Source organism: Cornus florida, unplaced genomic scaffold (genome assembly GCF_030987335.1).
Source record: "Cornus florida cultivar Cherokee Brave unplaced genomic scaffold, ASM3098733v1 CherokeeBrave_3.0.0_Hap2_Chr01, whole genome shotgun sequence".
Lineage (NCBI taxonomy): Eukaryota > Viridiplantae > Streptophyta > Magnoliopsida > Cornales > Cornaceae > Cornus > Cornus florida.
Genome location: NW_026775571.1, coordinates 116680780 through 116752868, shown reverse-complemented (window position 1 = coordinate 116752868; position 72089 = coordinate 116680780). Strand labels below are relative to the sequence as shown.

At 33.5% G+C, this 72089-nt stretch overlaps 5 protein-coding genes and 1 non-coding gene across 8 annotated transcripts; all 6 read left to right on the top strand.

The window, feature by feature from the left end:
* The first annotated feature begins 4987 nt into the window (after positions 1 to 4987).
* Positions 4988 to 6445, top strand: LOC132269346 (LOB domain-containing protein 38-like). Its single transcript, XM_059770545.1, has 2 exons — positions 4988 to 5226; positions 5339 to 6445. Exons 1-2 carry the CDS (start codon positions 5187 to 5189, stop codon positions 5614 to 5616), a joined length of 318 nt encoding a protein of 105 aa, XP_059626528.1. The 5' UTR covers positions 4988 to 5186; the 3' UTR covers positions 5617 to 6445.
* An 8729-nt stretch (positions 6446 to 15174) lies between these two features.
* Positions 15175 to 18040, top strand: LOC132316383 (uncharacterized). The gene is made up of 3 exons (XM_059814866.1): positions 15175 to 15478; positions 15666 to 15891; positions 17451 to 18040. The coding sequence occupies exons 1-3, from the start codon at positions 15212 to 15214 to the stop codon at positions 17876 to 17878; spliced, it is 921 nt and encodes a 306-aa protein (XP_059670849.1). The 5' UTR covers positions 15175 to 15211; the 3' UTR covers positions 17879 to 18040.
* Positions 18041 to 23784: 5744 nt separating this feature from the next.
* On the top strand, positions 23785 to 23883 carry LOC132284454 (small nucleolar RNA Z103). Its single transcript, XR_009472280.1, has one exon. It is a non-coding gene; the product is annotated as a small nucleolar RNA Z103 (small nucleolar RNA).
* A 13978-nt stretch (positions 23884 to 37861) lies between these two features.
* LOC132281504 (transcription factor IIIB 60 kDa subunit-like) lies at positions 37862 to 58382 on the top strand. Its single transcript, XM_059783208.1, has 19 exons — positions 37862 to 37920; positions 38120 to 38201; positions 40197 to 40199; positions 40356 to 40432; positions 44745 to 44804; positions 44922 to 45034; positions 48049 to 48128; positions 48240 to 48326; positions 50274 to 50354; positions 51043 to 51207; positions 51285 to 51440; positions 52076 to 52115; positions 52208 to 52326; positions 54001 to 54081; positions 54194 to 54322; positions 56195 to 56284; positions 57431 to 57484; positions 57869 to 58077; positions 58370 to 58382. Exons 1-19 carry the CDS (start codon positions 37862 to 37864, stop codon positions 58380 to 58382), a joined length of 1698 nt encoding a protein of 565 aa, XP_059639191.1.
* Positions 58383 to 60130: 1748 nt separating this feature from the next.
* Positions 60131 to 64192, top strand: LOC132316361 (serine/threonine/tyrosine-protein kinase HT1-like). Of its 3 annotated transcripts, XM_059814856.1 has the most exons (5): positions 60134 to 60511; positions 60630 to 60679; positions 60793 to 62018; positions 62352 to 62807; positions 63702 to 64192. In XM_059814856.1, the coding sequence occupies exons 3-5, from the start codon at positions 61251 to 61253 to the stop codon at positions 63981 to 63983; spliced, it is 1506 nt and encodes a 501-aa protein (XP_059670839.1). In that variant the 5' UTR covers positions 60134 to 60511; positions 60630 to 60679; positions 60793 to 61250; the 3' UTR covers positions 63984 to 64192. The 3 variants fall into 3 exon arrangements, with proteins under 3 accessions (XP_059670842.1, XP_059670839.1, XP_059670837.1); XM_059814859.1 differs by lacking the exon at positions 60630 to 60679 and having other exon boundaries at positions 60131 to 60511; positions 62466 to 62807; XM_059814854.1 differs by lacking the exon at positions 60630 to 60679.
* Positions 64193 to 69761: 5569 nt separating this feature from the next.
* On the top strand, positions 69762 to 70992 carry LOC132316353 (non-classical arabinogalactan protein 31). The gene is made up of 2 exons (XM_059814848.1): positions 69762 to 70319; positions 70496 to 70992. The coding sequence occupies exons 1-2, from the start codon at positions 69803 to 69805 to the stop codon at positions 70810 to 70812; spliced, it is 834 nt and encodes a 277-aa protein (XP_059670831.1). The 5' UTR covers positions 69762 to 69802; the 3' UTR covers positions 70813 to 70992.
* Positions 70993 to 72089: the final 1097 nt, after the last annotated feature.

Sequence of the window (72089 nt, the reverse complement as noted above, 5' to 3'; positions counted from 1 at the left end):
AACTATCACTTAAGTCCATTTTCGCTTTTCCGTTACAGCCTCCGTTAAAAACATGGGAAAAGACATGTTTGTCCCTAATTTTTTAATCATATTTATTCCAAAATATTAAATAATGGAAATGACTTCTGTACCCCTACACACACTGTTTATCTCTCCTCTATCTCTATATGGCTACAAGTCGCAAACCCAAATTTCCCCTTCTTCCCCTTCACTCACCGGTGGACGAAGTACCGGCTGTCCAAGCCACCGGCAACCAAAATTCGCTTCTTCTTTGATGTTGATTTTGCTGGTACTATTTGATTACCAGAAGAAGAGACGCTCGCTTCACCTGAAGCTGTGGAATCATTCATGGCGGATGAGTTATTGAAGTTTGGTTATGTTGGGAAAACTAAAGGGTAATATTTTGAGATTGTTGTGGGAGAGGTCAAGAACAGAGAGGCTTCGAAAACCAAAGAGATGAGCCAAGTTAGTGAACCTGTTTGTAGAAAGATTGAGGACTTGAATCGATGAAAATGAAGCTATATCTAAAGTGGGTTCGAACCCAATGGTCCTTCCGAATTGATTCTTGGAAAGATTGACTTTGGTGAGAGATGGGCTGGACCAGAACCAACCTGGAACAGAGCCTTTGAGAGAATTGTTGGAGAGGTTGATGGTTTGAAGGTGAGACATGTTTCTGAGGAACCACCATGAGAGAATACCAGTAAGGTTTCTGGAGGAGAGGGCCGGAGTTGAATCTATGGTCTTCGGGATCGCTGCAATTTTCGGCGGAGAAGTGGTTGGTGCAGAGAAGAGGTGGTGGAAGGAATTGGGCATAATTTCCTGAGTGGTCTACCGCACAATTTCGGATTTTCGAAAAATGATTTCGTTTCGTGGTTGAAGAAAACAGGTGATTCCAAAATCTCTCCGGTGAAATTGTTGAATGACAAATCAAGAGTGGAGTTCGCCGGAATTTTGTCTGCGAAATAATGTTTGGACAGAAAATGAAATTAAGAATATGAATGTAGTTGGTGGTATTAAGTATCGAAATATATTGTTTTACAGGTATGCGAGTACCGTTTTAGTAATACATATTTTTAGTATGAAATAAAGTATATGGAATGTTTGGTTTTCCAGTTTCTACCATTACTTCTGACAAAAAATTAGAATAATTTTTATTTTCTTCTGAGAGTAACGAAGTGTGTTTTTTGACAAAGAACCAGTATTCGGTACTCTGAGCAATAAAGAAACTGGGAATTTCCTGCAACAACTTCCATTTTTTGTTTCCTTCTATATAAACACATTCAATTTCTTAAAACGTACGATAACCCTTAAAATTTCATTAATTTCCTTAAAAATATATATATGAATGGATGATTTTTCTTATTTTAATTTTTAAATTTTTTCTTATTTTTCTCTTTCTCTTTTTAAATTTCATTAATTTCCTTACAAAAATAAAATTTTCTTATTTAAAATTTCATTAATTTCCTTAAAAAAATATATGAATGGTTCCTTTTTCTTATTTTATTTTATATTTTAGTTTTTAAAATTTTTCTTATTTTTCTCTTTCTCTTTTTAAATTCAATTAATTTTCTTACTTAAAATTTCATTAATTTCCTTAAAAAAATATAGAACCGAACACTTGTATGGCGTATAATAGCCCTCAATACCAAACTGTATGATGTTGATCACCTACTTTATTTATTCTTGTATATGGAAAAGGAAGGGTAAACATATCATTTGAATAGTCAACCTAAAGTCAAATGAGGGTAAACATGTAATTTTAATCATTAAAAAAATAATTTATTGGGTCAAACCAAAGTCAAAGGGTAAGAATGTCTTTTTACATGTTAAAAGTGGTCTGACACACCTGTCAACCAACTTTTGGGGTGTGAGTGAAAAACGGAACAAACGTTTGTAATGTGAGTGATAGTTATTTTCGAAAGATATTTTAGACTGATATTTGGCCAAACTAGTGGGGGTGTCAGTGAAATTATCCCATATATATATTATAATAGGGAGGCGATATCCGCACTCTACTTTTCAATATTTGCATTACAATCTTAAATGAAATGGCAATTCTAATATTAACTTTACAAGTAAATAATAATAATTTTTTTAAATGACACAACTGTCATTCCATATTTTCTCTTCCTATTTCTCATCTTTAATATTTTAAGTATTTTTTTATAACACAAATAAAATAAAATAAATTTTGAACATTTTTTTTTAAGGGACCAAAAAAAAAAATTGTTATGTTGAATAAATTGCATCTTTTGACCAGATCAAAAAAATAAAAAGTAACCATTTAAAAAATTTATCACTTTTTGACATTAAAAAAAAAAAAACCCAAAAATATGTATTTATTGAAGAAATTATCTATGTTGTCAAGATTTCAAATAATAATAATAATAAAAAGTACAAAAGGAAGATGATTACAAAAAAATTATCGCCATGGAATAAATTATCTCTTTTGATAATGACCAAAAAAAGGTCATTTTTATTGAAGAAATTATTTCTTTTGACAGGGCCCATAAAAAATTCTCAAAAAATAAATTTATCTCTTTTGACAAAATTGAAAAAAAAGTTAATTTTGTTGAATAAATATCTCTTTCGATTGTTAAAAAAAAAAAAAAAAAAAAACAAAGTCAATATGGAATAAATTATCCATTTTGACTGTCAAAAATAAAATTATTAGTATGGAATAAATTATTATTATTTTTTTTAGAGGACCTCCAGAAAAAACAAAAAGAAAGGAAAAAAATAAAAAAATAAAAAAAAAACCACTAAAGAAAAAATTTAAAGTTGTATAAAGGGTAGTTATGATATTATAAATTAAGAAATTGTGCTTTAATGATTTCAAGGACATACTTGTCATTTCTTTTAAAAGAAAATGATAAATAGAGTGCAATTGAAGAAAAGTAAAATGCGAATACCGTCTCCCTAATAATATCTTATAAAAATAAAAAATATATATAATTAATGAATACATTAATTACAATTCTAATCACTAAGAAAAAGTGAATGGAGGGTCGTTAGTGGTATAAAACCTAAAAAAAAATAATTTAAAAAACGAGGATTGAACAAAATTTCTTAATATAATAATTTTAATTAATCAATACGTTTTAAATATAAGAAAATAAGATCCAAAAGTAGAATCACTCCACATAACCAATCAGTCAAAGAATTATACGTACCTCTTCCACCTAAATACCACCACTCATCCTAAATGAATGGATACAGGTAAGAATTTAATATTTTCGATATAGCAAATACTGGAGAAAGTTGCCAAAAAGAAGACGTGGGTTCCAATGCTCTCATTAGCTGACTGCATGCCGACGCTCCTTTCTTTCTCACTCTGTAATCTTGTCTACTAGGCATCATATTAATAGGGTCTAATTTTTGAATGGAAAATGATTCTCAAGACCATTGATTGTTTGAAGTAGAATCTAAAATAGAATTTTATTTTAGGTCATCAATAATCTTTAATTATTTTATTATGAGAAGTGGACTTAAATATCATTACTTTAAAAAAAAATATTCTCTTATAGAGTTGGAGTTTGGATCGAGTAAACTTTACTCATGGCTTGCGTTGTGTTGCCAATCATGTGTGCAAGAAGTTGAAGAAGTTAATTCCTAACCTTAACGGAGAGTAGCTATAAGATGTGTCACGCATATCATATTATTAGTATGTTCACTTAATAAAAATTGAATAATACTTTTAAGAGGATCTTTTCATGAAAAAAGTTATAATTTCTTTCTATTTAATAATTATAATTAAATAAAATTTTAAATTTTTTTAAAAAAATTAAATTAAAAAATTATTTAATATATTTTCCATTTAATAATTATCCAAAACTCAATTAGAGTTTTAGCATTTCAAAAGTACTAAACCACCATTTGGCCGCATTTGGTGTTGTTAACTTATAATAAGCATTTTAATTTTCTTACACAATGTGTTTGATAGCATATTATTTTAAAGCACTTTTTCTAAATATTATTTTTTTCATAAATAAATTCATTCTATATATGTGTTTTATCTCGACTTGCAAAAAATTGCAATTTTTAATTTTACTAAAAGCCATATTAAACCAAAGTATCTATAACTAAAGAGAGTTATTTATTTCATCTTTTTGTTACTAAACACGTCTAGAAGATAATTTTAGCCTGAGCAACGCCATACCGTCACTTAACACGGTCTAGGGACCACCAACCTACAAATTTTCAAATTTAATTACTTGCTTGGAGAACCAATGCACGCAAAATTTTCAATTTTAAAAATAAATAATTTTGAAAAAAAGTATGACAGTATATTATTATTAAATAATAAATACGATAAATCGATCAGTAAATAATAAAGGCGATAAAATTTATTATTAATTATTAAATAATAAAGGCGGTAAATCGACCATTAAATAATAAAGATGGTACTTATCATTAAATATTAAATAATAAAGGCGGTAAATCGGCCATTAAATAATAAAGGAGGTAAAACAAATCATTAAATAGTAAAGGCGTTAAAATTGATCATTAATTATTAAATAATAAAGGCAGTAAACCGACTATTAAATAATAAAGACTTTAAAATCAGCCATATGGTAAGCACATATATCACTTAAGTGGACAAATTAATTAATGAAAAATAATAAATGACATATATCACTTGGACAAATTAATTAATAAAAAATAATAAATAAATAAGATTTTCTTACCCTTTGGAGTGATTAATGAACAATAATAAATAAATAAAATTTTCTTATTCTTTGAAGTGAGAAATACAACTCTTGTCTGTAAAACAAGCAAACCCAATAACCTATCGGGTCAAGTGCAGAAAACATCCCTCAAGTATGCATATAGTGCATATCACACCCCTCAAGTTTCAATTTGGTGCAATTAAGTCCCTGTTGCACATTTAAAACCAAACATGACCAAAGTACCCTTAGTCAATAATTTTATAAAATATATAAAAATATAAAATTTTGTAAAAAGACCAAAAAGGACCATAAACATAACATTGTCGTTTTGCTACAATTCTGTCTGGGTTATAGGAGAAAATCGGCATAGAAGAGTGAGGCGTCGAGATTGTTGGTGAGCTTGGTGTTAGGATTTTTTATTTTTTTTTTTATCAGAAGAGAGATGTCCCAGGTGGCGGTGACCTCGGAGGCTGTGGCGTTGATGGGGGAGACGGTGGCTGAGGCGACTATGAACTCATGGCTTTCATCTCTGCCGTGCCGGAGAACAAGATAGCCGGTAATCAAAAACCTAATTTGATTTGATCAAAGCTTTGTTTTCTGTTTGCTTATTCAATTGATTTGTTTCTTATTCTGTTTGGTTTTTGTTTATTTTTTATTTTGTGTTTAAGCTCTGTTTCAATCACTGTTGTTCAAAGCATGTGGCCGTACAGTGAATTTGGTGAACAGCGTCGTTGGTCTCCTCTCTGCCGGAAAATGGCAGCTGTACCGAGCCGCTGTGGATACGGTGCTCGAAGGCGTCGAATTGCGGCCGATCTATGTTGGAATTCCGTATCCGGATGGCGATGAAGGCTCTTATGCGTTTCTCGTTAACTACATAAAGTTTCAAAATCGGCACTGTTGGGCTCCTCGCTGCCGAAAAATGGCAGCTGTGCCGAGCCGCCGTTGAGACGGTGCTCGCAGGCGGCGAATTGTGGTCGATCTACGCTGGAATTCTGTATCCAGATGGTGATGAAGGCTCCTATGCGTTTCTCGCTAACTACACGAAGTTCAAAATCGGCGCCGTTGGTCTCCTCTCTGTCAGAAAATGGCAACTGTGTCAAGCCACCATGGAGACAGTGCTCGCAGGCGATGAATTGCGGACGATCGACGCTGGAATTCCGTATCCGGACGGCGATGAAGGCTCCTATGTGTTTCTGGCTAACTCGATGAAGTTTCAAAATCGACTCTTTGAACACTCAACCGACTTCAATTTCTCTCCGGCGTCATGATGATCGTGAACTTAGAGAATTGAGATCGTCATCTTTAGGTAAATGATCTGTTGGTCAAGCGATTGATAAAATGTGAAATTGACGGCAAAACACCCGATCAACACCGTCGCCGACAACGTCATTATAAACAACGGATTGTGCCAGCGGTAAGCTATTCGATCGGATCATTCAAAACTCTGAGCATTCTGCAGCCATGGCTGACTCGTCCCAGTTGGAATCGGGGGTGAAGCGGATGCGAAGTGATGACTTGAGATGAGAGATAGCCATGGCCGCAAAATTGGTCCGGCGATCTCTGCACGTTCCGGCACCTCCTTCACCTTCATTATCATCGTCACCAACAGCCACCAGAAACAATACAAATTTTTTTTTTATAAATATTAATATATAATTGAAGGCTAAATTGTAAAATAACACAGTTTAATGGGTATTTTCGGAAAAGTAAAAGGGCAAAATTGGTATTACATCAATAATTTATGTAAGATTTATGACAAAGGGGTAATTTTGCACAATTTCAAAAGATTCGGGGTATTTATTGCAAACTTTTTCAAACAAGGGGTAAAAGTGTTATAAAAAGTATACTTAAGGGGTGTTTTTTGCACTTACCCCTAACCTATCAAAATTAAAAATAAATATATAGAGTTGAAATAAAAAGAGGGAAAAAAGAATTTACTTTTCAAATCTCATATGGTTAAATCTCATAGTTATAATAGAAATAAAATATCAAAGTATAGAAATTAAAAATTGAAAGAACAATGAGCGAGAGAAAGGAAGTGTGAATGTGAATGGCTGATATAGTATTTCTTCGAGGTATTTCTTCATTGTTCATTACATTCCTATGTATATATAGAATAGATTGCAATTGTTGCTTTTGATTTCGGGGCCAACAACTTGCTCCAATCAGGTGGCTCTACATCAATCCATTAATCCAATGTTTTTATATGCATCATCATACCAATGGCAAAAGTGCACATCAGCATACCAACCGCATCAATACACCTATTTTATGTTTACACTATCACGGGTTACTTGATGGCCGATGGGTGGTGGACCCCATATTGTACTACAAGTCTTCTAAATTTTCCTGATATTGAGTTTTGAAAAGTTAGAGATGATCTTTCATGAGGTACATGATAATGTTGCTTAAATATCCTATACCATAAAACCTTTTTAAAGTCTCGAGCATAATTAACTTTTCCCAAAAAAAAAAAAAAAAAAAAAAAAATGATTTGATCATAAAACCATAAGCCTACCATAACCCCCACCTTTTTAGCAATGAAACTTTAATCTATTTCTTTTGATAGCAAACCATAAGCCTACTATAATCTAGGATGCAACTTGGGTTGAAAAACCCAAACTCAACCCGAGCCCAGCTCAATTTTTTACGAACTTGGGTTATTATTTTTATAATTAGGGTTAGACTTGGGTTGAAAAATCTCAAACCGAATTAAATTAGGGTTGGGCTTGGGTTGGAATGCTAGCAACCCAAGCGAACTCGAACCCGAATTATAATATTATTTTCATATATATTTTTTACTTTAAAATATATTATATATAATATTTAAACTACGATTATCTTTTTTCTTTTCAACTTCATTTGCTAAAATCTTAACTTATTGTATATTAACACCTAGGAAACTTAATTTTCTAAGAATTTATTTGTAATTTATTAAAAATCTACAAAAAGTCTTTGAAGTTTTTCTTGTTTAAGAGTAATTTAATCAAAAACTAATTCAAGATCATATTAAATTTTCGATGTAAAAATTAGCTATATGAGTAATCCAAATTAGCCTGAAGTTTTAACACCAAATCTAAACCCGAGTTGTAAGCCCGAATTTAAAAGTAAAATAATGGGTTGGGCTCGGGTTGAGTAGCTAGGATTGAGAATAGGGTAATGGTTGGGCTTGGGTTTAGCATTTCATATGGTGAGTTGGGCTCAATTTATACCTTAAACTAGCCCAACCCGTCTGAGTTGCAGTCCTACTATAATCCCACATTTTTTAGCCTTGAAACGATGATTTTTCCTTCTTGTCCAGAAAATTTCATGCGTTTGTTCTTTTCTTATCTTAATATAAACCTAATATTTAAAGTGTTAGCCTACCAATTCTCAATAGAAACCTTTGAGAATGTTAGACTTGAAGAAGACAAAGACCTAGTTAATGTTAGGACAATAATGTCTCAAATTCTATTATAATTAGGTGTCTATTTTTAGAATCGTATTGTATCTTAGTAATGTTTAGATAACTTTGCTACTGATTTAGGTTTGGGGTTTGCCAGTAAATTAGGTTAATTTGTGGTCTATAAAATAGATGCGTGGGTTATTGTTAAAAGTATGAGTGGAGGGAAACGTGTAACCATAATGGCAATCTCGGCAATGGTATGTGAGTACAATGGGTAGAGAGAGTTTACGTATTTGTAACATTTCTACAGATTATAATGTAATCTTCTCATCTATGGATGTAGCCTTATTTGAGTGAATCATATAAATCTTGTGTATTGTGATTTTTTGAATTCCTTTTCTTCTTCTGTTTTAATTTATTAGTTTCAGTATGTCCAACAAGTGGTATCAGAGCCGATGGTTCCGGGTTTGCGATGTTGCCGTCGTTATATGAAGAAGATCCAGAAAACACAAGGAATCTCAACAGGTGTTGCAAGGGTTCAGTTACAGGTGGAGTCAATTAGTTACGATCATCTATCTCAGCCCGTAAAATAGATTGTGGTTTTGCTCTTAGCCAAGATTTCCCAAAAGAAGAGTGAGTTTGTTCTCTTAACCCGGAAAAGAGCAAGGCGTAATTGTATGAGATACATGGTAAGGGTGGAGTCGTGCAGGACAAACCCCTTGCTATGAAAAAATGTTGATTGACGTGAATGTTAGAATAATGATATTTCAAATTCTATTATGATTACGTGTCTATTTTTAGAATCATATTACGTTTATTACATCTTTAAGGATTATAATGAAATCTCCTCATCCATGGATGTAGCTCTATTAAGATGAACAATATAAATCTGGTGTATTTTGGTGAACTACGTAAATCTTGTGTGTTGTGATTTGAAATCCATTTTCTTCTTCTGGTTTAATTTAGATTCGGCTACGCCCATATCCAAGTGCACGTAAAAGTTCTTTATAGGACTAATGGTGGATGTAAGAGTTCTTTATACGACTAATGAATGGTGTTTGTGATTCAATTGTGCACTAATGAATGGAGTTTGTGATTCAATCAGTGGATTAATTTCTGATTAATAGTGTCATGTGTTTTTATTTTTATTTTTATTTTAAATGGAGACTATTACAACGTGATGTCACTGTTATGACTTTAAATTGGATGTCAGTATTTTATATTCATGTATTTGGTAGTGTTAGAATTTGTTACTTTAAATATGATGATGTATTTCATTACTATACACTATTAGAATTTAAAAGTAAGTTTTTAATAGATTAAATCAAAAAAAAAAAAAAATACAAAAAAAAATGTATTTAACAAATGTTTTACTAAACGATGTTTTTTTTTTTTTGGTAAGTCTAAAACGTGAAATTCTTCATTTTGGCCTTGTTTCTCTCTCTAATTGAATACAATCCCATTTTCCCAAATTCTTTCAACGGCAACGTAAATGTAAAATATATTGCAGAGAGAATGCTTTACTTGATGGGACGAATTCCCACCATATTTACTGGGTAAGTCTCTTGCAATGCAAAATTTATAACGTGGCAACAATCTAAAGGTGAAGAGTATTCTATAATTGCGTTCCAATAATATCTAAAATATATTTATATAACCCTAGATTACCTTAGAAAATTATATACGAGTATATATAATTCAACACAACTTTTAAGAATTTCAATAAATTTTACATTACTCAATGGAACAATGCAGTGACTTAGCTGGTACATGAGAAATGCAAAGAACAATTCTTGGCATTTACATATATAGTGACAATTAAAAGTACTAGTATATATTTTTAGGTAAAAACTACAATAAGAATGAAATGAACTTAATTTGTTCTTTAAGAATATGGTTAAAATGGTTCAAATTAAATGTTTCTAGTTTCAAAGGACACAAGTTATATTTGTTTTCAAATTCTTTATTTTGGGATGTGAAGTTATTAATGTATTGAATACTTTATACGGGATAATATCTGATATGCCCGGTGCATTGAGTACTAAGTACATCATAGCCATCTGTCAACAAAATAAGTATATAAATGTGTTTTTTTGTCATGAAATAAATAATAAATATATGGAATTAAGTGGCATGCTACCTAACTACCGAGCAGTTTCTAACTTCAAGTCTTCAAACATAATGGTATTGCGTCCAATGAGCGAAGAAGCCTTCCCTTCTTTAGCATTTCAATCCAAAATGTTCTAAGTCTTTACTAAATGCACCGGGTTATGTTCGGTTGCATGGAATTAAAATGATGGAATTGGAGAAAAATAACTCACAAAATTGAACTAAAATTTTATCCAATTTCACAATTTCTTTTGTCTTATCTCGTAACGCAGTTCATTTCGTCAATCGAATGTAACTCGAAGATGAGGAGAATGTTAATCGTCAAGAATTGCAAGGCTTGCGGATAGGGAATCAGATATTTCTAAGATTCAAATAGTAATTCTAAAATTTTAATTTTATACTGCCAAACACAGTCCGAGAATTAATCTTAAAATATTTTAGTGCGTGATTAACTTATAGTAACAATTAAAGTTTTCAAAAGGGGTAGGCTAAAAAAAAATTCACATTTCACGTTCTCTATCGGCATCATTCCATCATTAAGATTAGGTTAGGTTGTGCAGTAAAAAAAGGAATTTAGAACTTGAATTTCAATGGCTTTAGCACCATCGATCCTATTACTTATGGAGCTCTCCTCCCTGAAGCCTAATCCGATTATGGAAATGTAACTCGGAAGTCTCGGAACACTTTTGAGAAGTGTTGCTTGCAAGATTTTGGCATACGACCGTAAGAGTTGCAAAAATAAAATAAATAATCTTCATGTAAAAACTTCAACAAGAGCAACTTTGGTGGTGTTCTTGTAATAATATATATATATATATATATGTATATATATATATATATATATGTGCAAAAAGATGTTGCTATTACTATTCAGGCTCTTATATGAGCACAAGAAACACATTATTTTTAATGGTAGCGGTGGTCCTATCAGGTGTCTGGAATGTGGCAGGTCATTTACGGATGGTATATAATTTCTTCAAAGCTAGGAAGACTAATATATATCGTTGAAAACGTGTTATATTAATTAATTAATAAGTAATCTTCATGTAAATAATTAAAATGATGAATACGCAACACATAAGCGTCATCGTCACAAGATGAAGAAAAAAAGTTAATCAAACAAATAATAATACACATGTTTACAAACCTACCTTCAAATTCTTCTTCTACTTGACTTGTCTACCAATCATTAACATAAAGAACGCAATATGTTAATTATGGCGTCTGTGAAGGACGAGACACATAAACAAATGCATGATTAACACATGCCATTTATTAATTAAGCATTGGCTACCTCTAGTCTAGTGTTTTATCATTAATTAATATGCTTATGGGAATATTTCAATTTTTCATCTTACTCATCCATCTGATTGTGTTCTTATCCGTTTTTTCATACTCCGCGTCTAAATTTTGTGAATGTATAATATTTTCCGTCACAACCAAAAATATCAAGTCATCGTAACTCAAACCCCACAGAATTGAGTAAGCCATGAGTTTGGATATTTCATTATCAAGAATAGTAATGGTACGTTTAAGAGCACTGACTTAACGTTTTAAATTTGGAATTAAAAAATTTTTAGTATAAGATTAGTTAATTTTACATTAATTCTAAATTCAAACCGCGAATTTAATCTTCCAAATATAACACAAACATGGTTACTAAATAATCCATGTACTATCGATATAGTGCAAAAAAGTTCGTGTGTGATTTAAAATACCCTTCTACTTTTAATTTTGTACAAATATTTTGTCTACCAAGGACGAATTCAGGAATTGTCAATTGGGGGGCTAACGAAGAATGGGGATCGAAAGATGAAAGAGTTGAAAATTTTTAGAGGAAATACTAAAATATGGTTAGAGGGAGAGAGTTTAGGTCACATAAAAAACTAGGAATTTAGATATATTGGAGGGAGCTTTCTGATTTGTGCTCTGACTCTATAGTTAGGCATTAGGACTTGTTTGACTTGGGCATGTTTGGTTGGGCCTTTATTTTAAACTGTGGTTTAAATCTTGGGTTTGTTTGGATGGGTTAATATTTGAGTGGCTAATACTACTACTAATTTGTTTTGTTTTGAGATTGGGCTAAATTTTCCTTAACTAAATTTTTTTTTTTTTTTTTTTGGCCCCCCTCAATCCGCCTGTGCTATGTACAAAAAAAGACTATAATACCTTCTTACCAATAAAATGAAATAATATATAAAAAATAAAGTAAAATAAAATTACCATTTTAGACAAGGACATGTAGAAAAAAAAAAAAACACGTGTACAAAAATTTATGTAATATTAAAAAAAAAAGAAGATAAGACCCATTGTTAAACCGGTGAAGCCCAATTGATAAAAAAAATACAGAATAGGAAGAGAAAGGGGCAAATTAAGATTTTTAAATTTACTTTATGTTAATTTTGATCAAAAAGTGGTTAGATGGGCTTATTTGTACCTTTTTAAAAATTTTATGGACTGAAATACATATTTTAATAAAAGATGGATTATTTGTGCACAAAGCCTACATTACAGGGGATTTTCTGTACTTAAGCCTGGAAAAAATGATAGATGAAAATAGATAAGGCTTTGGTTCCATCATCACATTTTGAAATTGAAATAAAAAAAAATATTAATAATAACTAGGGATGATGTGTCCGGATAAGAGTTGATTTTTTTTTTTTTTGTAAGAAAAAAAATTTGTATAGATAAGATTTATTATTATAGAGTAGGTTATCTACTATTAAGACAGTACTACTATAGTAACAATATATATACTTGCTAGGGTTGAAGGTGTAATCCGGTTTGGGCAAAATAACATGACAATTGAAAATTGATTTCCATTGTATCAGTATATTGTATGTTGGATTATAAACAAATAATCAGTATTTTCAATAACAAGTACCCATTTTAAAAGTAGAATACAATTACATAATCTTGATTCTTTCAAATTTAAATCTATTTCTCAATTTGTTTCTTCAGTTTACTTTTAAATTAATCTGTTTATTTTGTTTTTTCCCCTATATAAGTGAAATTGTATTAATTAAGAAAATAAATCTGCAAAATCTATAATTTGTTTTACACACATTTAACTTACAACCCAACATTTACTTTGAAGCGAAGAGATGTCATAATAATTATTTGATGTAATTGTAAAAGTTTGTATTATCATATATATATATATATATATATATATATGAGTTTAAAACTAACCACTCTGTATATATGGCACTAATTTAGACTCCACATTAATTGAATCAACAGCAAGAGGAGGTCCTGAGAAGCTTATAAAATTAATTGTATTTCATGCAGAGTGTGACAGAAAAGGACAAGCTTTGATGTTGTGCTATGAAGTTGACAGTGTCGGATATGCGAGAGAGAGAAAAGGATTTTCATGTAATTATGCATAATATAATGAAAAAATGCTATTTGTTTCTCAAATTTTGGGCCCTCGTAGAAGATATGGAGAATCATAGATGGTATCTACCACGCTATTCTTTTTATTTATTTATTTATTTATTTATTTATTCTGGTAACTGTATCAACCATACTATTTTATTTATTTTATTTTTGTTGGAAGTGTATGTACCTGCCGACAATTGCGTAAACTAAAAAATAAAGGAAAGAAACCTATAAAAGAAAAGCAATTCATACCTCTAAAGTGCCTACGTTGTGGAATTTGTCTAGGTAGAAAGCTAATATGAAAATATGTCGAGTGCGTCAAACTGCTTTTGATTCCATAGTGGTGAATTAGGTATAACGATTTTTTTTTTTTTTTTTAATTTTTAAAATGAGATATTATATGAAACAAAGTAAAGTACATTGCTTTTTCCTAACTCAAATTTGTACAACAAATGTGCATGGTTTATTTTTGAAACTCTTTGAAATTAGGAGAATTGTTTGATTTGATTTTCTCAAAGCAAATTTTGGAATATAAAATTATAAATATTTAAACTATATTTGATTGTATGGAATTAGAGTGCTAAAATTAAAATTAAACTATTTTTTTTTTCAATTTTAATTATAAAACACCAATTTTATGCCAGCAAATACAACCTTAAAACCTTAAAAAAAAAAAAAAAAAAGACAAAAACAAAAATGAAAGACAATTTATAAGATTAATCTTTTTAATTTCTTAATAATAACTTTATTTATAAAACTTTTGAAAAATATTTTCAAAATTTAATCAAGTACCTATTTATTCACGGTGAAATTGGGTACTAGTGTAAAGCCATTTCTCAAGTTGAGCAAGAAATTTCAGACTTTAATGTGACCTTCATTAAAATGTGTTTCACGCTATAAATTAGACCAACCACAAAACGCCAAATCATCCGATTATCAATACGGCGTAAGTCTATATGGTGGTGCGCACCGCGAGGTGACATCATCATAATTGTGGACCTTAATGACCAAAATGCCCCCCTTTCCATTAACTTCTCCGGTTTGTTGATGGGCAATTTCGTCCAACTGTCTCAAAAACGAAACCACGGGCTACCCGCCGCGTATATGAGAGATATTTGAAATTTCAATCTGCCAAACATTTATCCATTTGTGGGGAAACCACACAAAAATGTGTTCGGTAAGCGAGCAAGTTGTTTGAAAAAAAAAAAACACAAGCAAACAAGTTGGTCCCACAAGTTGGTCCCACCTCATCGGATAAACCTGAACATCTACGTCCCCGATTTCGCCACATTTTTCATCTTCGCTGTCATCATTGATTGTGGTCCCCACCCACCCACTAGATCAGGATAGGATAAGCTGGATAACAACAAATATAATATTATATTAGAATATTCGTGTATATCCAAATAATTCAAGGGGTACCAAATAATTGACTTTCACTGACGTGGATCATTGCTGTCAGGTATACCTCATGGACTGTTATGATGTTGATCATCCAATACATACATGTGGACTATCATGTGAGTGACCGCTTGTTCGTCCACGCAAGTCAAGTGGGTCCAAAGTGGGTCCCAAACTATTGGTATATAGAAACTGGTTTTCAAGTTTAGTGGGCATGCAAATATTTTAAGAGATCGAACACCTGAGCTCAATTATTGTGAAGCCCATGGCCGGAGCAACTGCTAGAGTTCCGAGGAGCCACCGGATTCTTCCCTTCGATAATTGTGAAATTGACTTTTCCGGTTGGCCGGCAATGAGTTTGTCCGATACCATCTTCGGGTTTCTTGACGCAGAAGGCGAAGGCTCGCCGGAAAGTGTTGTTAGCATTGAGGAGTTTGATGAAAATGACGGTGGGGATGGAGAGAAAGGAAGCTGTGAAAGTATTAATGAAGGTAACAAAACTTTCTGGGAGACCCAACACCAACTTTTACATGTAAGTTCCGTATTCTCCTTTCCCTGCCACTTACAAATATTATAATCATAATATTATCAACATCTATATATGCATCTTGTATTTGGCAAGATATAAAAAACAAGAATTTAATGAATCGTCACGTTCTTGTTGGCTTGAACTATATAACATAGACTTATTACTTCTTTTGTTATATCCAAATTTGCAGGCCACCGTAAGGAGGTCTAGCTCTTTGGAAGCAAGGATACGAGATGCCACCAAGGAAGCATTAAAAGAAGTTCAAATTACAGGGAATGCATGTGTTTGTCGGAGACCCGTGGCAGGCGGTTGCCGGGACTGCCTGATGAGAGAAGTCTGTGGCCGTCTTCAAAATGCCGGTTACAATGGTGCCATTTGCAAGTCTAAATGGAAGAGCTCTCCAGATATCCCATCAGGTATATATTCTAATATCTAATTTAATTAACCACCACCTTAATCATTTTATTAGAACTATCACTAATATGAGCAATGGATAACTATGAGGGAATATAATAGATTAATCTAGTTTATATCAGGATTAATTTTAATTTTAAATAAATAATATATACACACACACACACAAGTGAAGTAATTATATTTGAGTTATTATCATTTGTCACCAGTGCACCACACAACACATATAAGTATCCATTAGGAACGGATTCTCTCTGAGAAAAATTCTATTCAAATATATTAATCCTACAACCACTAAGAGCATCTCCAATTGTTATGTATATAAATATTTTTTTGTAAATTGGATATGTCATGATGAATTTACACAAAAAATTTGAATTATTTAATTTTAACTCCAACAATTGTTTTATACCTTTTGTGTGAAAATATATCTCCCAATGACAATCAACCATGTGTCATGCCAGGATCCCACATAACTTTTACAGACCTCTACTTAATATATAGTTGATTTTTTTAATGGAACGAGAAAGAGGGATGAGAAAAGAAATATGTTAATCTGGTAGTGTAAAAATGTTATGTAAAATATACAACGTTTTTACACATTAGTGATATAGCAATCTATCTTAATAGACTGCTAGATATAGAAAAAATTTACACATCATAGGTGGCAATGTATATTTTACACAAAAGGGTATTTTAACAAATCGCAGGAGATGCTCTAAGGCGCCACATCAACAACTTCTTTTACTCACTTAATATACTAAAAGTTACTACACTTTCTTAAAATATCTAACTATGTTAAATTACAAGTTTACCCACATAAAAAAAACTTTTTCTCTCTTTCTCTCCTGTATATAACACACACACACATATATAGATACACATGGCTATATATATATATATAAACGGTCAGAGTCTTGGTGATGGTGTCTTTGCTGTCCATGCGCTCGAAGAAGGTGGCCATGAGTCTTGTGATCAGGCTTCCATGTCTACAACAGGACCATTTCCAAGGTTGAAGAAACCCTAGATCGAGCCCACCGCGAAAGTATCATCCTTGTCCATGGCAATGAAAACCCTACATAGAGTGAGAGAGACGAGAGTTGAATCATGTATAATTTGTAGATATCTAGCCATGTGTATAAATATATATATATATATATATATATATATATATATATATTATTGGAGAACTATAATTGAATTTCCTAAATCGCATAAAAATACAAGTTGAAGGATCATAATCAATTTTTATTGGAATTGACAAAAATAAAAAATAAACTTGTAATTTAATATAGTTAGATATTTTAAAAAAGTGTAGTAACTTTTAATATATTTAGCGAGTCAAAGAAATTGTTGATGTGGCGTTAGTAGTCATATGATTAATACCCGTAGATACTTGGAGAGAATTTTTCTTGGAGAAGATCCGTATCCATTCTTTTCACACTCTCTTAGTATTTATAGTTCCGTGTACACAAATATAGGAGTATTCACGTATATAAATGTCAACATCCTCTAGCTCCCGATAAATACAATGTTTAATTTGTTTGTTTACTTGTGGCAGGTGAACACAGCTTTTTAGATGTGGTGGACAAGTCGAATCCTAAGAAAGGAGAAGTGAGGGTGATAATTGAATTGAACTTTCGCGCGGAGTTTGAGATGGCGAGAGCAAGTGAAGAGTACAAGAAGCTGATCAGTAATCTTCCTGAAGTGTTTGTTGGGAAAGTGGAAAGATTACATTCATTATTAAAGATATTGTGCTCAGCTGCTAAGAAGTGCATGAAAGAGAAGAAAATACATATGGGTCCATGGAGGAAGCATAGGTACATGCAAGCAAAATGGCTGAGCACATGCAAGAGGACCACCTCCATCGCGCCGCCCTTGCCAACCGGATACCCTAACCGGCCACCAAGACCGAGGGCGTCGATGCTAACGCTAGATTTGCTAGAGAACTTGCCCAATTTACATCGGACAGTGGTTGAGGTTGTGTGATACTGTTGCATACAATTTTGTTTGTTCTCCTTTAAGGATCACTTTTTCTTTTTTTTTGGTTTTTTCTCCTTCCTTTCCTTTAGATGTGCAGTTGTGAGTTGTGTGAGTCTACATGACTACGTAAAAAAGAATAATATAGAGTACGGGATTTTGGTGCTGCTAGTCACTTTTTAAATTAAACATAATATATATATATATATATATATATATAAAATATTTCTGTATGTGCGCTTTTGAAGCCTAGGTACAATCCATGGATTCGGCTTATATATATATATTATATATAATATTTCTGTATGTGCGCTTTTGAAGCCTAGGTACAATCCATCGATTCGGCTTTTGTAACCAGGGAAACCCCACTTGCTCTAGCACTATGCGCTAATTAAACTCGAATTTGAGATCACCTCAAAGCCGTAACTTGAGACCCTATCATTTTAAAAAATTAACTAATTAAACTCGAACTTTAAACCTCAAAGCATACTATGTTATTTAAACAATACTAATAAGTACGTATTACTCTTCCTTCAAACAAAATTTCAATCTCGGAATCAAATTGTTGAATATGTCTTGATTTATATAGTCTGTTTTTTTTTTTTTTAATATATAAATGTTTCTATATAATTGTGGAGTAAAATCTCTTCCACCAATTATGTGATCCGTCAATTTTTTTCCAATTATAAATATTTCTAGATAACAATGAAGCAAAATCCTACATCAATTATGATGCCTATTGTACACCTTTCATATATTATTATGCTTACCATGACTGACTATTGTACACCTTTCATATATCCTTATATTTACCATGCATGATGTAGTTTGCCTATCAGTTGGACCACCCAAACTTGATTTCGTTAATTATTTCTCATAACTGCAGAGTTACTTGAAATCCATAATATTGGTGCATATTAATACATGTGCAGGAATAGAATGGAATGTCCATTCTAATTATTCATTTGTTTGGTATGCGGGAATGAAATGGAATGACTATTCCATTGGAATGAAAATATATTCCATTACTAAACCTATGGAATGGTCATTCCATTCCATAGTAAGATTAAATTTTTTTGTAATATTTCCAATAAACCCTTCATTATATTTCAATAAGGCAACCCTCTCTTCTAAATATACCCAATACTGCCATTGACAAAAAGTTACAGGACTTCAACCAAAATTACAGGACTTTCAACCAAATTGCAAGTATTAATCTATTTATCTTATGAGTATATCACTCTTTTCTTCTCTTCTTCTTCTTCTTCTTTTTTATTTTTTTTGTATCTTTATGTTGAAACGTTTGTATGATTTCTCCATCATTCTCTCTTTGAAAGTTTATATATGGAGCAATGATAATATAAAATAAAAATTAACAATAGTCTGGAGTCAAAAATAATATTTTATTTAATTCAAGGGTTTTCTTTATTTTTTCTATGACAGTATCGGGCATCTTATAACATTCCAAAATATTAATTAGATTGATTTTATTAAAAAATAATGTAAGCCAGTGAAAAGGGTATTTTTGACAAAAATATAGACTTAATGATAGTTAACCAAACAATAAAATGGTAATAACCATTCCATTCCATAACGAAACACGGAAAGAAAATACTCATTCCATCCCATTCTCATTCTATTCCAAGTTGCGTTTCATTCCATTCCTACACACCAAACGTAACCCTAGAATATCGTAGAAAGATATAATAAAAATTAATTAGTAACGTACTCACTTTTAATCCTTACCTTAGAATCTAATCCTACGGTAATTAATTAATAAGTGTTTCTTTTTTATATTTAAGGCAATTACTTTTTTTTTTTTTAATTACCATTATATATTATTAATAGGAAATGACAAAACTAGACATGTTTTTAATAGAAACAAATTAAAACCAAATTGATTAGGATTTCCTTTCCATCCGAATTCTTAAAGCATACCAATTAAAAATAAAAAAATTTAATTATTTCCAATTCCTTGGACGATAGAAGGTTAAAAGGCAACCGCATCTAAAATAAAAATAAAAATAATTAAATTTTCAATCCCATTAACTTTGAATTGCCACGGTGCATTTCACCTCCATCACTACAACCTCCACCGCCACCGCCACCACCTACCCCGCCACTGCCGCTGGTGGTGGAGGTGGCGGCAGTGGCGGGGTAGGTGGTGGCGCGGTAGAGGTGGTGGCAATGCCAGGGTAGGTGGTGGAGGTAGTCCATTCCTTTTCTCTTTCATATGTTATATATTGGGTTACATGATTTGATAATTTTGCTTGTCTTTGAATTCATTTTTATGCACACATATACAAATAAACATATTTTGAGAGTACAACATTCCTTTGTAATTGGATTATGCAGTAAGTATTTGTTTTACAGACATAAATTAATTGCAAAGTTGAGAAGGGGACTATTGTGCTTTAATTTTTCAACTGGGATGCTTTGAGAATTCCCTGGCTGAACAGATATGAACAAAGGGAATTTGAAATAATTAATTTTTTATTTTTAATTGGTATGCTTTGAGAATTCGGATGGGAAGGAATTCGTATACAAGAAAATCATAACCAATTTGGTTTTAATTTGTTTCCATTACAAACATGTCTAGTTTTGTCATTTCCTATTAATAATATATAATGGTAATAAAAAAAAGATGCAATTGCCTTAAATATAAAAAAGAAACACACATTAATTAATTACCGTAAGATTAGATTCTAAGGTCAGGATTAAAAGTGAGTACTCTATGCTCTCCAAGGAGCAATTGAACGTCACTGTTGAGCAATTGAACGTCACTGTGCTTTATATATATATATATATATATATTTGGTTGGCAAAATATGCAAGATCATTTATGAAGAAAATCATGATGCTCAATGGCTATTTTTTTTTTTTTTTTTTTGGTAAATTACACTCAGATCCTCTGAGGTTGAGTCATTTTTTTTTATTTATATGAAGATTTTGGTTTTAACTTTTACTTACACCCCAATTTGCTTTTTGGACTCTGACACATGTGAATTGACTCTTTTACCCTTAATTTTTTAATACAATTTAATACAAAAAAATTTATAATTCTAAAAGACAAAACTACCCCTCTCTGCATCTAATACACACAACACCCAACACCCCTCTCTGCAACAAACACACTCCACGTTTATTGAAGTCTAACCTTCTGCCACGATCGAATCAGCGATAGTCCATTTGATTAATCTACCAACCTTCTTTTAGCATCTCTCACCTCGAGTTTACTCTGTTGCATCTATCAATTATCTCTCGTGAGTCGTGATCTTCTTTTGGATTTTGTCATATGATCATGCCAAACTGTTTTTGACGAGGTTTTTGTGATCGTGAGCCTTAATAGTGATTATGTGCTCATAGCAATTGTGGCAATTTGGAAGTTATCTGAAAATATATTTAATTTTTTGTTTACCTGATTTTGAGGAAAGTTGTCACTAAACTCAATTTTCTAACCGTATTTTCTGGTAATTGAGCCCATCTTAAACCAGTGCTTGAGTTGATATTCAAGTTGTTACTTCATCCTTGAATGTCTCCTTTTACCATTCCATTATTATATTTTTTTTTCTTTTTCTTTTTATTTGGTGGATAGCTTTTCATTGAAGTCCCCTTTTTAGCTCATTGAATGTCTCCTTTTACCATTTTTTTATTCTATTTTTTTTTTTTTGCTGGATAGCTTTTCCTTGAAGTCCCCTCTTAGCTGTGTATATCAGTATATTTGATTTAGATCATTAGAATGTTTTAACAATATGCATGAATCATGATGCATACTTTTTTTATTACGGTGTGATTCAGTAGTCATTCTAAGATTTGTATTTTCCTTTAAACTATTGTGTTAGTTTTTTGTATTATATGATTGCAATTAGTCTTCTTTTATTTTTCTTCTTCTTCTTCTCCTTTTTTTTTTTTTAATTTATCCTTTGATTTAATTGATTCTTTTTCAATTTCTATCTGCTGAAAGTCATCAATTATTGCGTTTATTTGTTTGAAATATATATATATATATATATATATATATATATATATATATATATATATATATAGCAAAGGCAAGGGTGCTGCTTGTAAGGTCACTTGAGGGTATTTTTGTCATGAAAAAATGAAATACACTTTTTTTAAGTTAATAGATGGTCAAAAGAGTAGAATAGTCATTTTATACCTAATCAATACAAATTGACATTTGGGGTATAAGTGAAATATGAAATCACTCTTTCAAATATGAATGAAAATTAAAACCAAAATCTTCATCTAGGTGAAAAATGACCTAACCTCAGAAGGCTTGAGTGTAATTTATCCCTTTGTTTTTTTTTTTAATATATTTAGTCGCCATGGGCCTGCTTCGGCTTTTGGGCCTGTTATGCTCTTGGACCTGTTTGTGCCTTTTTAAATATCCATCCTTCTTATGTTCGCAATCTGCTTCTATAGACATACCACCTATTTATGGTTTTTTCTGTTTTTAGTAATATTGCTTCATCACTGATTGCAATTAAAAATAGATAACACGCAAATTTGATTAATTTTATGATCACGTCAGCCTCTAATCATAATATAAATGAATTGTTCTACTTTCATACTTCAAATTATTATGCTAAAAATAATATATATAACATATTGGCATTACATATTTATACAACAGTCCATAAAACTTACAGCTACAATTCAAATTTTGCAAGAGAGCAGGGGCGAAATTTATCGTTTATTTTTTTTAACCGAAATTCAATTGGCATGGTGAAATTTAAAGGCAGCAACTTATCAGATCCTTATAGTTGTTCCAAAATTCAATTAGAGCCTTATAGGGTTAATTACAATGACAACCCCCTGAGGTTTGACATATTGACAACCATATACAACTTAGCCCTTTTTTAGACAAAGAGACCCCCTATGAGAATTTTGATCCAAACAAGCCCTTAAAACGATGAAAAAGATGAGATTACCCTTCAATATTTAATTCTTTTCTATGGTAAAATATTAGAACTCATGAAAAGTCAAATTTGTCTTTATATATATATACACTATTACATCCTCACCATCATATATAAATAAATAAATATATATAACCTAGTCCAACAGAAAATCATCAGCGGGGAAGAACAGCGGCGGGCACCATCGCCACCCACCTACGGTCCGGCACCGTCGCCTCTAATCTACGGTCCGGCACCACCGTAACTTCCACCCTTTTTCCACCGCAACGTCCACCACCTCTCTCCACTTCCACAATCTCATCGCCTCCTTCCTCCACCTCTACCACCGCCCCCACCCACATCAGCCCATAATCTTAATTCGCCGTCGCCACTTCTCCCCAACCACATCCATCGTCACCGCCTCTCCCCAACCACATCTGCCAAAGGCAAAGAATAACCATGGATCCAGAATGTAAAGAAAACGTTCACTATATGAAATTCCTAATTTCTCTCGAGGTGGAAGATTGGTTTGGGGCAAATGAAGTTCGCATTCGGCAGTGAAAGGTTAGGATTCTTAACATGTAGATCGGAAGCTCAGATCAGCGAGGGGATCTGGATTTGCCATAGCTCGGTGTCAAGCAAAAGAAGCAAAACATAGTCCAATCCATTTGCAAATCTGAAAATCTCACCAAACCCCGCAGTTTCTTTCCTTGAGAAACCTCCATTTTTCTTCTCTCTCAAATCACTCTACTTGTTCTTCTGTACTGTTAATAATCGGCAATGGAAATAAACGCTGCTAGACCACCATCGTCGGAGCAATCCTCCCTTGCCTTCAAAGTCAACTTCATAGTCAAGGCGTTGCCGAAGGAGTCAGTTATCGACAAGCCCAAGAAGATGGGTTTGCAAAGTTGGAGAAATTCATACATATATATATATATATATATATATAACTTCAATTATTCTTCATGTTGTTTGGTTGTCTGAGAATCAAATTATATGATATAATAGAGATAGGAAGTGATGATTATTTCCCCAGTTGATCGAAGCTGAAATTACTGAGCCCTTTTTGTAGTTCTCTTATTGAGAATCCAAACCAGGATGCTGATCCATCTCTCTATATATTATAAATTACTTTCCCAAAAAAAAAAAATAAGTTAGAGAGAGAGAAAAATGGAATAATACAATCTTGATATTGATTGAAGGGCAAAAACGTCACTTCATAAAAATAGAGAATACAATCTTGATATTGATCGAAGGGCAAATTGGTAATTGAATATGTCAAAGGACAATAATGTCAATTCACTATGTGTAAGGACAATTCGGGTGTCTTTGCTAACTTTAACAAACCTTAGGGGGTGTCATCGTTCAAAAATGACTCAACTTGTATATAACTGTCATTATAGTAAACCTCAGGGGGTGTCATTGTAATTAACCCGCTTTACAATAAACTCTATCTTTTTTTATTATTATCAAGACAAAAATAAATAATTTATTCAACAAAAATAACATGCATAAAAAAAAAAAGAAGAAAAAAGAAGAAGAAGGTTACAGGGCTTAAAAGGGGTTCTTGATAAGCTAAAACAAGTCAAAAATGATAACAATCAAATTACTATATTATCCTTTTAAATAAAAGGGAAATGAGTGGAATAATAATAATTATTTTTTAATTGTTGAGGGTAAGTTTGAAATTTTGAAAATATTACTTAAACACTATAATTTCTCTCTCTATTTTATCATTTTTGGAGAGATTGAAAATGAGGGATAAGAAAGGATAGTTATCCATCCTTATCTCTCCCTATCATTTATTTTCTCATATTTTAAACCATTCAAACATACTTGAACCCTTTTCTTAATCCTATTCCTCCAAATCATTCCATCTAAACGAACTCAGGAGAAAGATAGGGGGTTAAAAAGCATGAAAATATGATTGGAAAGGGGAGTGGGAGACCGAAAAAATCTTTTCTCACAAAGCTAGGTAAGCGGTGGTAACTGAAAAAAAATAATTATTCATCGGACAATGCGTATTGTCCTCTGGTCTCCCGTTAATGCTGATCAATAAAAAATGAATATGCTTTTTTAATTATTAAATTAAAAATGATAAAATAAATACTTTTTTTTTTTTTAAACTAGAAGCAACAAGAGAAACAAGCAACCAACAAAACAAAACAACAGGCCTCAACCAGGAGGAGAAAGAAAGTCCTTCTCAACCACCTGCAAGAGTCAAAGAGGCCACACCTCCCAACAGAAATCAAAAGACATAGAATTAAGGGCATGTTTACCCAAAGCATGGGCAACGCCATTACAAGACCTAGAAGTCCATGCAAGAGAAAACCCAGAATATGCACTAAGCAGATGAGAAACATCCTCAAGAACCACTGCAACAAGGGGAGGCTGAGGGGACCGTCTCATGACGTTCTGACAGTCTCCTTCCACCACCACATTAACATAACCCCAACACCGGAACAGCCTAATACCTTCACGGAAAACAAGTGCTACAGCAAGCTCTGAGTTAGAAACATGGCATAAGAAGCAACTTTGATGGGCCAACCCCTGCAATCTCTAAGAATAAGACCGCCTCCACAGATCTGCGATCGAGAGTCAAAAGAAGCATCCACATTAAGTTTAAACTCTCCTTCTAGTGGAGGCGTCCACCGAGAGGGAGGAGAGGAAACTGGAGCCGCCCTTGGATAAAACAGAGATTTAAATCTAGAAACCGCACTGAACTCTGAAAAATCGGCAGTAACTTGAAGAATAACCTCAATCACATCTCTTTGGATGTCTTGAAAGACATAATCATTTCTAGCCTTCCACAAGTTCCAGTAAATAAAAGCACCCAAATTGCATAAGTCATCTTTCAGGGGGCTACTAGACCATAAACCAACAAGAAAGGACCATAATTGACTCTAAAAATGAAGGAACTCATCTGAAATAATCACTTTCAGAGGGGAAGTTTTCCAAACCACCTTTGTAAAGGGGCAAAAGAAAAGCACATGCCCAACCGTTTCCATCTCGAAGCCACACCTTTTACATTAGGGATCTACCCGACACCCTCTAAAAACCAAATTAACACCAACAGGAAGCCTCTCATGGCAACATTGCCAAATAAATAAAATAACTTTTCTTGGAACTTTCAAGCGCCAAATAGAAGTCCAAAGACCATTCCTCTCTTGAATGACACTAGAAGCAGGGCGGTGGCAATCGGTAGACTGCAATTCTTTTCGAGCCAATTTATAGGCTGATTTAACTGTGAAAATCCCATTCGGAGAAGGTCTCCATGAGAGACGATCCCTTCCACCAGAAAACTTTAAGGGAATTTGAAAGATTAGCCTTGAATCTCTAAAATTAAAAAGCTGATTGATCAAGGGTTTATTCCATGACTTAGAATCTGGATCAATAAGCGCTTCAACTTTTTGGACCAGGGAACAGCGCGATGATGACACAGGAGTTGGGCGACTTCCATCTGGGAGCCAATTGTCATTCCAAATATTAACGGAAGAACCATCACCGACAACCCAAAGGACCCCTTTTTTAAGAAGATTTTTTGAAGCTGAAATACTTTTCCATCCCCAAGACGCATTTGCTGGACAGTGAGACTCAAGAAAGGAAGAATCCGAAAAATATTTAGACTTAAAAATCGAATAAAATAACGATTGCTCATTGGAGGAGTCCCCTTGAATAATCTTCCACCCAAATTTAGCAAGAAAAGCCAAATTGAAATCCAAAATGTCTCGAAAACCGAGACCACCCTTACAATTGGGCTCACATAGGCGCTCCCAATTAACCCAATGAATGGAAGAGAGACGTTATTGAAGTCGGTCCTGGTGGCCATCCCGACATATTCCCTCCAATGTTTTAAAATGACTGATTCCTTTGCTTAAGAAATTGTTAGCAAACTTCGTCTTTTTTGGTGGAAAGACCGATAAAATAAATACTCACTTATACACAATAACATGTACCATTTTTATTTTGATAATAAAAAAAGACATAGCTCATTTTTTATTCATCCACATCAGCCGGTGTGAATGTATATCCTCAGTAGTGATATCTAATATTCAATTATAAAAACCGGGTTAGAACTTGGGTCCCAAGATACGGAATGTGTCCTGATGGGTGACATGGTCCAATGAGATGCGGACACTTGTCCCAAAAATTAATAATTATTAAATATGAAAAAAATGGGTTAATGGGAAAAGATGAAAACAGAGCTCAGATAAAGAGAGAGCATATATCTTTATGTATCTCTTGGAGATTTTGATTCTACGCTTTCATCTATAGGCCTCTCGAATCCTGTTTCATAGACTCGTACTGATGATTTTGGCACGCTCTCGCAAGTGCCTTTCCAATCGGAGGGAACTGTAGACAGGCTGTCGTCGGAGAATCTTGGCCGTTCCGGTTGTTTCCGGTTTCCAGGACTAATGTGGATCTGATAGACGCGGTTTGGGAGGACGGATACTCGGAGAGGAAGCAAGGGAAGCGGCGGAAAAGTGGTGTTTGTTTATATTTTTAATATGATATTACTTTAGAACACGTGTCTACATATCATTGGGTCATAGGGCGGGACCCAATTATTATCCTAAAGGGGTATTTGGAACAAGAATATAGGCTCAATGTCGGAATTTGGATTGGGCTAATCACTCGGACTTAAACCCTAGTGTCCACAGACTTGTTGACACTCCACAACGGGGTTTTTGGTATAAAGTTCATAAAATGCAATAAATAATTCCTTCCAACTGCGGATTCTGGAGCAATTACTTGGACCCTGGGATTCCATATCCAAGGTAATGGTTATGTGGTTTCCTTGTCCAAAATCTGTTGTTTGATCTTTGATTTTCAATCAAGAGGATTTCAAATCATATGGAGAATGTAGTATAATTTTGTATTTTTAAAATCCACACAACGTCCAAAGGTCAGAGCTGACCGCTCTCTCCCTCTCCATCTGTTCCTCAAAGTAGTATCCGTACCAATTGGAAAACTAGGGTTTTTAATACTTGGTTTTTGGTTTTCCTTGTTTCAATGCAATGTTTTGTTTTTAAATATTTGGCAATATAGTGAAATTGTTTCATTGGCACTACAAAATAAATGTCTCTTTAATGATTCACAGTTGAGGGACTTTCTTCAACTTTCTTTTTTGAACAGAGGGAGTATTAAATACTTCGCTATATTACCCCGGGCAGTCCTGGCCCTTGTATGTGATGGGGCTCTTCACCGCCAGTGGCGTAGCTAGAAATTTCCTTCAATGGGGGCAATTTTTAACAGCAATAATATATATATATATATATATATATATATATATATATAATAATAATAATAATAATAATAATAATATATGTAAAAATTAAACAGTACTAAATATTTCAGAATATTTTTCATATTCTAAAAGCGCGCAGTCGAGTTTTTAAAATGTTCATGGCATAATAATAGTACATTTAGATGATACAAAAATATATATCAGATTACCTCTCTTCTCATTGTAGTATTTGTTTGGATTTTGTGAATTTTGAAATATTGAAGACTCGTCGAAAGAGAAATGTTGAAGATTGAAAATGTGATGGAAATTAACAACGCATTTGTTTGTGGTAAAATCAAAAGTGTGAAAGAATATCTTGTATTTTTGGGAAAAGTGAGAAAAAATATAATATTTTGAGAAAATGGAAAAAAATATCATATATTTTGAAAAGATTATATTCCTTTTATTTATTTTTTTATTTTATAATACCGTGAATAGTCATTTGGTTATATATATATATATATGTGTGTGTGTGTGTGTGTGTGTGTGTGCAATGTCAATTTTTAGTGGGGATAATTATATAAATATAAAAATCTTTCCATATAAAATTAAAAAAAAAAATTAAAAAAATTAAAAATTCAGTGAGGGCAGCTGCCCCCACTTGTCCCCATGTCACCGCCCTTGTATGTAATGGGGCTCTTCGCCACATCCAACTATTTTTATTGGCCGGGTTTCATACCCCATTGTGACATGACTCACACAAATATTATAGTTTCAGAAAATTAAGGTTGTATTCATTTAACTCTTTTTAGTTAGTTCTTTTTTAATTCTTTCATAACTAAATTACATTACTTTAGACTAGTTTTTTTTCTGCAATTATCTTTCTTTTAGAGTAGTGTCATTTTCTTCTTGTCTTTTACCTATGACAAAAGTGTTGGGATTTATATGCCCTGGCATAACAAATTCCTGTTTGGATTAATTGACATATGTTCCTGACGTTTCTGAAATATTTATGTTTTATACAATTGGTGAATTCAATGTATTATATTTCGATTCACTATGAAATTGATAGTGTCCATGTAATTACAAGAAATATTTATGTATATGTATGTGATGGCAATCAATGCATGATATATAAATAGTAATTATAAATTGTTCATAGTCGGTAATTATGGATGGACTCATAATTAATTAAGACTTGAACTGGATCCGCGTTAGGTTGAGATATATTGCGAGAACCGTCGTATGCAATTACTCCCTATCACCGTCATGGCATTTGACTCTTAAGCATGAGAAAAGTATAGACTCTTTTATTAATTAATAATTACTTTGATTTGTTCGGCGGATTCTTCGGGATCCTTAGACCGACACTTCGGGTAGTTATGTAATTAATAGTTAGAGGGTTATATTTTTAATATTTGCATCATTGCTACTTGTATTTATTTTGTATTGATTATGGTTGATCATAAAGTAAATTCGAAGGCCTTCGTATGATTTTAGACAAAATGATTTATTATATATTTATTTATTAAATTATTATTTTTGTCGAACAAATGGTTTATTGTGATCGAGCCAGAAATAATCAAAGGTACCAAAATAAATATATTAATTAAGTAGTCGGATTGATGGCATTATTTATCCGATAACTAATTATGCATAGAGGGGTCAAAGTGCAACATTGACTTAGAGGTTATTTATTATTTAATTGGAGTTCAATTAATTTCTTTTAGTGGAGTAGAAATTAATTTATGAATTAATTTAATTGGGTCCATGGACCGGGCCAATCATTAATTCATTGTAGCCAATAAAATAATAGGCCCAATGGATTCTCACTCATAGCCCAACTTGATATTGGAATCATATTAGATTTGAGACATGTGAATTAGAGATTGAGAAGGATTATTTGTTTCCTTTTCTTTACCTTTATGTTGCCTATAAATATACATGGTCTATGTATATTTTAGGGGTGATTTTGATGAGAAGAAAAAAAAGGAATAAATTTTCTCTCTCTAGAAAATTAGGGTTTATGTTCTCATCTAATAGAGCCTCCCACAAGCCTAGTTTTCCAAGGTCATTCATGGAGGCATATGAGTGATTCCTAAAGGCAAAACAATTACCAAGAAGATGGAGATCCAAGGAGAATGCATCTTGCTAAGGGATCTACAATAAGTGAGAACATTCACTTTAGAGGAGAGATCTAAGGTTTACTCAAACCTTGATGTAAGTATTCAATCTTTTAATTGAATGATACATCATGTTTTATTTTTGCATGAAACTTGTCTCTATGTAATGAATCAAGATCTATGAATTTAAATCCCTCGAAAAGTTTTTAAAACTAGCACGTTTCCCAACAGTGGTATCAGAGCCATGGTTTGATTCATTACTAGAGATCATGATTTTATGAAAATCATCATTCATGGATCCAAAATTATATTCATATATATTTTTATTGATGTATGTTGATGTATAATTTAATATGTTGATATATATTGATACATGATGATGTATGAATAATTGTGAATGAATGATGATGTATGATTGGGCCATGAATGAAGCTTATAGGAATATTGAATGTAATTTTATCTTTGGATGAATGTAATTAAGGCTTTGATTTAGCCGTTTGAAAGTTCAATGATGTAATTTATTTTTCCCATTGTATATCAAGTTGTAAATATTTTTAAAGCCATGTAATATTCATCAAAGGATGCTATGAAGCTTCAAGAAGGTCCAAAAGGGTTAAATTATGCTTCAGTAATTTTCTGGAATTTTTTTGAATTTTTTGGAATTTTTCTGGAATTTTTTGAGGCTTAATTTAATTTTCTGGGAATTTTTCTGATTTTTCTGGAATTTTTCGGCGTTTTTCCGGTGGCCGGAGCATCGCCGGCGGCGAGAAGAGGCGTCGGAGGAGGCTGGGATCAGATGTGGTGCATGTGGGGTGAGCCTGGCGCGTGAGGAACACGCGCCAGGAGGTGACATGCACTTGCCAGCCAAGAGTGTAGGACCTCCACGCGCGTGCAGGCGCGTCCCACACGCGTGCCAGCGCGTGGGGGCGCGTCCCAAGCGCCCCAGGCGCGTGCCAGCGCGTGGGGTCGCGTCCCAAGCGCCCCAGGCGTGTGCCAGCGCGTGGGGGCGCGTGCCTTCACCTGCAACATGCCCCAGGCGCGTGTGAGCGCGTGTGGGGCCCTCCGGGCGCGCTCCAAGCGGTGTTTTGCTTCTCCTGGTGCGTACTAGCCTTATGTGGGTGTTTGCAAGCCGATGGATGATCTTCCCGCGATACTTAGAGTAGTTAAATGTTAAAAGCTGATTCCATTGGCCGTTTTATTTGTTTTATCTGTTATTTATTTATTTATGCGATGTATGAAATGCATGGAATATATAATTGTTAATTAATTATTATTCATGCATTGGATCCATGATATTTATTTAAATGGCTTGATTTACATTAATTAAATTATGAAAATTAATTGGATTAGATTACTAATTAATTTGAGGGCACTTATTGGGAAACGAAAAATTATTTTTGTAAATTATTTTTTTAAAGTGTGCTTCAAATTAAATATTAGTGAATCGTTTAAAGTCCAAATATTTTCTAAATTTAATTGGATTAAAATCAAGACGTTTTGCATGCATTATATCATGTAAATGAATAAAATGAAAACCCTAATTATGAATGATTAAAAATTGAGTGGGAGCGGGGATTTTTATACATTGCTCCATGGCCTTTGTTGTTAACACCATTGTAATTAGATCTTCAAAACTAAGGCCCTACGCATGATTTGAAGAGTCTTAATATTACAAGAATGGTTGTCTCGTGAAAATACAAATATTAAATGTTCATTGTAATTAGATCTTTAAAAATAAGGCCCTACGCATGATTTAAAGAGTCTAGATTATAATGACAACATATTTAATGTTTAATTTTTCGTTAGAGTTTTAATAACGTTATACACTCAATCTAAAATCAATAGTGTTAGCTTCCCAACGAAGTGGTCTATACTAGGTGATTTTAGAAAGGCTAAATTAAATCGGGAATCATTTCATATGATAGATAAGGCATTGTCTTAAGAGATATGGAAATGATGGGATTTGCCCGCCAATAGTAATAATGAACTTCGCCAACCGAATAAGTTATTGGCGTATTGGTTATTCGATTTTTCATGCAGTGGTTAAGGGACCCACATATTATTATTTTAATGGAAGTGCTCGCTTAATAGCAAATGAATCTCAATAATAGTAATAATGAACTCCTCCAACATGATAAGTTATTGACATATTGATTAGGTGATTTATTATGCTACAGAGTTGAGGGACCCGCATTAATTAAAAGGGATTGTTCACCAATAATGATAATGATCTCTTGTTCGATTGAGATTTATTGTATTATGTGGTTAACAAGCTCATTTTAATTTTAAATATGCATGACATTATTAATAGTTCACCTTGCATATTGTATGAATGCATTTATATTCAGATTAATTATGTCTAATCCAGTTTATCTGTTTGCTTACATATTCTATGATATTGGACCTTATTTATAATGACTGGAAAATGAACTTAGATATTTTATTCACAACGTAAGGGTACAAAATGTGTTTATTACTCCTATACCTATCTCTTTTACTTTGAGATACCAAATTTGACATTAATGCTTTTAATAAATTAGATAAGGCAAATGATATGACTTGGTGCAATATTCTCGAGTTTAGCTCGAATATACTCCAAAGCTAACATTTGTATTATTTTATTTTCTTCAAGCATCATACTAAATGTCAATGAGATATTTTGGTAAGATTAGATAGAGCATATGCCTAAGTACTGTGTCAAATTTAAATACCATCAAGATAGCCTCATGAACTCCAGTTTGAAATCAAATTTTGGAAAATGATTGTTTATTATTTAAAATTAGCTGGAGATCAATAGGGCTGACTTGGGTGGTAAGTTTCAAGTTGACATGATTATTGTCTTGTTACCAAACTCGTTCGATTCTGTTATAGTGAACTAAATAAGGAATCAGTTTGAGTTCACACTCGCTGATATTCTTATAGAATTGGTAACAGATGAAGGGATAATCAAGAGTATGGGCGTTCCTATCAATCTAACCTAGTCTATACCATCTTCTTCTAGGCCCAAGTGGACGGGCAAAGCAAAGAAGAAGGATGATAATAGGACTAGGCTAGCACAAAACATAGGTATCTAAAAGGTTAAAGGGAATAAGGCAGTGTATGTTGAGGGCGAATGAAACTGTTTCTTTTGCCGTTAACTAAGACACTAAATGACAAACTGTCTAAGCAATGACGTGGCATAGGAAAATATATATTTAATCATTGAGCCATGTTATGTGGTTGTATCTATTGATTCCTGATGGATAGATTCTGGAGCCACTAAACATGTTTGCAATTTATTGTAAGGATTTCAGGAATCCAAAAGCCTTGATGATATTGATATATATTTATCTTTTGACCTGATGCCAAGGTTGTAGTTAAGTCAGTGGGAGTATTACATCTGAAATTAGAGAGTATGAGGATATTAGTATTAGAGAACTATCTTTATGCACAGAAGTGAAACGCAATCTCATTCTTATTTCACTTTTGGCTTATAAAAACTAGATCGTTATTGTGTAAAACTGGTTTTATAAAATTGAATAGATATGCGATTGCTTCTGGTGCATTGAAAGATGGTTAATATACTATAATCACAAGCTCTTAAGATTTGCAGGATGTAGAAACTAATGTTGCATCTTCTAGATTGAATGTTAAGAGAAAATTTGTTATTCCTGACTCATTGTATTTTTGGTGTCTATTTTTGGGTTATAATCAATCAAAATGAGATTTAAAGATTGGTTAAAGAAGGTTTATTACCTGGTGAGGCAGAGGAGCCTAAACCAAACTTGTGAATCTTGTTTTGAAGGATAGATAACTCTAAGGGCTTAATCAGCCAAATGAAATAGACATAAAGAACAATTGGAGTCGGTACACACGTACACGTGTAGTCTTATGAACATCCAATCAAGATTACTCACGTTTTGGATAAATTTACCTGTTGCGACACAAGTCTTATACTTTTGGTATATTCCGAGAGGGTCAAGACTGATGTGGAGCACAGATTAGGTAAACTTATCAAGACACTTCGATCTGATCGAGTATTTGAGTATTTCTTGGGATAGTGCAAAGACTATATGGTCAATGAGGGTGTTGTGTACCAGTTTTCCGCAATTGACGCTAAATTAATTTAGGTGTCAAATAGGAATAACAGAATTCCACTTAACATGGTTAGATCTATGATCAGTAATGCCACATTATCTCTTTCATTTAAGAGTTTAGCGTTAATGACGTCGATACGCATTATGAACTGCATTCCATCTTAGTCTGTCTCAAGGATACCGTTGAGCTGTGTTTTTGACTAAATATTAGTTTGAATCATATGCACATATGGGGTAGTCTTGCATATGTGCGTTTGATATGGACAAGTAAGTTGGAATCAGATCATAGGCATGCTAGATTTGATAGCTACTTTAAATGTCACTAGGATGGATTATTTTATGATCTCAAAGATAAAAGTTGATTGTTTTCACTCACTGTTTCTCTATAGGAGAATCATATTATGAATCACATACCTAGTAGCATAATGTTAGAGAATTTGGTATGAGTACCAGATGTACCACATGTGAACACACTTATTATAGAGATTGAGAATAATATATGAATTCCCTATTGATGCGTTAGCATCATCTACTACACAGATTCTTGCATCGGTACATTGATGTAGTGGGAGGATTATCATCCAATTCGACAGAATCATGTTTTTAGGTGAGACCATTATGGGCATCCCTGTTAAACATGAGTTGGACCCAGTAAGCTACACGGAAGCGTGAACCGATGTGGATACAGATCGTTTTGGTGAGTTACTATGAAATCAGAGTTGGAATCTATGTATTCTAATAAATTCTGGGATCTTGTAGAACTTTCTAGTAGGGTGATTCCTATGGAAGGCAAGTTAATCTACAAAAAGATACCAGAAGATTTCTTAGTGAATAAATCATGAGTGTACAAGGGAATGTCATTATTTTTCTTAATTCTATATATTGATGACATCCTACTCATTTATAATGACGTGGAAGTTTTGTTATCAATTAAAAGGTAGTTGTTCAATTACTTTTAAATGAAGGATTTTCAAGATGTAAGCTATATTCCTAGGATCAAGCTTTTGCAAGATCAGGTTAAAAGGAAAATAGGCTTATCTTAATAATCCTACATTGATAAAGTTTTGACCAGGTTTGGTATGCATAACTCAAAGAATGAGTTCTTGCTTTATTGATATGGATCGCTCTCTCTAGTAAGTAGTTTTTCAAGACTAGCAGAGGAGATTGAGCAAATGAGACTGGAACAATATGTTTCGGCATATGAGAGTCTCATATATGCCATGGTCTATACCAAACAGGACATCCGCTACATAGTAAGGATAGTCAGTAGAGATCAGTCCAATACTGGACTTGACAACTGGTCTATTGTGAAAAATATCATTAAGTACCTAAGGAGAATCAATGATATCATACTCATTTATGGATGTGATGATATGGTCCTAGTCAGGTATGCTAGTTCTGATTTTCAATCAGAAGTAGATACTATGAGGTACATGACTTAGTGTATGTTCACTTAATGGAAAGGAAATCAGTTGGTAGATTGTCAAGCAGATTTCAACTGTTGACTCAAACCTGCAGGTGGAATATATTGCAGCCTTAAAGGTGGCAATATAAGCCTATTGGTTTGATCTCACTGATTTAGAGGTTGTGGAGCATACTAGCCTGCCTATCGAGCTATATTGCGACAATAGTGCAGAAGTAGTCCAAACCAATGACCCAAGGTTCCATAGATGAACAAAATACACTGATAGGAAGTATCATGTTCTACATGATATTATCCGGCAAGAAAATGTACTTGTAGCTAGAACATTGCATTGGAACACAACTTTGTTGATCCATTATCAAAGGTGTCATTGATCAATAATTTTGATCATCATCTGGATAACATTGGAGTTAGGTGCAATTTGAATTGGCTATGAGGGCAAGTGGGAGCTGTTGGGATTTATATGCCCTGGCATAGCAAATTCCTGTTTGGATTAATTGACATATGTTCCTGACGTTTCTGAAATATTTATGTTTTATACAATTGGTGAATTCAATGTATTATATTTCGATTCACTATGAAATTGATAGTGTCTATGTAATTACAAGAAATATTTATGTATATGTATGTGATGGCAATCAATGCATGATATATAAATAGCAATTATAAATTGTTCATAGTCGGTAATTATGGATGGACTCATAATTAATTAAGACTTGAACTGGATCCGCGTTAGGTTGAGATATATTGCGAGAGCCGTCGTATGCAATTACTCCCTATCACCGTCATGGCATTTGACTCTTAAGTATGAGAAAAGTATAGACTCTTTTATTAATTAATAATTACTTTGATTTGTTCGGCGGATTCTTCGGGATCCTTAGACCGACACTTCGGGTAATTATGTAATTAATAGTTAGAGGGTTATATTTTCAATATTTGCATCATTGCTACTTGTATTTATTTTGTATTGATTATGGTTGATCACAAAGTAAATTCGAAGGCCTTCGTATGATTTTAGACAAAATGATTTATTATATATTTATTTATTAAATTATTATTTTTGTCGAACAAATGTTTTATTGTGATCGAGCCAGAAATAATCAAAGGTACCAAAATAAATATATTAATTAAGTAGTCGGATTGATGGCATTATTTATCCGATAACTAATTATGCATAGAGGGGTCAAAGTGCAACATTGACTTAGAGGTTATTTATTATTTAATTGGAGTTCAATTAATTTCTTTTAGTGGAGTAGAAATTAATTTATGAATTAATTTAATTGGGTCTATAGACCGGGCCAATCATTAATTCATTGTAGCCAATAAAATAATAGGCCCAATGGATTCTCACTCATAGCCCAACTTGATATTGGAATCATATTAGATTTGAGACATGTGAATTAGAGATTGAGAAGGATTATTTGTTTTCTTTTCTTTACCTTTATGTTGCCTATAAATATACATGGTCTATGTATATTTTAGGGGTGATTTTGATGAGAAGAAAAAAAAGGAATAAATTTTCTCTCTCTAGAAAATTAGGGTTTATGTTCTCATCTAATAGAGCCTCCCACAAGCCTAGTTTTCTAAGGTCATTCATGGAGGCATATGAGTGATTCCTAAAAGTAAAACAATTACCAAGAAGATGGAGATCCAAGGAGAATGCATCTTGCTAAGGGATCTACAATAAGTGAGAACATTCACTTTAGAGGAGAGATCTAAGATTTACTCAAACCTTGATGTAAGTATTCAATCTTTTAATTGAATGATACATTATATTTTATTTTTGCATGAAACTTGTCTCTATGTAATGAATCAAGATCTATAAATTTAAATCCCTCGAAATTTTTTTAAAATTAGTACGTTTCCCAACAAAAAGAACAATGCACGGCCTCGTAATATCACTGGATCATATCCTCACAAGTTCTTTACTTATTGCCGATTTTCTTGTTGTACATCTACAATCATTATTACCTACTTTTTATTATTGATATGACACAAAACTGTTTAGAATGCACAAGCGAAAATCAATGTCGCCTGAGAGAATTCTGGTCTCACTGTCACTACTTCAAAAAAAAATTAAAATTAAAAATAAAAATAAGTTTGGTAGCCAACGCCACAATGTAAATGAAATGGTGGAAATAATTTTGTCCTTTTCTTTTGTTTTCTTTTTATTGCTTTTAAAGACTACTAATATTAAATTTCACTCAGTTTGATTGTCGATGGTAATAACTTTAAAGAGATGGTTTGGTGCCCTTCCTGCCAGGCTGATTGTCCTACAGGGCGTGATGGTTTCTACATGTAAGTATCTGATTCTTCTATTTTCTATTAATTTACTTTTTCAATTTTTGTGTTGGAACAACTTAATTATTAGTTATTTTTACCTAATAATAAAAAACTAAATTATTCTTAGTTACATCTACCTATTTTTATTTAACCACAACTGTGTTGTCCACTGCTGAAGTGTTTATAATTTTTGCCATTTGTGCCTTCCTCTTAGAACTTGTATGCGATGTGGAAAAGTTGTTTCCTCTGATGACTTCACCGAGGAGCCAACATTTGTCAAAGGCCCTGGAGGAGAGGTTTGTTTTTGTATTTATATCATTCCGTTGACATTTTTTGAACTACTAGAGGTATCAGGTGCCTCACTTGCTTATATATGACCTTTGTTTCAAACCAACTATTTAAATTAGAAAATGAAATTGCTATTGTTGTTCATAGAACAAAATGGAAGAGGAGTTCTAAGTACATGTGTGCATCCACGACTGTGCAATCTTAGTCATTGGATCATGTCAGCCCCACCGCACAACTGCAATTGTGCAATCTCAGTCATTGAATTATTTGGGCTCCTTGTGGGACCACATGAACCAAATAATACTTTTTGTTTGTCTCATTTTTTTCATGGTAATGACCAATTTTAATACACATGCAGAGTCGGTGAGCGGACAGTAATGTGTTTAGTGTTCTATTTGGTATTCTGAGTCCTTTAGAAGAACCTTAGAGAATGGTACGTGATAGTGCTCTGTATCTTTTCCTTCCTTACTTTTCTTTCTCATTTTCTAAATTTCGTTCATTTAAATTTATAAATTATATCTATGATGAATAATTGACATAAAATTCTTCTTTTTCTTTTTATTTTATTTTTTATTTTTTTAATGTTTTGGTTTGTTGAGATAAGTATACATGTAAGAATATTTTTTATACCTGAGGTAGCTGAATTTCCCCCCACTTGTACCAATGGGCATTAGCTTAGATGGTATGATATCTCCTCTTCAAATGAGAGGTTGAGTGTACAAGCTCTGTTAGGGGTAATATAGTGATTGTGCATGCGTTTGCTTGAACTTTTGAAAAAAATTTAAAAACTTCTTTCCACTTCAACGGGAAACACTTAGACTGACCAATAAAATAGTTTTGTTGTGGCAACGGAAGTTCTGATCGGTGTATGATTATGCTGTCTGGATTAAGGAACGTAAAAGCATGGAAAATATTTTGTTGCATTGTTGATATAAAAATTCTCAAACAAGTTTGTCTAGCTTTCTCTTGCACACAAATACTGTATAAATATGAAGAAGTGGACTTTTTATGTAGCGACAGTAATTTTATGGAATGTAGTTGGAAGGATTCGACCACGTGTGTGGATTAATTGCTTTTGTATTAAATGCCATTCTTCTATGGAACCTTTTTTCTTTTTTGGCATAAGTACTCAAACATCAACTCGCTTCCCATTAGGAAGTTGAACTCAAACACATACCTTTTGAGATTGGATAGCGATACTGATCAGGCTAATATCCAGTTGGAACATATACAATCATTTTTTGTGAAATGTTGAGATATACCAAAATTAGTATAATAAGATGATTTTACAATGCACAAGCACGGAAATAACCAGGAAAATTCAAAAGACAAGATTTACAATTAGCAAGCTATAGAGTGGCTAGAGCTGCAACCAACAGGTACCAAATATAGTCTCTGATGTATCCTCTCCAAGTTCCTTTGAAAAGGAAACAATACAAATTAAAAAAGGAGAAAGTAATTGTTGAATTTTTTTTGGGAAAGTGGCACAAATAATTCCAGCCCAAATATCTTTGTTTCAAACGTAATGGAGTTCAGCTGAAAGACTTTGGGACTCTTTTGATACAGTTGTTGCCCCTAAAACTATAGAGAAATGCGAATAATTTAGAAAAGAACCTTCAAGTCTTGCTAAGGGCTGTGTTTCTTCTTCATGTGATTTGAGGATGACAAATTTCAAGGGCTATGACATTATGAAGAAAGGTAGAAACACCTGATCTTTTTGCCCATATTCCTCTTCCTTTTGAATGATTATCAACATTTTAAGGAAAGTTCTCAAATCAAAGCCTTTTCCCAACTACACGGGGCAAGATAAATCCTGTTGTTACATTCTGTAACTAGCTGTTTCAATCTTTCTTGTTCGCCATGTTTACATTAGTTTAATATAAGATTATTTTGTATACATCAAGGGTATGCTGTACTAGGCAACAAATTATTACTAGTATTTTTAATCTTGGTACTTGGTAGTGTCGTAAAGTTTTTCTGCCACTTGTTTTCTTATGTTGCAGGCAGTAAGAAAATCCGTTGTGTGGCAGAACAATTACGGATAGGAGACGGATCTTTAATAAGCCATGCTGAGTCGTTTTATCGGGTTTTTCATCTTAACTCTGTCCTTCTCTTGGATTCTTTCGAAATGCCAAGTATATGATTTACTTTTCACATTGTAGATAGCTGTCGAGCGTAGTTTTACCAAGGGGCGTAGAACTGATCAAGTTGCAGCAGCTTGCCTTTATATTGCATGTCGGTGAGTGACCTTCTTTTCCTCTTACAAAGTTGTGAATTTTTATGTTGACACAATAACATTCACTGCATTCATTTTATATTCTAATTTTGTTGCCTCAAATTCTTTGGCATAACAGCTAATGTAAAGTTGCATCACTGGTCACAAATTCTTGAAAATCTCAAAATTTGAGCTCTATTATATAAAAATGCACATAATTGATAGCTTCTGGCCTTAGTGTAGTACTACAAGGAATAAGATTTCAAAATGGAGTTTTTTTGACACTTTGATATCTCTTACATTCTAGATCAATCAAAGACCCCAAATATAGACCCAGCAAATTAGCATAACCAAATAAGGCCCAGATAGCTTTCACTTTTAAAATATATATATATATATATATACTTGCAGTAAACTAGCCTGTTAAGAATAAACGCTTCAACTATAGTATCATCCTGCCATTGTGACTTCCTTTCGTTTATGTTGTGAACATCTCGTTCTTCTGTGTTTTGTCAATTACTGCTATAATTGCTTTTACTTTGGCATCAACATCCACTTGCTGGCTGATGATGGCAGCTGCAATAATCTCTGAAGTGGTCTTTATTAAAGCTTCAATAGAACTCATCTTGTTTTCCATTAATTTTACATTATCATTCAATTGAACAAAAGGTCTTTTTCCTGCCTTCATGAACTTGAGATAATGCTTATAATTTCATGTTTGATTTGGCATGTTTAACCATCAGAGAGAAGTAATTTTGTCATACAATTGAGGGAAGAATTAGGATCCTTTATATTTTGATGCTATCAGAAAAACTAAAATTAACGTGTTAAAAAATTAGGTGTATTTGTTATATGGAGATTGATAAGGTTAGAGTTTACTTGTTTTTGAAAGTGATTTGTTGCTGATACTACAGAGAATTAGTTGCTAGAAATTTTGGACAGTAAGAACATTGGGGTTTTGGTGTTAAATGAAAGGGCATTAGGTAGGGAAAGGCTTAAAAACATTAAGCCTTGGCAAGGTAGATTTTTTGGAGTAAAGTAGGAGTTATGTTGAGGCTTTGAACAGTATAATCTGTGGAAAGTAACTTTGGTTTCTTTTTGTGAGTTTAATCACTTTTGTTGAACCTTTTATGGAGCAAATGATTGGGCTAATCAAAGTGATGTTTGCTGTTGAAAAAAATCATTATCAAGGCTGCCTGGTTGCAAATTAATGAAAGTGCATAAACATGTCATCCCCATGCCATGGTTAGATTGTGTCACTAGTCGACAATCTCTCTTAGTCTGTTAAATGGAAAGATAAGATAGAAGAACTATCCCTTAAGATTAGGTTGCAGTAGGAGCCATACAATCTCGAAGAAGTTTAAGAACTTTTTTTCTAACTAGTTTTGCAATCTCGTGAAACCTGTTAGAATATCTACATCTAACAAGGACCAGTATACTAATCCTACAACGTAACTTGGCCCAACATAATTCTCATGGATATTTAGTATTGCCAATGTCTAGCAAATGCAAGAACTATTGAAAGCCTACCATAATAAAACTAAGCCACAAAAATATATAGAGTTAAAACTCAAATTAGAACAAGATTTGTTTAGTTAAGGCCAAAAGCATGCGACAATTGATTTTTTATTTTATTTTATTTTGATTATTATTATTATTATTATTGTTACTATTATTTTTAACTAAACCCTTCCCATCCCCTAAATTTTGGCTGCTTTACAAGTCGCACAATCTTTGGAAGTTTGTCCAGTGGTGTGACAACATAGGACCCATCCCCTTAGGTTAGGTCATTTTTTGGGAGCTTGTAGAAAAAATATAAAATAAATATTTATGGATTTCTTAAATTTTTGCATTACAATTCAGTCACTAGAAGTTTGCTGACTGGAAAGATAACATATATATTTATAGGCTGCTGCGCTTTTCTTACCATTGAAGAATCTATGATGAATATATTTGAGAGTAGGACTATTGCCCAAGGTTCTGATTTGTCAAATTTTGCTGTGTTACAATTAGACCTAGGGGGTTTGAATAGGTCTTTATTCTTTAAATCTAAAAGTAATTGATTTTCGATTTCTAGCAATTATATTTAAGTGCAACAATAGAAATTGCACTAATATAGAAATAATTTAAAATCTAGCTACCACACATAAACACATGGCTGAAGTGGAAAAACCCCCAAATAGAAAAACCATAGGGCTCTAGGCCGAGCAGATCAAATCCACCATACGAAGAAAGTTTTTCAAACCTAGGAGTATTAGATTCTAGATCCCCATAGAGAGACCTAAATTACCTCAGATCCAGTTTTATAAACAAGACACTTCACCCAAGCTCTTGTAGATTTCCGTTCTGCATGTGATTTGCTCCTCTCCTTAGTGAGCAATATATATGAGCTTTCTTGCGATTTTGTGTTGATTGTGAAAGCTCCACAGATTGATAATTAGCCTCTTAATAATACTTCACCATTTATTGCAAGATGACAAATATTGAAAAGAAAGAAATGTGCTCTCTATATAGCTCTCTAAACGTGTTTTTATTCTCCGTATATGAGTTTGAGATCTCTAGTTTATATATATTTATACTATTATTATTAAAAGTACAAAAAGTTTCATAGCATTTATTTAATTTTTTATTTATAATGAATTTTTAATAATACAAATTTACCGGTTCCTTAATTCTATTACCTTTTTCCCAATTCTATTCTCTTTCTAACTCTTCCATAAATAATAATTTACTTTTTTTCTAATTCTATTCTCTTTCTAACTCTTCCCTCGATAATAATTTACCTTTTTTTCTAATTTTATTCTCTTTCGAACTCTTTCCTTAATAATTTAGTTTTTTTCAAAGTCTATTCTATTCTAACTCATTTATATATTTTCTTTACTTATTTTATTATAATGCATTTAATCTTTTGCCTTAATTTTTTCCGTGTTTCACTGCAAAAATTGAGTGGGTTATTTATATAACCACAAGTCCATATTTTTCAACCCATTTACCGGCAATAAATATTGCAAACATATTTGAAAATGTATTCCTCTTTCACTTTCTTTTGAATTGAATTATTTTTTTCTTATGATAATTATTTTAGAGGTTTTCATGTGCATCACACGTGCTCTTCAACTGGTATATATATATTAGTGTTTCAATCCAAAAGAATTTTGGTTTTAGATTTGAACACAGAAAAGAAACCAAATCTGCAAATTTCAATTGGTTGGACCCAATTTTGATCAATCAATCAAACTTGCGATAGTTAGGGTGGATTGATAGCTCGATCAATCCAACTTCCTGTTTTACAAGAAATCCAATTTTTTGTTAAAAAAAAAATTTATATGAATTTTGGTGATGTATCATCATGAACATAATATACGATGTGCAAGTATAAATGAAGAAACCCAAATTGGTGAGTTAGTAACTCAAGAGGTGAATTTACCTTTTTTACGCTTTTTATCATCAAATGCTTTCTTTTCATGGTCCACGGATCCATATTCCAAGGTGAATTCTAACTTTAACTACCTAAACCAACTTTATAAAAATAAAATAAACAAAACTAATTATTACAGACTCTAGCTATTGTTACAAAATTTGCCCCTTAACACCTAACAGAAATTACTAGGATTGAGATTCCAAAATAGCAAAATTTGACACATTGATCACTGGGAACTTTCTAGACCAATCAGTGATTTCATACATTCTTCCATCTACATTTTTGTTACTTGTAAAAAAAAAATATCCACATAATTTACCTTACAAATAACACTCATTGAGTATTTCCAACAACACTCTATGATTCGGGCAGTGTTCTTGATTCATAATTGAATAGTTTCACAAAGGAGGTTGTAGGCTTGTAGTGAGCTTTCTTCCTCGCTTAACGCCCATGCTTAGGTGTCAGAAACTGCTTATTAACACTCACAGACTAAACCTTTTTAGTAAATGTTTATCTATATAAGATTGTTGTAGTTTGTCTGTCCAAGCCCCCCCATTTTTGATCTTGATTCTTAATTGAATAGTTTCACAAAGGAGGTTGTAGTTTTGTGGCGAGCTTTCTTCCTCTCTTAACCCCCATGCTTAGGTGTCAGAAACTGCTTATTAACACTCACGGACTAAACATTTCTAGTAGATGTTTATCTATATAAGATTGTTGTAGTTTGTCTGTCCAAGCCCCCCTTTTTTTGATATTTGATAGCATGAGTTAGATACCGTTCTCAAGTCTTTTGATGTATCAACTTGTTCTGTATTTGGATTCATGTGCTTTAATCATTTGATCTTGTTACTTTAATTCTTGGTTATTTCATAACTGATGAGATGATTGATAATTGTATGTTTTCTGGCTGTTTTGCAGGTCAACAAATAAATGCCAATATCTACTAATTGATTTTTCCATTTGTTTGCGTATTAATGTGTAAGAAAGCAGCAGACCCTTCTTAATGTTTATGCTGTCATATATATAGAGTCTCTTTACTTAGCTGTCGCCTTTTGCCTGTATAATTAACCATTGCTGTTACTTTTGATGTTCTAGTTATGTGCTGGGAGCTGTATTTCTACAGCTTTGCAAACTTTTAAGTGTTCAAGACCATCCTATAGTTCAAAAACCAGTTGATCCAAGCCTTTTTATGTCTATGTTTACAAGTCGTATGAACCCATCTAACTTTTGGTTTTATTCATAGTCCTCTTGTTTACAGCTGATGAGAAAAGTTGACTGACAGGTTTCATTTCTCTTTCACATACATGTTCTTTTTTGAGTAAAAAATTTGATATGGTTTATCTGTGACTTTCTTCGATCACTTTGGACCTTGAGGCAGAATCATATTTAACTTTCCGGTATAATATATTTCTTCAATAACAAAATCTTGCTGGGTTGTACTATCCCACCATGGGTTAGCAGTGCTGGGTAATAGGTATTTTTTCTCTTGAACTTGTGTTAGACAATAATTTTGGCTTGCAAAATTTTTGCAGGATGTCTCAAAAGTCCATCCTATATGTTATATTGTACAATTTATTGTCCAAATCTCACATTAGGTTAAAACTTCCTTTTACCTCTCACTGTTGTCTATCTCACCTAAATCACCACCATACTTGAGTCATACTAGTGGTTAAAGGCTCCATTATTGGTTTCTAGGGAATACTTGGCTTGTGAAGAGGGTGTAGTATTTACTTGTCAAATGGATTCTAAGTTGTTGGTAATAGAAAATAAATAAAAAAGGAGAATTGAAGAATAATGAAAGCACAGGTGCAAGTCTTGGTTTGGCGACTTCTATCTGCTTCTAGTACACAGAGCCCACAATAGCTGCATCTTGTCCTGTGGATATTATGGATGAATTCGATAGAAGCATCAACTTATATAATGATAGCAATGATGAGATAACATGAAATTATAGATTTTCCGAGATTCACGAGATATAAAATCTCAAGGAATCCATGAATATGAAAGAATGGGAAATTTGGAGTCTTATCGATTTGTGAATTTGGAAAATCCAACAAATTGAAACACAAGATAAGAATCCAACAGTGAACTTTCACTTCCAGTGATCTCTATACATGCTATCTATGTAGCATAGCACAATGAGGGAGAAATCAGATACATTTTTAATCTTACAATTAAAGAAGGATGGTTTGGATAGAGGAGTGCTTCTGCGCGCATATTGTGGGATTGGTGTCTACCTCTAAAATTGAAAGATAAATTCTTCAAAAAAATTATTAGACTAGCCTTACATCTGGAGAGAATGTTAGGTGGCAAAGAAACAATATATTAATAAAATAACTGTAGCATAAATTCGGATGTTGAGAAGGATGTGTGACAAAATAAGAAAGATAAAATTAGAAATGAACGCAACTGTTAGATGGTTGAAAACTTGAAGTAGAAAGAATTAGAGATAGAAATAGAATAATAGAAAATCAATGAAGGTGGTTTCATAATGTGTAACAACGGCTTATAACTGCTCCAGAGGAAAAATGATTTGGTACTCATTGAGGGTAATGCAAAAGGGAGGGAAAGGAGTTGTCAGTGCTGATGTCATAGTTTAATACCTTTGAAACTGCCCATTTGTTAGTTATTAGAATTAAATATTGCATTGGTTTGATTATTGTAATAATACACAGTAAAATGAAATAAGAATATTATATATATAGTTCCGTGCACAGTGAGCTTGGAATTTAAAATAGAATAGGTTTACGTGCTTGTGAAGTGTGTTCAAAATTTTTTCCAGCATCATTTATCTATATCTACAAAGACTGTTTACTAGAAAAAAAGAGAGAATTCATGTACTAGTTGGACACCAAGAGAAAGAAGTACTACCAAATTAGTTCTAGTAGAGAAAGGAAGCTATTGATTGAGTTGACTTATAATACTCTGAACAAACAATAGTGTCTTTAGAATGTACCACTGCATGTGTGTGCGCGCGCGCGCATGCGTAATATAAGTAACTGAATAGGCTAAGATAAACAATTGTGCATAAGACGGATAGCCTAAAATGTGGAGAGGGAGGGAGGGAGGATAAAACTGAGTAAAAACAATGGAAATTATTTAATTTTGATTGAGTGAAATTTAAGAATTGATTATTTTATATTTTGTTGTTTTTGAATTAATTTGTTCTTGGAGGAATATTTGTCTGATTGGGTATTTCCAACTTTCCAAGGATGTTCCGAATTCAATTTTATATGATTTTGGGCAATCGGGGTTCCGGGCCTGACAGACATGCTTTTAGCTAATGAAAACTATGATACCACGTATTAGGACCTTAGACCACCTATTACTTTACCAAAGAATCAGAGAAATGAAGAGAATGCTAGTACTTTTCTTGGCAAACCATCCAACTCAGTAGAGAAGTTGGGGGGATCAAGGGTGCATTGCCATTTGATTTTAGTGCGGCATTCAACTTCTGGTAAAACTGGAGCCTAATTATAAAATATTTAGGTGAGATAAATGTCTCGTTTTCAAAATATGAGGATTAGCCTCTGATATGATGAAAGTTGTGCGGGGCAGCCGCAAAGGTGTATCCCCCATCTTGTATGAAGTTCATCATGTTCCATGTGAGGAGACAAACTTCCTTGCACCCGTTGCACATGCAACAGGCGCATCTAACCATTCATTACCGATCTTGTAATACACTCGTGGGTGCGTGTATTACACGGATGGTCCGGATGCACCCGGGGCGCAAGAAAGTTTTTCTCCCATGTGAGCTTTCTCAAGCCTTTTTGTACAGATGGTAAAAAGCCAGTCTTGAACAAGTTTCACAGAGCTACAATAGATGTTAAGTGAGCTGATGAGAGGAAATTGATGCTACCTTAGCAAATCAAATACCATTCTCTTCTAGATGTTGGAGTCAATATTTCTTGTGAAATGGAGTGGTGTTTTCATTTGTGACTGTGTAACTTTGTCCCTATCACTATGCTCCCATTGGATCTAATTGTGCTTGTCATGCATGTGTTTTCCAACGAGGTGAACAATTAGGTATTACACGACTCCGTGCTTGTTGCCAGTAGCGTGGATGTGACATTGTTAGAAGTAATATACTAAAAGGTAGAGAGTAGCACTATGGACTACAGATTGATGTATATATGGCCTTTTGAGTTAATACAATATTGAATGTTACCGCTAGTGCAGACTATTCTCGTATCCTGCATCTATAATATATGTTTGCATGTAGGTCTAATGGGATTCGATAATCGGAAGGTTTCTAATACTGCAATTCGCATTGTAGCCGGTATGAAGCAAGACTGGCTGCAGGTTTGTTATCTTCCTTTATTTATGTAATTGACGTGTCCTCTTTCAATGTGAATTGATTACTTCCTTGGTGTTTTAATAATTGCAATTTTAATCATTATAATTTTTTAACAGACAGGCAGAAAACCTAGTGGGCTATGTGGTGCAGCGTTATATATCTCGGCTCTTTCACATGGATTGAGTTATTCGAAGTCAGATATAGTAGGTGTCTCTTCCCTTGTATTATATTTTGCAATTATGTCGCTTTGTTTGTAACTTAAATGGTTCTGCGCGTCTCATATGTCCTGATATGGATTTTTGGTCCAACATCATCTATGTGTTTTTATGTCAGACATATTGGCTTATCATTTGTTTTCTTCTGACTTGTTCCCTTTAAGGTGAGTGAAAAGCCAAGTTCTTCTTTTCAGTTGTTGAAGGGGCCGGAAATTGGAAGTCTCTTTATAGATTTATTTATTTTTATGGAGTGCTTGCCTAATTGGTGTAATTACTAAAGGCAATGCTTTTGACATAAAATGCTCTCGAACTCATCTATGTCCTTTTTGCTTAAACATGCCCATGCCTATGAACATTTACTTTGTACGTATAACTCTAGTAGAGTTGTGTGGTTTGTTGGTCATTTTGAGATTGTCTCATTACCATCCATTTGGTTAAAGAGTCAAAATTTCTTGATCAAGTCAAAGTATACAAGTGTGGGTCCATCAATGGACACGTGGCAAAATCTCAAGGTTCAAGCTTTTCATGGATAGTTTGGTAAATTCAAATTTGTTTCCAAATATAAAGAGACCGTTATCTCGTATATTTTGAAATTTAGCACAATTATTGGGGAGTTTCCAAATTAAAACACCCCACCTGACCTATAAATATAAGGTCACCCAACACATTTGAGATACACATGGAGTGTCTAGAGAGATTGTCAACCTTTGAATCATCCAGCTGTCTTTAGTTGAGCATGTAGCTATTTAACATTCATGTTTGTCCTCCTTAACCTAGTCAAACACTAACTCTGTTTCTTGAAAAATGTAGAAGCAAGAAAAGAAATATGAATTTGGGTGTTGAATTCAATAGGAATTTGAGAACATCAACAACAAATAATTTGGTGTTTTTTTTTCCTTCTCATCAGCAACAGATAATATGATCTGATACTCTTGTATTTCTAAATAAATATATGTCTTTCAATTGTGTTTACCGTAGATTAAAAAACCCAAGTACGAATCACATACACTTAAACTGTCATCTTCTTCATAGTTATTCCACAACCACCACCATTTGTTCACCCCTCCTACCGTGCCATCCCATGCTCACCATCCCAGCCACCTGCACATGCCACCACCACCACCGCCAATATCATCTCCTACACAAATCACCGCAAACCGTTTCCAGTTTAGAGCCAGGCATAAGAGGGAAAGTCAAGCATCAATATTCTCTTCAAGCAAGCCCCCAAAGTTTAATTCCAAGGCCCAAATCTGAAATCCCAGATTGAAAAAAGAATAAAATAAAAAATAAAAATAACTTTTTATGTGAGATCTAGTATCTTTTGGTTGAATGAACCAATGGAAAATGCCTTGGAAGAGCTCTAGGTGGCTGCTGTGATTCCCATGGTCGAAGTGGAGCAAGAAGGAGAAGAGAGGTAAGAAGAAGACTAGGATGGGTTGTGTTGTGCATTGTCAATCATTAATAAACGTTAAGCAGAGAAACTCCGATAAGGGACAATGTATGTTTCCTATTCTCAGCGTGCATGAGTATTGAGCCAAATCTCAGGGCGAAATCAGTGTAATTTATCCTAATTTAAATTATAATTGAGTAGGTTTTAATAATTATGGCATCTTACATATGACTACTATAGTATATTACGTATTGAAATGTGTAAGAACTGTTTATGTACCCATATCCAAGCTTTGGACACATTCAGGGAGGTATTCAATATTCTGTTTTAGTCTGACTGGCATGATAGAAAACTTACAATCCAACTCTTGTTATTATTGAAAAGTTCTAATAAAAATACTTATGTTTTGTTTTCTAAGCAGTGCTTAATTTTATCAAGTTTCTTCTGTTTTCCTCTTAATAAATGTGACCAGGTTTTCATTGAGTTTGAATAATTTGCATTGATCATTTTTTAATAGTTTGTTTAATGTGTGCTATGTTCTTTAGGTGGAGGTTGTCCATATATGTGAAGCAACTTTGGCAAAACGATTGACTGAATTTGAGAATACAGGGTCTGGGAGCTTAACAGCAAGTGCACATCATTTCCTACATTTGCTGCATGCATTGACCTACAAAAGTTAGGCACAATTGTTGCCTTTTCTCAGGAGTCTCTTGTGCATTGTAAACGAGTAATTTTGCCTATTCTTTAGCTCTGGCTTAAGGTGCCCAAAGTGCACTTTGCATAATTGTGTAATTTCGTTTGTCGTAATCCTCTTACTGTTGGTTCCTACATATATGTATGTGTTTAGTTAAAGTAATAATCTTTATGATATATATGATGGTGATGTATAGACAGCTATTGTCTAGTTTACAATTTTATGGGATAAGAAACCCCTAAAAAGGAGAGTTCATATAAAGTTGTTGACAAACTAAAGATTTAAAAAAATAAACTAGTATCACAGCAAAATTAGATTTGAAAATTTTAACTAGCTAAATGCTCTCTCTGTGGCATGGACACTGTTGAAGAGGAACCATGCACGGGTGATACATTGTAATGGACATGATGCTCTGGCAGGCATTGTCATGTATAGAACTTTTTCAGCCAACATAGAGAACTTTGTCGTCTATATAAATGTTGTATTTAAGTCACAACACGAGTGTTTTCTTTTGCATAGGGAAGAATCATATATCTATTGGACTACACAATCTAATTGGGTTTCTGCATTCCCAATGCTAAAATAATATGTTTTATATGTAAAAAAAAAATGTCTACAAGATTGAGGAGTTCAACAAGACTGCTAAGGAGCTTGAAAATGAGGATCATGCATTCGAACTGTCAGCTGTTGATTGCCAAAAGTCTAGCACAATGGAAGTGCTATGTGAACACAAAGGCAGAGATCCTTATTTTGCTTGCGGTCTTTGCAAAAGTTGTTATCAAGATGTAACTCTTCTCTCCTTTTTCTCCTCTGTTCTTATTTCATCTTTGTACTTTTCCACTCAACGCTTTATTCGTTGTAGTTCATCGAACTTTCTGGGGGACTTAATGGCGGATCAGATCCTCCCGCTTTCCAGCATGCTGAAAGGGAGAGATTAGCCAAAGTCTCTGCTGTGGCGGTTAAGGAATCAGATTTCGTCTTAAAACCTCCCAAGAAAAAAACAGCTGTGAGAATGTATGTATGTATTGCAATATATATATATAAACACATATATTTTGTTATCATCACATCAATGATTCATTAATTTCTTTTTTCTTTTCTATTATTATTGGGTAAAGTGCCAAAAGACCGCCAGCTATATAAACAAATGTGGAAAAAACACCCCTGATTTTTAGTATGTGCATATAAATCCCTATTTTGAAAATTGTAGCAAATTGCCCCTTGATCGTCAATTTTGCCCAAATTTGTTTATAAAAACCCCAAAATTCCCTTAAGGGCATTTTAGGTATTTAAGTCTTCAATTTTTTATAAAATCCCCATAAATCCCCAAAAAATTTGTAAAAAAATCCCAAAATACCCCAAACCCAAATTTTTTAAATCGATTTTTTTTTATGGTCATAAGGGCATTTTAGGTATTTCAGTCTTCAAATTGAAGAATTGTCCTTATTTGTTCGAATTGAAAAATATAGGGGTTTTTTTGAACACCAAGGGTATTTTTTGCACATTTTGTATATATATATATATAGTTGGGGGATATTTTGCACTTCCCTTTTCTTTCTGCTTATTATCATAATATTTGAATAGTTGTGTTTATTAGTATCTCTCTCTTATTGTGCTTTTTGTGTCTTTGATGTAAAATATTTGTTTGTTTAGGAAGCTGACCTGTTTGCTACAGCCAGCCAAAATGTGGGTTGTAAGTTTATTTTAATTTTACAAAGAGATGCCTAATAAAGGTTTGAGGCTTATACTTTTATTCTGAGTAATTCTGAGCATGTTTTGTTTCAGTGCCTGTCACTGGTGGTGAGTTCAGAGCTGATGGTGCTATTGATACATACCATAATTTTAAGGAGATGAGTAGTGCTGCTGATGAAACAGAAAGCCTTTCTGATATTGATGATGCTGAGGTGTGTGGCTCGTTTGCATTAGCATATATTATTATCTCTAATTTTCATATAACGTTGCACTATGTGCATATCCTACCTACGTTTTGTTTTCCTCTTTAGAGTTGTAGCAGGTGCATTATTTTTGGTCATTCTAACTATTTGGCATTAGACATGGATCCTTTTATGCCATTACATTTAATCTACATCCACATACTTCTGTTGGGTTGTAATTTTTCTCCTCTCTTGTCTGATCCAAGTTGCTACCTATTGTCCTTTCTCCTCACATCAACCCCACAAAAATTACTTGTCTAATCAAAGTTGCTACCTGTTGTCCTTTCTTCTCCTTATCAGCCCCACAAAGTTCTCCACCAATAGTCCAAGCAATTGTGAACACCTGGAACTTATGCTCTCTTGTCCAATTCTGAATAAATATGAAAGACAACTTAGCTCATAAAGCCCTTGTCCCAGCTTGTTTCCAAATTTTTTTCCTCTTTTATGGAAATATCAAAGGCTCAATTTTAATTCTATAAAATTTTTGTATGAATGAGTGGCAATTGGTTGAGTCATGGGTTGAGTGTTTACAGTGACACTATATTCATAACTTGTATTTACATGACTTCCGGCTCTTATCCTGGAGCACTTGAATGAGAGAGTTTCCTTTTTGTTTTGTCTAGAACATCTGGATGTTAACTGTCATCATTAATGAAATTACCAGTGCATCAAATGGCGCTACTATTGTTCTAATTTTATAAGCATATTATTGAAGAATCAACAAGTCCTAGCTAGGCCAACAGAGTACAACAAAAGTAACTAAACAAACTTACAACCACAGCCCATTAGAGTGCAACCACCAAACTAGAGCTCAAACCAGCATTAAGAAAAGAAAGCTAAACAACTGCCATAGCAATAACAGTTGAAAATCAATTCTCAGCCCAGTATGACAATATAGAAACCAAACACAGAATCAGAAATCACATTCCGGTAAAAGCTCAAACAAATTTGAGAGAACCAAGCAGAGAGAAAGTCATCAAGAAGGCGTGAACCACTGAGCCATTTATCAAATATACTGGCTGGTAGATTCCAAACCAATTGAATGTGCTTATTAGCAGCAGTAACAGGAAACCCATTCAAAGGTGAAATCCTAAATCTCACAGCATTGGAGATTTGTTAGATAATTGACATCTTTGCAACTATGTGGATGACCCTCAAAACCATTATCTGTTGATATACGGCGTAGATGAAAAATCTATCATTCTTTTCAATCCAAATATAATAGACAGAGGAAGGTAGAAGGAGTTTTAAAAGAATATCTCTGGGAGTTTTCCCTTTAAAGGTGTCTTATTTATAATTCTTCTCCTAAATTATTGAAAAAATATTAGAAAATAATATTTTTAGCTAGGCAACTAATACTTGTTTCAAGTGGCCATGCCGAGGTACTTTATAGGAAGGTAAAATGTGGTGAGGTAGTGTTAATTATGAATTTATAATTCTATGGAAGATGATAAATTAAAAGCTATTTCTGGAACCATGCGGGCTAAGGGGGCAGCACTACTTTCCCCAATTGTGTTTGTTCTCATGGCTCTCTGAACTTGTTTTGTGTTTAAGAGTTTGTCCGGCCAACTGTGATTTACCAATATTTCATTGATGAATTCATCTGAATTTTCATGTTTGCATTATTGAATTTTTGCGGCATAGGTCAATGGCTACCTTAACAGTGAGGAGGAGAGTCGGTACAAAAAGATCATCTGGGAAGAAATGAACAAAGAATATCTTCAGGTGATATATTTCTTGACTCATCTGCGTAGATCTTTCCATGAAATGCACAATTTTTTGGCAATATACTTTATCTTGGGTAGATATAATGTATGCTTAACTTATGGTTTTGCAGGAACAAGCAGCCAAGGAAGCGGCAGCTGCTGCTGCTATTAAGGATTTTAGTGCGGCTTCAGGTGATTTTCGTGCAGCATGCGAACTTACTTCTGCTGCCGCTGCTGCTGTTGGAAAATTAAAAGAGGAGGTACATGCTCATTTGTCATTATTCATCGTTTTTCTTTATGTGGTGCTCAATATAAATGGGGGACTTATATGATGCTTTCAAAGTTCTGAAATAAATGATATAGAAATGAAAGAGAGGAGTTACTCGGAGATAAAGTGGATTCAGGTATGCCCCTGGATTAAGTAGGTCCAACCTTTTGCTAGTAAATAAAGATCCATTATCAAGAGAGAGAAATAAAAAATTGTTAGCTGCCCCTGTTCTAGACTTTATTCATATTTTCAATAATAATCTTGATAGATGAAGCTTGATGAATACAAAGTAAAGAATATAAACTGACATAACTAAGGATTTTATGGTATGTAATACTACCTTGAAGTTATGAACCTCTTTTCGTGAACCAAAGGTGAAGCTCGCTTGATTATAGGTTTTTCTTCATCATTTTCTTTAAGTTTCGAGAAGCTTTTATTGGGTTATTCCTTAGAGATTTCCTTTTTGGCGAATATTCCTTTTCGTTATGTTCTTTTCTTACATCACCTTATTCTCTAGTCCAAGAGACATTGATCCTCCCTTTGGAAGTACTTCCAAAACTTTGAATTATATATGTTTTTAAAGCTGCGCTGGAGAGAAAGAGACAAACGGATGTCCTTTCTGATTATATTAGACATAGGGCTAGAAACAAATCGAGGCAAATCCAGTAGTGACTGTCTGAACTTGGCTCAGTTCAATGGGGGTGAATTTTTTTTTTTTTTTTTTTTTTTTTTTTTTTGCAACAATGGTGGTGAATATGATCTTGGTTTAATCTCAAGTCAAGATTGACTGACCTTGTTCAAACTTAGGTCAACAATTTTCAACCAATATCTGGCTCTGCTAAGCTTGGTTTGCTTTCCATGATTGTTCTCAAGTTGATGGTCCACTGGTTTCCACCTACAATCAGTAAAAAAGGTTTTGCTTAAATGAAAGAGTAAAATGAAAAGAAATGGTCCTCCGTCCAGCCAAAAAATATATATATATATCTACAGAGAAAGAAAGTCTGGATTCGCACCTCTTGGTTATCCTGAAAAGAATATAATAAAACAACATATGGACCAAATCTTAAGTCTGTGGTGGACTTCACCTATAATGATGAGCAGGAAATGGAACACAGAAAAGAAAATGTAAAAAGCGGGCCGAAGAGGAAAGAAGTTCTAGAGTTGAAGGTTTTGGTACATTGTCCAAAAAACTCTTAAACTCTAGTGGAATAAAGAACGAAATGAGTTTACTGCTTCTCTCTAGTATTGGAAATTTTGGCTAGATACTTCATTTGAACATTGACACACTGCCAAAAGTTGTAGGGCTAATTGGCTTAACTTCACCTATTTGCCTTTTCATACTCATTTGCTCCAATGCATTATGTTCTGTTCAGATCATATAAAAGGAGTTGTTGTCATCATGTGCTTGGCTCATGAAACAAATGAGCCTGAGAACTGAGAACCAAATCCAGCTTAACTCATTTGCTTAATAAATGACCCTGAACAAGCTGCAAATGAGCCAAGTGTTGATGAAGAATCTTATATGGTTACATTCTATTATTCAATTTCTTATAGTGTGTATCAAAATTGGAACTGAAAATAAATGCGATATATATATATATATATATATATATATATATTTTTCCTTTAAAAAATTATGTATCAATGACAATTTATTTTTTATTTTTTGGGTAATGTTCCTTAAACATTATGTTTGATATGCATTCACATATTTTTTGAATTTATTATTTATATAGAATATGTTTTGAACTCGAATTTATGAACTTAAAATCCAGTTTGGTTCAGCACTACACATGAAGAGATTTTAATGAATTATTTCTTAATTTAATCTCATACCTCTTTCTACAATTTATAATGAAACTAGAAACGAAGAGAAAGACAAGCTTTGGAAGCTAAGAATGCTGGTCCTGCTCAAACTGCTGCAGAAGCGACCCGAAACATGTTAACTAAGAAGGTAAGTAACTGAAAAATCAGGTATAACATAGTGTTGCAAGTTTAGCATTAAGTTAGTTTGGTGCAATGGCAAAGGGAGGAAAGGGAAGGGAATGTGATGGAGGGGGATTAACACAATTTTTGTGTTTGGCAAAAATTGTTGGAAGGAAAGGGAAGAGTTTGGAGGGTTAACACAAGCTTTCAACAGTAAATTTCTTAACCTCCCAAAAATGGGAGGAAATGAAGGGAAAGGGAAGGAGAGGCTTGGTGTGTGATTTCAGATGCCAATTTTGCCCTTGATTACATGTGTATTTAGTTTGCAAAACAAAAATTACAGACCTTGATTAGTTGATTTAGCAGTTGCAGAGAGAGAGGGGGGCAAGCTTGAGAGTTGAGAGACAGAGGGCCAGCGGCTGAAGCTTGCGAACGGCGAACCCGAATTGGAACAGCGGGCGATGGAAACTGATATGGGTTTTGATTTTTTGAACAATCTGATATGGGTTTTGATTTTTTGAACAATCTGAAATTGGGTGTTGATTTTTTGAACAATCTGAAATGATGCCAATATGGGTTTTGAAGTTTTGATTCTTGCAGACAAATATATAAATTGAAATATATGGGTTTTGAACTTCTGATTCATGTAGTAATTTGCAGTTGCAAAGAGAGAGAGAGAGAAGTTTGGCATTGAGAACGAGAATAGAGGCTGAAATGATTTGCCCTAGAGGCGGTAGAGGTTGAAATTTTTTTTTTTCTTTTCTTGTGGACCTAGAGACAGTGTGTGTGTATATATATAAGGGTATAATGGTCAATTTATTAAAATAATTTTTTTTTTTTTTTTTTTTCTCAAACGTGATTATTATCCTTCCCTTTCTTTTCCTTCATTAATCAACCAAATACAATACCAAATTAAAATTATCCCTCCCTTCTCTTTCCCTCATAACTGAAGTTATCATTCCCCTTTAAACCCACCCTACCAAACATAGCATAAGGGATATAGCATCAAGAATACATACTAACGAATAACGAATTTAACTTAACCTCCTTATCCCAATCATTTGGATTTATTTAATGAATCCTGTTTCGCGATACTGCCATCACATCTTTATTTGAATCCATCCCATATTTATTTTTTAATGTTGTTCTAATTCCTGTTTGTTATGCTTCACAGAGATTGAGTTCGAAAATCAACTATGATGTATTGGAGACTCTCTTTGATGATGATGTATGTTGAATCTTCGTTTGGTTTTTGTTTTCATAATTTTTTGTCAAATTCATGGTTTTAGAAAATGCTTGGCTTCAGAAACTGCCATGTTTGAATTCCAGCATTGCAATAAGGAATTTGACACTAGTGATATAACCATTAAATTGACCAGTAAGTGGATTGATTTCAGACAGAATCCGCATAGATCCTATTAGGGTTTGTTAAGTCAAAAACCTGAAAATCTGATTTAGGAACCCAATGGATATGCAGTGTTGATTCAAATGAATAAAACAGCCAAAAAAGGGTGTAGTGTTGATATGCGTAGAATTGTTCATACTTCTTATAGTTTATAGTAAGAATGGAGTAATTTGAATTCTCTATTTCATTCTCCAAACATCTTTGCAGCTGGCTCCAGATGCAAAACGAAACCACCCCGACTCTCATCATGACAGAAGTGTCACCGGGCAACAACCTGATGAGGAAGAAACTAAATCTGGCGCCACGTCCAATAATGATGATCAGGGACAGGATGATGAATATATGGAAGTTAATGATTATGATTATGGCGCGGAAGTTAATGATTGTGATTATGATGTTGATGAGGATTACAACGAGTATATATATATATATATATATATATATATATATATATATATTTCAAGACAAGAATGTTAAAAATTACTGATTAATTGTTAAAGGGAAGGGATAAGGTGCAAGACTTGAACACGGGTTTCTAGACACGGAAAGCAACCCAATCCAACCGTTCAGCAACTGCATTTGCATGAGTATTGATATCTTGCCAATTGATGGATCCAAAAATATAGTTAGGATACAGAGGTAAGTGAATACAGTTGTACAGGCATACGGATTGGAATTCAGAAGTTTATAGTAATTTTTTATGTGCAGAATCTTGACTTAGAAAGTTCGATTGGTCTCTAGCTTATGTGGCCTTCCTCTAATTTTTTTTTTTTTAGTTTTATTATATTATGATTTAGTTGTTTTCAAGATACCACTTCAACTTCAACCCTTTAAAAACTAATAATAGCAGAACATACAAAATTTATTACAGTAATTGATAGAGCTATTTGGTGGTTATTTACTTCAGTTTTAGTTGACAAAAATTTAGACATATTTTTCTCAAAAATAAGAACTCTGATAAGTTTTTTAAAATGTCTGCAACTCCCTGATATTGCAATGAAACCCATACTATATCAATATTTTCCTTGGTTTAAAATAATTATCATACTGTATTAGTTTGACTGAAATTAATTTAATATGATCTTTTAAATTTGAGTAATAATACTTGCACCAATCATTTAAGCAAAATTATTAGACCTATTATATATGATTGGTCATTAATGCATTAGATAAGGAAGTGAAGGGTTTCATTTTTTATATTTGACATGCAATGACCAATATTATGTGTAAATGCCAAGTATCATTACTCTTTAAATTTAAAGCTTCTGACATTTTCCTTGGAATTGAAAAAAAGTAATATATATATATATATATGAGTCAAGTTGTGTTTGTTAATTAAGCCCACTAGGAAAAGAATAATATTTTTTAGGCCCAAGGGTCCAACCAAAGAAATGAGTTGAGTGATTTAAGACCCTTGTGACAATTGGTCGATCTAAAAAGTGATTATCTACCTTTGATGCCATCCATTATTCTGACAAATCTTTTACTTTAGGTAAGTGTAATAATATCCCCTCATTGCGTCCAAAAATAAAGAAATTTATTCTGATAAATCTTCTATTTCCATTAATAATTGGTTGACCTTTTTACTTGTTAGTATGTTGCCAAATAAGTATCCTACAGATTGGGCCCATCATGGCATTTTTAACCATTGTACAACAATTTGTATCTTATATCTGATTTCTTTTAAGATTAGTAGTCCAATCTTGGTTTCTTATGAATTTATTATACCAAATAATAATAATAAAGTAACATCAACATGTACAACTACTCCGTATATGATTTAAGGCCGTTTATTTACTTTCGTGTCTAACTTAAACCAATATCCTTTTTAACATGGCCAGTTATTAATAATTTGATTAACTTATTTAATTATATGTGTTCTATTCGTATTAGAAATAATTTTTTAATTTAAAATATATCAAAAAAATATCGACATATTTGTTAAATTTAAAATATATCAAAAAAATCTCGACATATTTGTTAAATGAGTTATGAATGGTAGGTTTCTTTTTTTTTTTTGTTTTTTTTACACCCAGTAATAATTAGAGAGTTAAGAATTAGAGGAATTAGGAGAAATATTAAAGATAATTATAATCACACCTTTTATCGCTCCAACAAAGTCCACCATACCTTATGAGTGAATTAATCATGTGAATAATCTGTATAATAATGGTGTCAATATTACCTGACCTACCCCGTGAGCGACTCAGATTTTAAGATAAATCAATCTAGTGGCAAAACGAGCCCTTGGAACCAAACACATCACAAATTCTCTTTGCACAACCAAACAACTCAATCATACGGTGAACATACGAACCCCACACGGTTGTCCCGTCTCCCTCCCTACCAACGGTATTGTCACACGTATCCGTGGGAACCGTACCACATTAGTAATATCGTATATGTGTATATATATACACACATACAGATACATATAGCTTTGCTGTTCCGTACCTCATTCTCTGATAAAGATGGTTGTATTCTTCTTATTTTTATTCATTCTCTAACTTTTTCTCTCCTCCCCTCCTCCTCCGTCTTCTCTGACTTTCTGGAGGTGGTCCCCACCACCCACCATCACCGCCCGCCCCACTCTAGCACTCCACCAGCGTAGTCGGGTCCATGGAATCTACGGTCACACACAGCTCCGTATACGTCTACCATATGGTGATGATGATATGATATTTAGCAGGCCCTCTCCTCCCCTCCCCTCCCCTCCCCTCCCCTCCTTGTGTCACTCTAGGATGTTGATTCTGTCTCTAACTCTAACGAGATCCCAAATTTCATTGTGAGAGGAGAGAGTAACCCTAGAAGAATAAGAAAAGCAAAATTGTGGTAGCTTTACCCTTAATTGTAAGTAAAATACTCATTCTCAGATCCTTTGTTCTGTTCATGTATATACTATTTATATATAATATAAATACAATTATTCAAGTTGATGGATTTTCTTTATATTTTGGTTTTTTAATAGGTCCGTGATTGTTTTGAAGTAATGATTTGTTTTCTTCTTTGGTTAATGGGGTTAGTAGTAATAATGGGATTTATTTATTTTCAATGCAATTGAGCATAATGTTTTTGTTTTGGGTTTTTTTTATTTTATTTAAATTTATTTGGATGTGTGTGGAATTTTCCAGGGTTTCAACGAAGGTTGTGTTTGACTTTAAAGCTGAAGGAATCGTCTTTTGAGGTGGGGTTGTTGTTAGGTTTACTGTTGATTTTGATGGGTATGAAATGGGGTTTCAGTGATTTTAATTCTGGTAGGGTAGATTAAGGTTTGATTTTTAAGCAAGTAGATTAAGGTTTGAGGTAGTCTCTGCTTTGATGTGTGTTTGAACTTTCAAGTGTTCTCTGACCTCCATCATGGTGGAAATTCATATCATATTGTATATATGTTAGTGGATTTAAAAAGGTGAATTTCGATTTCAATGGAGGCGAAATTGATATTTTATGGTTCATTTGCTGATGGGTTTGAAAGAATTTCATGTATGGAGCTATGTGAATTATATAGAATTTCTTTAGGAAAAAATTGATTTTGGACTTCTCAACAGAAGAAGAAGGGAAAGAAGAAGAGGGTGTTTTGTAGGGTGTAGTAATGGAAGAAGAGGCTACTTCTTGGATAAGGAGAACAAAATTTTCTCACACCATTTGTCATCGTTTCGACTCTGCAAGGTTGGCCTCTATCCCTTTCACCATTCAACCGGAACGAAATTCGGGTCTCAAATCTAGACCTGGAACAGCTTCTGTTAATCAAACCGCAGGAACTTCTGTAGCAGAGGGTCAGCGGAAGCCCGTCACAAACAAGCAGAGGTCGCCAATTATGAACAAGCAGAGGTCTTTATCACCTCTCCCTAAACTCACACTCTCTGATGCATTTAAAGAAGCTCGGCATGATCGGAAAAGATTCTCAACTCCGCATCCTCGAAGAACTGAATCCGAGAAGGGGCTTATGGGCAAGTTGTTCCACAAAGATTCCCATGAAACCCGAGCACGTGGTTCAAGATTTTCCTCAAATACCAGCCCTCTTCAGAGCTTTTCTTTTACAAAATTTTATGATAAGACGAAGACCACCAAGGAGTTGTCATGGGCAAAGTATTTTGACCATGGAGGGGGAAGAGTTACCTCTGTGGAAACAGCTGATGAATGGATGGTTGATCTCTCTAAGCTATTTCTCGGTCTTAAATTTGCTCATGGGGCACATAGTCAGCTTTACCATGGGATATACAAGGATGAGCCTGTTGCAGTAAAAATTATCAGGGTTCCGGAGGATTATGAAAATGAAGATTTGGCAGCTCGGTTAGAGAGGCAATTCAATAGAGAAGTCACCCTTTTATCTCGTCTGTATCATCAAAATGTCATAAAGGTACCATTTTTTCGTCTTCTTTTTTAACTTCCATCTGTTATCTACCCATGATTGATGAATTAATCAATTTCTCTCTTAAACTATGGAAATAGGAAGTTCTTAATCAGCTCTGTTCAATGTTAGTGTTGCTTGATAATATTAACTCTTATCATGTTTTCATACTCCTTTTTGGAATTATATTGTGTCCATGTTGTTAACGGAAAATGGACCGAAGCTATAATTTTGACTAATACACATCATGCAAAGCTATTTGAATTGGGAATAAAGTAATAAAATTGTTGTCTTTGTTAAACCCTTTCTGACTTGAGTTGTTCATATTTGATATTCACACAGTTTGTAGCAGCATGCAGAAAGCCACCTGTTTTTTGCGTCATCACGGAATATCTCTCTGAGGGTTCCTTGAGAGCATACTTGCACAAACTTGATCATAAATCTCTTCCTTTACAGAAACTAATCACAACTGCTCTTGAAATTGCTCGAGGAATGGAATACATTCACTCACAAGGTGTCATTCATAGAGACCTCAAACCTGAGAATATCCTTGTTAATCAAGATTTTCACCTGAAAATTGCCGATTTCGGAATAGCTTGTGAGGAGGCATACTGCGATCTTTTGGCAGAGGATCCGGGTACTTATCGTTGGATGGCACCTGAGATGATCAAACGTAAGTCGTATGGGCGGAAGGTCGATGTGTACAGCTTTGGACTCATTTTATGGGAAATGGTCGCTGGAGCTATCCCTTATGAGGATATGACACCCATCCAAGCTGCTTTTGCTGTAGTGAATAAGGTACTTTCTTGTATCCATTTTTTCTTGCTTTTTTTATATATTAATAATTTCCATTGTGCATATCAAGCTCTTTCCATTGTCAGTTTCCATTGTCATTTTCCGTCTTCAAGTTATTTAATACTGTTTTATATTGTGCATGTCTAGATGTAGCTACATGTTTTGCGAGAAGAGTTCAACTAAAACTAACCTTGAAAAAAAAAAAAAAAAGTGCATTTAGGTTTGGATGCTTCTTCAAACCTATATGAATGAACCACCTGAAGCCAAAGCACAAATTAATTGTCCTCAACTCCAAGTAATTTAGGATAAGAGTAAGTGCACCAAGCATATTGATGGTGAGTTTGGCATGTTGTTCACGCTTTCTATGAACTACGGCGATGTTTGGCTTTTCGCGGCCATGTCGTCTTGCTGTATATCATAAAAGCCATCTGCAATAGCATTGCTAACATTGCTTGAGTGTCAAAAGGAAATGAATGCATGGTATCTTGGATTATTAAAGATGATTGTATCTACACACCCAGAAATCCTGACCATGTATAGTTAAATTGCCTTTTCAAACGAATGTTAACTGATACATCCCAATGTGTTGGAAGAGGAAACACCTCTATTTTTTCACATGTAATTATAGTGTCCATAAATTCTTGTCGGATTATTACTTTATTAACTTTATGATGGGGTTGGACTTGTGGGATCAGCATTCTATATTTATCAAACTGTATACTGATTTTTTCCGTTTCTTTTTTCCCTGGTTCTATAGTGAGAACTGAGGATACATTCAACATCTTTCCTATTTTGCTTTTGTGCTTTCTCTCTTACTCTGTGGTCTTTTTTATTTTACTCTCGTGAGACTCATAATATATGCTTTGCAATTCTAACATCAACCTTGGGATCATTCAGAATCTGAGACCAGCTATCCCTGGGGATTGCTCCCCTGCCATGAAAACTTTAATTGAGCAATGTTGGTGTTTGCATCCAGAAAAGAGGCCCGAGTTTTGGCAGGTTGTGAAGGTCTTAGAGGAGTTTGAATCTTCACTTGCCCGTGATGGAACCCTAAACCTGATACAGCATCCAACTGGTCAAGATCATAAGAAGGGTCCTCTTCAATGGATTCAAAAGCTTGGTCCCGTGCATCCTAATAGTTCATCAATGTCATCTATGCCTAAACCTAAGTTCTCATGACTCTTCCTGATGATCTGGCTTTTGTAGTTTCACCAGGTCTCAATGTAATTAAAAAGGTTCTTTTTCAGGACTTCCTCTCTTTCACTTTCGTCTAAGCGTGAATGAACAGATTGTAGGCATGCACTGAGGTTAAATGTCATTCGCTTTCATTGTACACAATACATTATCTAAAGATCTCAAATATAGTTGCAAATTCTTTTAAGTTTAAAGTGGCCTTTTATTAAGAGGAAAAAAAAAAAAAAAAAAACCTACTGCTACTACTACCAGTAGTTTGTATCATGTTTGAAGCTGCATATTTCATTTGAAGCCTTTGTGCTATTAAATTGTAGTTAAAATTGTCTTATTTAGTCTATTAATAATGAATTTTATGTACACACATGGATCAATTGTAACATGTTAAATTACTTGTACTTGTTAGGGGAACGAATATTTCTTATCAAAGTTCCAAAATACCTAGACATGCCTGCACCTGAGTTCATATAAGGCCAAGTATATCACAATTCTTACGGATATTTTAATATCTTTGTGGCACTAGATGTATAGAAGACCATACTAGGTGTTGATACTAATGTACTATGTGTTTTCGTTTACATTCTAACGTGTAGTCTGTGTTCAGAAGATTTCATTTGGATTCTAGTATTAAAAAGCAATTAAATTAGTCAACACCTTCCAAATTGCAAGAAAAACAGCCCATTTCTTAAAACAGAGAGACCAACCCTTGCTTGCTTTTAGAAACACTTTGATTGACAAGTTTGGTTCTATATAAGCATTCCACTCTTCCGTTGTGTGTATTGTTGCTTTTTACTTGCTTCTTGTTATAATTTTTTGGGATAGTGTCACTTTATGAGTTTTCTATATATGAGATGATTTTCAAATTGTACCATATATGTGATTATTCAAATATATATATATATATATATATATATATATATATATATATATATATATATATATTGTTCTTTAAATTAGTGATATGAAATGAAGGGATACTTAATGATGATAGGTACTTGAACTTGCTTTTTGGTTGTTGATTTTTTGGAATTTCTTTTTCTTTTTCATCAGAATTTTTGGAATTAGGAATATGAGAATGGGGTGAAGAAAAAGGCGACAAATAGGTGACGTTAATAGTCACATTCTTCATGTGTCCCATAATTTCATTTGGGAGTGCATGTGGGACAATCATGATTTAATGGTAGCATGCCTAAAAAAATTTAGAAAGGAACAAGATATTGTTATAACGATACCCCATCACATTAATATGAATGGCAGAGATTGGCCCCTCTCTCTCTCTCTCTCTCTCTCTCTCTCTTTATTATTATGAACACAGCCCAACCATGTGATTGTATCACTCTAAGGTATGAATGAAAGTATCTTCACATTTATTACCCCATACAGATGGTATTCACTAGGCCTAGTGAAAACCCATCTAGGAGCAGTGAACTTTGGTGTGTGTGTGTGTGTGTTTTTACTGTTTACAACTTTACACTTTACACACAGGCGTATATATCTGTATGTGTGTATTATATATAAATATAATATTTGATGTGTTACTATGCTTAATTCATATGCAATGAACCTTTACTAAGTAACAAATCCCTAATACGTCAGTTTGATAACTACATAAACTATTTAAACTTTTCTTACTGCTCTGACTTTTATTTTGGTTTTTTTTAAATCTTGCATGGCGTGTTTGGTTTTTTTAGCGTGACCTAAACTGAATAGATGCAATGTTACCCTTAACTTTTATTGTTGGAGTGACAAGTGTTGGAATTATCTTGCCGTATTCAAACAATTTTAAACTAAAATTAATATGCCCACATGATAAAAATACATATTTAATAAAATTTGTCTCACCTACTAATAATACATGGACTCAACAAACTGATATTATACATTTAATAAAATGATACATTTTTATTGAATGATCATATTAATAAGGCATTTGTTTATTTACTTAAAAGTTTAAATTATTGAATAGTATTGCATATCCACCCATTTATACCCCTTTCACTTTCTATTCAAATTCGACGTGAGACAAATACCCCTTGTAACAATCTGACTCATGTATATCTTTTAGGGTCGGCACGCGGCGCCCATGCCCTTCCATACCCAAAATCCTTTATGCTAGTCGAAACCAATAAATCGTCGCCCAATATTGGTCTTGACCCTTGGTTTAATTCGTATGAACTATTGTTGGTGCCAAAGCTGGCCATATAAGCATAGTTTGAAATAGTTTGCCCAACTTTATCATTAAATAATAATTAAAAAAAAAAAAAACCCCGATTTATACTATACTAGTCGTAGTTTTGGAAATTTGTTTCAAATATTTGGGGAAATAGAAAAACAGTTTTTCAATTTGTGCAAAAGTTGCAGAATGTGTTAAACAGGCCTGGTGGTGGTGGTGGGTGGGCCTTTTAAAGAGAATGTTCAAGAGATTGTTAGATGCTTGGTTTCTCAGGGCATTGTGGGCCTTTTTAAGAGAGTCGGCCTACTCGGCCCTCTAATAGCCTAGAATTGATGGTGTATTCTAAGACACACAATTAATTATAGTTGTGTTTGAGTTTGGGCCTACTTTGAGTAAGAAACAATATTTGTCTTTGGAAATTATCCCACCAAAGCCCAGATAAAAACCCTGGGGATATTTGTTCCATTAGAAGTAGATGTAGCTTTGTCTTTTTCTATTGGTGTTCAAATCAAAATCAATTCATTCAACATTTCCATATAAGAGGAACAAGGCTAATCACTTCATATCATTGAGGAGGGGGGTATTTAAGAAGTGAATGTTTGGTTACGAAGAAAAAGAGGAAGAGAAAGGAAGGGAAAGGGTGGGGTTCACCAATGTCTTTGTTCCCTCAATTTTTGTACCTTTGAGTTTAAATGTTATCATATGGAGAGAGATTTTCTGTTTCTTTTTCTTTTCTATTCTTTTTTCACCTAAAATAATAGGAGCCAATGAAGAAAAAAAACTACTTTTATCCCTCATTTTCTCATCTCCTAATAACATGCTTTCTCGTCCCATGGTATCTTGGCATGATGGCTTCACACAAAATTCAAGGTGGCCTATTTGTAACTCAAGCCACCGACGTGCACACATATTGCGCAAAGAAAAATAGTAGTAAAAGACAAAGAAAGTTGATATAAATAAATGATAAGGAAAAAAAGTATTAAAAAGTAGATTGGGAAGGTTTTTTTATTTTTTGTTTTTTTGTCATCATCAAGAAAAACACTTTTCACCTAAACATTTATTTTGCCAATTCGAATACTCCAATTCGCATCATCCACTTTGAAACGTTAAAAGGATGCAATAAGTTTTTAGGGTGTGAAGGTAAAATTTCAAAGCAATTAATGTATCCAACACAGTCTACCTACAGCCAATTTGAATATTCAAATTCTCACCATTTACTATAGAAAAGATGCCACAAATTTACCTGTCCTTGATCATTTTGCCCATTTGCAAATTTTATATATGATCATACTATTTGAAATCTCAATAAATCGACACCATTAATATATATATAAAATCTTTATTTGCAGTCTTCATTTCCACAGCACGATTATAGCATAACATTGATTTGATTATTTTTTATATTTTTTTTTTTTTGAGTATTGATTTAAAATTTCAGATTTTAGAAAGAAATATGTAGAAAATTAATTGAATAACATTTTAAATGATCTCCACTCATCGTATATTATACAAAATGTTTGACAGAAGTGATAGAAGTTTACTTAAAAGGCTAGAAGAGCAAAGGAATAGTTTTTATCATGTTAATATTGGTTACAAATTCATCGTATATTATACAAAATGTTTGACAGAAGTGATAGAAGTTTACTTAAAAGGCTAGAAGAGCAAAGGAATAGTTTTTATCATGTTAATATTGGTTACAAATGAGACTCCTATACTTTATAAAAGTATGGATCTCCCTCTCAATGACTAAGATTTTACTTTCTAACACTATTTCAAATTATCTAGATATTACAAGACTCAGTCTCTACTCTTCCAATTACCATAACTTTCTATAATCCTCCAACACCCTGCAATTCTCTACTTCTCAATGAGTAAGATAATTTTACTCTCTAACACTCCTTCAAAATATCTAGATATTTATATCTCTACAAAAGTCTCTACTTTTCTATTATATATCTATTAAATATTATTACAAATTTCTATAATCGTCCAATATTTTACCATTCTCTGTACAAGTGTGAAAGACTCTAAACTAATTCTATCTTCTCTAAATAGTCAATACATGTCTGGTTCTAAAAACAAAAAAAAAAAAAAAAAAATGTATTATTTACATTAGCATTGCTTTAATTATTTAATTTATTTTTGCTTTAATTTATTTCTTTACATACTTAGCCGCTGCCTTTATTGTTCTTTCATAAATGTTAAGAAAAGAAGATTGGAATTAACAATTATCTATCATTGTTCATTTTTTAAAAAATATTCTAGGCAAGAAAATATATTAATAGACAAGTCAAATACAGTGCCCCACTTCAACATCCAACAATAGAGGAGAAAATACTAAAAAATTCGGCATCAACCTTCTTAGACATAGCATACTTTGCCAAACTATGGGTAACAATATTAGCATCCCTCGGAACAAACATAACAGATAACCATTAAGTCTTCGGCCACATTTGAACAGCCTCAACCAACTGCACCAAAGCAGTTGGACATGCCTGAATCCCAATAACCATGTCCACCACTGGTTTAGCAGCGGACTCGAAAACAACTTGCTGCAACAATCACTCCCTCACCTCGAGCATTACTTGCCTCAGAACAAATGTTCCCCAACTGTAGGATCGCATAAAAACTTTGAGTGGAATATAGCAACAAAAATCACCCACCCTTTGTAGTCTCTAATCACGAGACCACCAGCAATTTTATTAGAGAATGTGTTAACTGTTGCATCAACGTTAGCTTTTAACCATTGATTATAAGTACTTTTTAAATGAAAATCAAGGATTCAAGTTTCAGTAAAAACATGTATATGTAAGTACCAATTTTAAAAAATAAATAAAATACTTCTACATGCAAACATACTCCACCACTACCATGATTGATTATGAGCTTTTTTCGCATGCATAAAGTCAGAAAATGAAAAATATTTTCCTTAAGTAACTCATAAAATACACTAAGTCTTTCTGCCTACAATCGCCAACCTAATTTAAGTAAGGAAAGCTAAATTGTTAAATTAAAAGTTTTCAAATCTCGAAACTCTTACTTTTTTTTCTTTTGTTTTTTTTTTTTTTGGGACTTCACTAACTTGTCCCAAGCAATCCAATGAATCTTATACAAATCATCTGAACGAGACCACAATGTAACTTATTGAATAAGCGTAGGCAGATTAATTTTTTAAAATAAATTGAAGAGGTTAATAAAAGTTTTTGAAATAGTTTATTTAGACTGCTGTGGCTTCAACCAAAAAAAAAAAAAAAAAAAAAAAAACAAACAAGGAGTGCGACACCATGATTTTGATAATGCCATGCCGAAATAGCACTCCTCTCAACTCATACACAAGAATGTGATTTGGAGGCTGCAATTCCGAACCTCCAAATAAGAGAAAGATGTGCACAAAAAAACAAAAAATGCACAATCCCAAGGTTGTGATAAACCACTCTAAAACAGAAGGTTAATTTTCCCGTTCTTTCTTTTGACCACCTCAACTCTCTCTCCAACGGTCATATTACAAAGCCTAGGATACCCTAGGCCATGGAATCAAAGTAGACCCCACCCTTTCAACTTTAATGCCCTATAAAATCCACTCCTTTGGATACCTTGTCACCATCTCTCACTCTCACTCTCACTATCTCGAAGCATGGTGTTTGTTGAGGCCAAAACCCTCCTTCTTGTACAGGTCTCAGTGGTATTATTGAGCTGCTTAAATGTCTCTGGTGATGAGCTTGACACAGTGAGTTTGGCACAGTCACCTCTTCATCATGCTCCGAGTTACCCTCCGGTTGAATCCCCTAAACACCCTAAGGGTCATCATCCGGGTCACCACCACCACAAGGCTCACCCACCGAGTCAGCCTCCCACTCATCCACCGACTCATTCACCGGTTCACACCCCAATGACCCCTCCAACTCACCACCATCACCACAAGGGTCACCCACCGAGTCAGCCTCCCACTCACCCACCGACTCAGTCTCCATCTCACCCTCCAATGACCCATCCCCGTCATCCACCGGTTCACACTCCAATCAGCCCTCCGAGTCACCCACCGACTCATCATTTACCTACTAGGAATTTAATGGCTGTGCAAGGCGTTGTTTATTGCAAGCCGTGCAAGTACACTGGGGTTGAAACCCTTTTGGGAGCTTCACCACTTCTTGGTAAGTTTATCATTTCCTCTGCATGTACATAGACTGTTGCTGTTTTCTTGTTTTGAAACCGTGAAACAATGTTACCGTTGTATATATATATTTGAATATATATTTTGGTAGTTTGATTTCGTACATAGATCTCTAAGACAAACCATGTTGCTGTTTTCTTTTTTGTTTTTTTGTAGGTGCTGTTGTAAAACTACAGTGCAATAACACAAAGTACCCACTAGTCCAAGAAGCTAAAACAGACAAGAATGGTTACTTTATGTTGTCACCGAAGAAGGTAACCACCTATGCGTTCCACAAGTGCAAGGTCTTCATAGTCTCATCACCAATGGCTACATGCAACAAGCCAACAAACCTTCATGGTGGACTGAACGGTGCCGTTTTGATGCCCCATAAGCAACCACCTCCCCCACCCACACAGCCACTCCCATTTCAACTCTTCTCGGTTGGGCCTTTTGCCTTCGAATCCTCAGGCAAAACCAAATGTACACCTTGATATGTGTGTGTTCATGCACTTTTAATGGTTTTGTAAGTGTATTTTCCATCATGTTAATGGAGTAACTAGGTATGACGGGTTTGTGAGTACTTTGTACTGTGTGTTGGAGTGATATATATATATATATATCTATGGCTATAGAGGTTGATAAGGAATAAATTTGAATTTGCTTGTGAATTATCATTTATTACTCCTAGTAATTTAGTAGTACTACCCTATCCCTATATTGATGTAAGATTGAACGGTCATGGATGTCACTGCCATTGCTTATGGCAGACATACTTGCAGCCTTTTCTCATTGAGATGTCCGGAAACCTCTGCTTTTTCACTTCTCCCCATGCAGTACATTGAATTTTGGATTATCAAGAAATAAAATAAGACAAAAGAAATGAAATGAAAAAGGATCTCTCTCAAATCAAGTATTAGTATTTTGAATTTTGGGGAGATGGAGCTATTGATTTTACTTTTTCTCTAAACCTTTGTCCCATGCAGATAAGCATTATCTACTTTGAAATTGCACATGTGATTGTGATTTGGAATTTAGTAAGAAAAATGATTAGCAAAAGGAAGCAATTAGTTTGGTGTTACTCTGTATTTATGGATGGGGGTGGGTTTAGTTTTTTCACTTTGACTACTTGAGTTTTCTAATATAATTTTATTTATTATTATTATTATTGCTTTTGTTTATGGAGATTTGTGAACATAAAGATAAAAAGACAAAATAATGTTATTTTAATTTAATGTTAAAAATGTTACAATGAGGTCATAACTATGAGCTTTCTTTATTAGAACTAGATGTCAATAGCGCATAAACAATTAACTATTGTGTACTAAAAGTTCCCAATATCATGAACAGTAGGTTGTGGACAAATACTCAAAAGTACTGGTGTAGATAGTGAGTAGACCTGTTAATGGAGTGGATCTTGATTCGGATCCGATTCGAATTTTGATCCGATTAATCGGATATGGATTGAACAAAAAATTCAATAATTCGGTTACGATACGAATCAGATAATCTCTTAACTTAACAAATCGGATATGGATTATGCTAATCCGATCCGATAAAAATTTGATCCGATCTGATTGAAATTATATATAAAATTATTTATCAATAATTTTACACATATATATATCAATACTCCTATTAGAATTATATTAGAGGCAACTCAAAAATCCAAAATAATAACAATGTTATATATAAATATTGTGGTGTTCTCGTCCATATGCTAATAAATCTCTTAGTACACATACTAATAAAATCATACTCTTTATAATTA

What these genes read in the sequence shown, in the direction of transcription:
- LOC132316353 (XM_059814848.1), top strand. Translation starts at nt 69,803, where the DNA reads ATGGTGTTTGTTGAGGCCAAAACCCTCCTTCTTGTACAGGTCTCAGTG. An exon ending in GGGAGCTTCACCACTTCTTG is followed by an intron (nt 70,320 to 70,495) that starts GTAAGTTTATCA and finishes GTTTTTTTGTAG; the next exon opens with GTGCTGTTGTAAAACTACAG.
- LOC132281504 (XM_059783208.1), top strand. Translation starts at nt 37,862, where the DNA reads ATGGTTTGGTGCCCTTCCTGCCAGGCTGATTGTCCTACAGGGCGTGAT. An exon ending in TGAAGCAAGACTGGCTGCAG is followed by an intron (nt 48,129 to 48,239) that starts GTTTGTTATCTT and finishes ATTTTTTAACAG; the next exon opens with ACAGGCAGAAAACCTAGTGG. An exon ending in AAACAGCTGTGAGAATGTAT is followed by an intron (nt 51,441 to 52,075) that starts GTATGTATTGCA and finishes TTGTTTGTTTAG; the next exon opens with GAAGCTGACCTGTTTGCTAC.
- LOC132316361 (XM_059814854.1), top strand. Translation starts at nt 61,251, where the DNA reads ATGGAAGAAGAGGCTACTTCTTGGATAAGGAGAACAAAATTTTCTCAC. An exon ending in ATCATCAAAATGTCATAAAG is followed by an intron (nt 62,019 to 62,351) that starts GTACCATTTTTT and finishes ATATTCACACAG; the next exon opens with TTTGTAGCAGCATGCAGAAA. An exon ending in CTTTTGCTGTAGTGAATAAG is followed by an intron (nt 62,808 to 63,701) that starts GTACTTTCTTGT and finishes GGGATCATTCAG; the next exon opens with AATCTGAGACCAGCTATCCC.
- LOC132316383 (XM_059814866.1), top strand. Translation starts at nt 15,212, where the DNA reads ATGGCCGGAGCAACTGCTAGAGTTCCGAGGAGCCACCGGATTCTTCCC. An exon ending in CCCAACACCAACTTTTACAT is followed by an intron (nt 15,479 to 15,665) that starts GTAAGTTCCGTA and finishes CCAAATTTGCAG; the next exon opens with GCCACCGTAAGGAGGTCTAG. An exon ending in CTCTCCAGATATCCCATCAG is followed by an intron (nt 15,892 to 17,450) that starts GTATATATTCTA and finishes TACTTGTGGCAG; the next exon opens with GTGAACACAGCTTTTTAGAT.
- LOC132269346 (XM_059770545.1), top strand. Translation starts at nt 5,187, where the DNA reads ATGGCTTTCATCTCTGCCGTGCCGGAGAACAAGATAGCCG. An exon ending in GCCGGAGAACAAGATAGCCG is followed by an intron (nt 5,227 to 5,338) that starts GTAATCAAAAAC and finishes TTTGTGTTTAAG; the next exon opens with CTCTGTTTCAATCACTGTTG.